Here is a 51,010-nt window from a genome sequence, read left to right on the forward strand (position 1 = left end):
ACTAGATCAAAAGTTACCATGCATCTGGACCGCTTTTTCTCATTGAACAGATACGCTCAATATTGTTCCAAATATTGCGAGCTTTCTTTTTTAATTTTGTATTTGCTTAAATCTGACTGATTCTCAGGTGATAGATATTTAACAATTATTCGCCGAAGGCGAAGTGATCACTGAGCCTGAGGCAATAATCACTGAGCCTGAGGCAAATAATTGTTTTAGTATAATTTTTAGAGGTGATCATTGATAACTTAAAAAATAACGATAGCAAACAAGAAAACAGCAAACACAAGCGTTCCCTTGCATACGGTGTAAACCAGTTTAAATCATCGATTGCAATCAGAATTTATTTAGTTAAAGCAATGAAACGGAACAAAACAAACACAATGAGAAAGATAGATGTCCGGTACCTTTGTATGATTGTGGATGACTTCTAAGCGAATGTGGGAATCCTCTAAAAATGAGTAGCTCCGGTGAGAAGAGAACTAAATAGTGTTTGCTCAATCGATCTGACTGAGTTTCTCATCGATCGCCAAAACCGCCGTGTTTACGATCATTTCTATTAATGCCTTGAGAACCATCTCTTGAAAATATTTTCGGTCCAAAAGCTTTGGTAGTTAATTTGAAAAATTCCCAATGTTCAAAATATCCAGGACTTGGACTGGTTTCTTTCAAATCAAAGAAATTTTCATTCAGCAAAAGCGGCCATGTTTACTTGCCTGGATGTCAAGGGTGGCGTGGCTAAGTAGCCAAGCTCTTCAAAGCTATAATCACCTCGCGCGGGGTGATTATAGCCTCATAAGCCGAGCTTCTCGACCAATCAGAATGCTTCAATTCTTATAATCACCTCTGAAATTATACTAAAGGTGATTATCATTCATACACAAAATGCCTTTTATTCGAGAACTTATATATTTTTTTATTATTTCACAAGTATTAAAGATACAGATCTAAAAGTCAAGGACACGGATTGTGTGTAAAAAGATCTGTGAATATTTTATTGAAGTCACAAGTATGTTTTTTTTTTAAATAAGTATCCTTTAATTTATCAGTCACGAATAATATCGTGTTCATAGCATCAGTACTGCATGCTTTTCCAGAAATAATTTCCTTAAAGGAGTTGACCTTTTATATTGCGAGAGGAGTTACTGGAGGCCACTGACATACAAGACTGCGGATATTCTGAGTCGTGCAAAAAGGCTGCCAAAGACTGGCTATTTGAAAACATTAAATTTTATAGCGTTTCAACGCGCGTATAACGTATAATTGTATTTTTGTTTTTTTTAATTACACATGGCAAATAAAAATCAACATAAAAAGTAAACCCGACAATTTTCAACATGTACAATGCAAATGAAAATAATTATTCGGTATTATTTAAGAAATAGAAAACATGTTCCATGTTTCTATTTAACAATTAGACGGCAAGCTCGAGGTTTCTACCGGCTGATAGTTGGCGAGGGGCGAAGCCCCGAGCCAACTATCAAAAGCCGGTAGAAACCGAGAGCGAGCCGTCTAATTGTGTTAGCATAATCCACTGACCGATCTATTAAACACAAAATATAGCTAGAGTTGATTCATTGAATGTTTTGATTGATAAAATTCAGCGAAGACTAAGCACGCGCTCCGAGAGCCTTCTACGGATCAATAGTAGGCACCTGTGTAGCCAATCAGATTGCGCGATTACCAATAGTAGGTCAGTGTGGTTATGCTAACGAGTTATAGAAACACGAGTGGAAGTTTGGGAGAACGAGAAATGCTGTGGGAACACGAGTCGATAGACGAGTGTTTCCACAGCTTTTTCGAGTTCTCCCAAACTTTCACGAGTGTTTCTATAACTCGATAGAAACACGGAAAACATGTTTTCTATTTCTTTTAGAAAACAGCACAAAGAAAATAACGCACATCAAAGTAATATTTAGCGCTTTATTTAACATCAAAACGTAGATTCTCTTCACCTCGCGGTTTTACGTCATGAACATAATCAACCAATCATAGTAAGGGAGTCGATGAAAAGAAATAAATCAACTGTTCAACATTTGCCTGAAGGTAAAAATTCACCGTTTGGTGCCAAACAAACAAAGAAAACAGGCCCCAAAGTTAACGTAATTATGAGAAATAACTAAGCCGATGGTTTAACTAAAGTCAAGCACTGGAAGGAGTCAAGCATTGTGGTTTTATTTCGCTTCATCGACCTAACCGAATGGTTTGACGAGCAACGCTGCCGATTGAGCGACTCGAACCTTGGAGGTGAAAGTGCATTATTTTTCAAAAGAAGTTTGCCTCGGCATTCTCGACGAATATCTTGTCCTGTTGAGGAGCTGTGAATAGTTCTGAAGTGCTAGCTGCAAAGCCTAGAATGGAGTGAAGTTGCGCCAATTCATATACTTCTTTGAAAGGACAGCCGCTTCGATAATTTCTTTCACAGACTATTTTTGAATGTGTAGCGGGCTCTGTAAACATCTTACTCGCTTGTTTTCAAGTGTGCAAATATCTGTTTAGTCTTAACCTGGTTTCTTGTCAGCTGTGGCATTAAAATTTAGCACAATTCTTAGTTGTTATTTTTGCATTGCTTATTTCAGCGCCGTGAATATTGATTGCCGTGTCTACGACAACTGTCTGTGTCTCCATCGAGTTATAGAAACACAATTTTTAACCAATCAGCGCACGTACTTACTTTGTGCTATTTTCTAATTCAAGTTGTGCCTTGGTCTCCAAATAATGTTCATATGCTTTAAAGTGTCGAAAAGATATATGATATATCTAGAAGAAGAATTCATTTTAACAGCTTGATCATTGTAAGAGGTGTATAGATTACCTACTTCATATGTTTTCAGATTTAATATTTTACTTGGCAAGAAAAATCATCAAAAATCGAAAAAATGAATTGCAATGGCGAGACTGACTTAAAACAAAACCAAAAGGGTGTCTTTGTCCTTAGGTGATTTAAAACAAGTTGTTCTCTTATCACAAGCATTGCTTCAAAATAGGATGAGGTACGAGAACACATTCCCTTGCGCCATGATAGCTTTTCAAAAATCTTCTTTAAGCTTTGCACCGGGTTATTTAAGTTCTATTAAGTTATTTTTCCCATGGGTGAGATGTCTTTGCGAAAATAAAAATCAGTAACGCCGATTTTTCGCAAAATAGGAAAATTTCATATTTTGCCTATTTTAAAAATAGCTCAAAGTCTGTCTTACAGATTTTTGTTTTATTTTTCACAAATGTTTATTAAGAACCAATTTCTAATTTCTTAAATTTTGAAGTGGGGTCATATGTTTAGATTTTGAGAAAACACCATGGAAACTTCTAGTGTACATTTTGGCTGTCTATTACCATTTCTATTGTTCAAATGTCGCATATGATGGTTGACAGTAATAAGAGAAAGATAAAACATTTCTGAACATTTTACAAAAGAGTTAAAAGCTGAGCTCATTTACCCCTTAAAACTGTAAGCCACCTTAAGCATTCCACTTTGAATAAGCGCTCCTTGAATCGAAAGCTTTAAAATCTTATTTTCACCCTTCATGTAATTGAAACACTGTCAGAATAACCAAATAACTACCGCATGTTATAAAAAGTAGAATCAAGAGAATATACTTCATAATTTCAGGGTTGTCAAAATAAGCTGGCAACCAGCGCATTTCACAGGCTATTCCGAATACTGCTCCGGGTACTCGGAATATTATTGAGTCAGTTCTGATGTGTGTTAACAAGTTCTGTGTGTTTTGTAGCCCTCTACTTTGGATGAAACCTGCTTCTTTAAAACCTAATCCTGAATGATACTCTCTTGGTGCAATTTTAAAAAATAGGATTTTCTGCCTACAATAAAATTGTGACAAGGGTAGCGCTGGTTCACGGTATTATGAAAGGCGAAATGTTAAATCAGAAATCAGTTTAAAATAGAACAAGAATTAAGTTAAGAAGTTGCTTAAAGAAAGGCCTTGGTATACAAGCTATGTTGTTTCGTAGATTTGTAATCAAGATCTCGATCAAGACACATGCCGTTCAGTTTCAGAAAAGTTGAGGTAAGAGGTGGAGATCGAGGAATCCGTAAGTGTAGAGGAATAGTTTGGAATTTGTAGAGTTGGATAGTCCAATATGAACGGTAAGTTTGCGATGATGATGTGAATGATTACTCCTAAAGATCAGTAATTAGCTTCCCTTAAGGTCGCGGTGGATACCTACAGCATGAATAAATTCATGAAGCCAAAATTTTGCTTGACCTGCATCTTTTAAAACGCTTATTTCTCGGCTGTTATAGGTGCGATTAAGCTCAAATTTTACAGAGACATAAAGAAATGATAAAAGATTATGTATGTAATCATTTATTGGGTAGATCTTACTTAACGGCGATGTACCTTATTCTCACTAAATTTCGCGAGTACTTAATTTCGCGAAAAATCAAGAGCCATATTTCGCGAGTACTTAATTTCGCGATTTTGAGAGGAAGGTACAATTGGAGTGTATTAAATTTCGCGATTTTTACCTATTCTTCAATATGAAGCTTTGACCTCGAAACTGTAACAACATAATTAATATGAAAGTCATCGTAAAAACAGCAAACAAAACAATATACACATAACAAAACATAACGTATTTAACAGTCTAAATCCCTAATAGGTTCATCCACGACTACAAGAGCGAGATTTTGAGGAACTTGGCGACAGAGAACAGTTCGAACAGTGCCACTGATAGAGTGGGAGATGACTAATGGACAAAATCAAACAAAAAACTCCTAAACATGAAGCTCAGACATGTTAGAATAACTATGATAAAACACATCGAGTTTCATTATTTTTTTATATTATCAGCACGATATTAAATTTCGCGATTTTAAACTTCGCGTGTCTTATATTTCGCGAGTATTAAATTTCGCGTTTTTTTCAAAATCGCGAAAATCGCGAAATTTAGTACTCGCGAAATTAAGTGAGAATAAGGTAATAGCCACGTCAGTGCCAAATTGGGAAGAACATGATTTCGGTGGCAGAGTTTGCGGAACGACTAGGAGACAGCACACTGTGATCTTGTCAAAAACTAATCAGTCAATATCTCTAGAGTGTCATAACAGAAGCGGATTTTTTAATTTAAAATTTGCCAGCAAGTTATGGCGGTTTAAGTGCGGCTTTCTCCAAAAATCGACTAATATCGCCTTTCCCTGGCACAAATTGGAAAAATCGATTTCGCTCATATTTTGCCCATAGATAGGCCCTAGTGAGAAACTAAACGGACTGCAGTTAGTTTTTTTCTAACATAGCTTTCTTTCGTAGAAATATGCAAAAAAAGATTTTGCCCCAAATTGGGCCCAAAAACAACTTCCGGTTTGACTGATTTTATTGAAAGTTTGATCGCCTCGTGCGTTATACTGCAGCTGTTTATTGATATTTCAATAACATTTATAATGTCTTTAGGTATTTCGTGTATGACTGAGCGAAAAATAAAACAAATCGAGATTTATTTTTAGCCTGAAACGGGGATAAATCCAAAGGCAAAATTTGCACATGAGTAGCGAGCGAAATTATGCAGTAAAACTCTGCCATTTTTTTCTATGTGTGATAACCTAAAATATCGTAAAAACAATTTTTATGGGTTAACTAGACATTAATCTAATAGTATATTTAAAAAGATCTCTGGGGGAAAGGTTTTTAGTGGCCCGCTTTGGCCTTTGTTTATCACTAGTTTTGCCGTAAATCAGAAAAAATGTAAATAATTGCGTGACACTGCTTGTCACAATACCCGCTGACAGTTTCACGATTTCCTGTATTTTAAATAATCTAATCATTTTAAAATACACGAAAAAGATAGATGTCACATGCCAAATGTAAATGGAAAGGAAACTTTTACTTGTTTTATACCAATATCGCGAGTGGCTGTGCTGTTAAGTGTTCTTCAGCTGAAATTCAGAACCAGGCAAATGTACGTGCTTTGTCTACTTTTCATTAAAGTAATTCAGAAGAATTCAAAAGGGCTTAGTTAGGATTTTTTTCTTTTCTATTGCACCACTTATGACAGGGTTTGTGACCAGGGCGTTCTGCTACAAGGGAAATGATAATTTTTGTCGCTCCTTTTATACTTGGCAGATTTAATAGCGTAACTAAACAACTTACAATGGTTTCTCACACTTCAATTTGTTACAACTGAATGAGGACCCGCATAGGACATTTTTCGGTTCGCTGTTGGAAGCTAACGTTGCTACAGACGCCATGCGTAATTATATAGCATAATCGCAAAAATGTGTGAATCCTCGCAGCGGAGGTGAATTTCATCTTGATTGATAATTTCGACGTTCGCAGCTTGCATTTTATTTGGTTTTTATTTTATTTTTTAACTGAGAATGATAACGGTTGTACCAGTAAGCCGGATAGCTGAATAATAACGGATTATATTAGTGTACAGTTCTAAAAATCATTTAAAACAATGTTTAAATCTGTTTATTCTTCACTTTGGTTCATTTCACGCAGCGAAATCATTGCGGCACGGCGTGAAGCCGCGATTGTAGGTTTTTCTGGCAACCAACGCGTGAAAACTTTAACTTGAGGCTTGAAACATTTTTTCTATAGTTGTTATATCAATTGTTCGCTATGCCAGTTTTCATTCTGCGTTTACTTCAGATGCAACTTGTTTCGTTTTCTTCAATGCGGGATGCTCGCGTATTAAATTCAGGCTTTGTCTTTAACGTTGATTGATTGCAGACGTGTCGCGTTAATAACCGCAAGCAGAGCGCGCGCTAACGTCAAAATTATCTGAAAACCCAAACTGCACAGTGCAAGGAGCGAAAGAAAAAAGATATCGCAATGTTTTTGTTTGCTATTTATAAGCGCGTATTAAAAGCTGTCCATTTCTCTAAGGTGTCCATCCATTATTCAATGCAGACACTCTTTGAGCTTGTCGTGAGTGTGAGTGTGTACAAGAATAGCGAGTATATTGTGTTGTGAATTTTCACGCCTCGAATAAAGCTCTAACGAGGAATATTATGCATCTTGAGTGAAAAGTCTACATTTTTCTCCAAGTTAGCTGTGCGCCAGAAAATTCCCCAACAAGCAATGGGGCTTTTGATCGTTTATTTGTATGAATGTAACAACATGTTACTGTCGTTACTGTGAGAAGGGTGTGAGAAGTTATTCAGACATTCTACGTGAACGCCTTTAGACGACTCATTCAGACGAAATCTGCTTTTCACAAACACAAAAAAAATACGGCAAGGCGTATTTAAGTGCCCAAACTAGTCAACTATTAAATTAAAATACAGCTCGCCGCGGCTATTCGCATCGTAACAAGAGAAAACAATACTATTCTTTTGTTGGTGAGCCATCCAACGATCGATTTTCTAAATGTCTTCGCACGAAAAACACGGGAAGCAAGCAAAAGGTGCATTCTTAACAAGCACAATATAAAATCATGGCACTATCAAATCTCTTCAAACTCGAACTCCCGCTAAAGAAACCTTTTTCAGTTGGATACATCCCACTAAAATATGCAGGAAGTTTCATAATGCTATGATGTTCTAACTCACAGAATCACGGGCGTGCCACCTAGTGTTTCTGTTGCAGTTCTTGCACTTAGGAGTTTAGTAGAAAATCATGGCATTATCAAATCCCCACATTGGGACAACGTACAACCCCAATTCCCCCTGCCCCTTAAAAAACCTATCTTAGAGTTGGATAGAATCGGGAAAAATATGCAGGAAGTTTCATAATGCCATAACGTTCTAACTCACAGAATCACGGGCGTGCCACCTCGTGTTTCTGTTGCAGTTCTTGCACTTAGGAGTTTAGTAGAAAATCATGGCATTATCAAATCCCACATTAGGACAACCCCAATTCCCCCCTGCCCCGTAAAAAACCTCTTAGCGTGTGATACAATCGGGAAAAATATGCAGGAAGTTTCATAATGCCATAACGTTCTAACTCACAGAATCACGGGCGTGCCACCTAGTGTTTCTGTTGCAGTTCTTGCACTTAGGAGTTTAGTAGAAAATCATGGCATTATCAAATCCCCACATTGGGACAACGTACAACCCCAATTCCCCCTGCCCCTTAAAAAACCCTCTTAGAGTTGGATAGAATCGGGAAAAATATGCAGGAAGTTTCATAATGCCATAACGTTCTAACTCACAGAATCACGGGCGTGCCACCTAGTGTTTCTGTTGCTGTTGGAAAAATACTTGCACTTAGGAGTTGTAGAACAGTATGGCATTATCAAATATCCCCACATTCTGACAAAAATAAAATAATAGTCCCTTATGCGTCTTAATCTAATACATGCCCTTTGAAAGGCTTTCCATTTTCCACTGTTGCTGGGTACGCTACATTAGGAGCAAATAATTTAAAAAAAAATAACAAGTAAAAATTATATATGTTTATGCGTATCCGGTCCGGTGATAAATTAAGCAATTCATTGGACGGTAATATATCTGAGCGGGCAGTGCTTGACAATCGATATTTTCGTGAATGAAATTTAAGTCTTTCATTGCCAACGAAACTGCTTTCCATTACTGATCATATAATTAAATTGCAGCACAAAAACGTGTATTAGAAAGGACCGAATAATAATTAGTCAGAGCAGAACAATTTAATTTCTCGCAACAATCGATATGTTCGATTTTGACCCGCATCACTTGTTTGACTACGTTGAAAACAAAGCACGGAACAGACTTACCTGGACACAGTGTATTTAATCCGGTCCATCGATAAGAAAAGTCAATCTGATCGAAACACAACATTCCGAAGATGCGCATGCAAGCTTATGCAGTTGCTTTTTTATAACAGGCACAACAAACCTTTTCTACTGCCGACAGAACAATACTCTTTCCGTACGCAAGTACCATATGAAAGATTTGGCAGTATCTTAAAGCGTCTTAATGATGGCGCCCGTGCACGCCGCTGTAAATCACCATTTCATCTTCGCTAGAATTCGAATGATCACTGATTTGATCAATGTCCATATTGTATACCTGACTTTTTTCCGCCAAGCGAGTCCGCGCGCCGCAAAACATAATGTATTCTACCGCCAGAAACGGAAATTGATCCACATAACGTAGGTGTTGACAACATCAGCTTGCCAGACCGCAGCTTCAGTAGAAAGAATTATGTATTTTTTTACATTAAAGACGAAGACGAAGTTTTGGCCAAACTTTTAAAATAGCGGACTACATTCTTGAAAGCAAACGAATTCATTATAAATTTCTTTTCACCTTCTTTTAATGAGACTTATAAATACATGTAGCGCTGCTACGCCTGCTTGCTAAAAATATATGACTCCAGGACTTCTATTTAGAGAGTTGTCAAGTGATGACTTGTGAATGATGCGTAACATTCCTTCACCAAAGCTTTCGAAGCATCATATAGCGTCATCTGTCAACAGGCCTATTGTGTGATATTGCGAAATCGGGTCACTTATGTGTGCTCATGGCCGCTCAATCCGTCCGTAACTAAGGCCTGCGGGTCCTCATTTACAACGATATGAAAGTATTATAAAAGGATCTGCTAGCAGTTCAAATCTTTTGGCTAGATAGAGAATTCACAGCGTTTAGCTTTGGCACGGAATAAACTATAAAAGGTAACATGGATTAGCACACAATATTCCGGGAATATTGGAAACAAAGTATGCCTTTCTAGGCATACTTTTATAGATGTCCCTTCTTTCACTCCTTTTGTTCATGCATGATCATTGTAGGGATATTTTTAGATCTAGTAATATTTCTGTTCTAGTATAGATCACTGAAAATTGCCAAGTATTTTCAACTCTACTTTCACCTAAAATCAGTGCCAACTAGATTCAAATGCCCACCTCCCATCCTGCTGTCCACATAAAGCGGTTTCAGTTCCATAAGGAAATCAACATTGTTTTAAATGCAAAACTTTTCTACAAATTCGTAGGTGGGATTATTGTAACGAGCCTGTGGCATATCAGTGGCCGGGAAGGACGGGGGGGGGGGGGGGGGGGGGTGGGGGTGTTTTAAAGGGCTTACAGAGCGGCGTTTTAAAATATTGCGAAAACCTACGTGTATGTAAAGCACGAACTTTGCTGGTTTTCACTTGAAGCAGGTACCAGACTTCATTACCCCTTGAAGCTTATCGATGTAAGGATTCTTTTGGGTCAAGTTAACATGATCATAACATGGGAAGCACCAATATCGCTAGATATTGCCAATAAGTCTTTCATATTAAAAACACATTATATTTGTAGCCACGTTACCTCGCTGTTGATAAAGCGGAGAAAAATAGCTTTTTTAGCAGTACCTACTAGACTCCACATCCCATCCCTCTTATAGGAAGGGAAAGGCCCACCTTCTTCACCGCTTCTTTGGCGTCCCCTTTGTTCCCCTTTTGCATTTGGGTGATATTTCATTGTGAAAGCCCCCCCCCCCCCCTCTAACGCTCTAAGCCTGTTTTAAGCAGGGCTTAGCTTGAAAGTTTGTACTTTTTAAACAAGGCTGGAGCCGGGTGGGGTCAAGGCAACCAGATTGTGGAAGATAAAATATCTGAAAGGAGTGTGGAGCAGGGTGCTAATAGTTTTAACTATTTTAAAGACAGCGAGAAAGCTTCTACTTAATACTTAATACTGTTACAAAATGGTCTTCTTTAAATGATGAGATAACGTATTTGTCAATACTTTAACATTGGACGGAGAAAATGCGGCTTCTTTGTAGGCTTTCACTTGTAGCAGGTACAAGACTTCACCACCTCTTGAAGCTTATCTATGTCAGGCTTCTTGCGGGTTATCGTGACATTTGAAACATCAATGCCTAGAAAGATGCAGATGTCGCGCAAAACGGTAACACGAAAAGTAGCTGCAAGTTTGCCACTGGAGGCAAGCTCGCAGATGTTATAAGTGTCATGCATAATGGGATGCTGAAGAGCTACTAAATTGGACACATCTCTGCGCATCTCACTTAACGCTTCTTCATGGCGTGCACAGATCTCTTCTTCTTCTTCAAAGCCCCGGATTTGCTGCGTTGTCAGGAATTCTCTGAATGTGAACAGACGATTGCCATTGGAATCTTTGGCAGTCCTCATTTCTTTGGACACAGTGGCCGGGTCAAGCTTTCTTCCAGTTGTTTGCCCTATCTCAAATTTCTTAATGAGGTAATCTTTTTGATTGGAATTGAACCTTTTCCCAACAAAGGAACTCTTGAGCGCCCAGCCCATGGACATAGGAGGATTTTGAGCATCACAACTGCTATCTTTTCCGAGGCACGCCACATCGCCTAGTTCCTCGACTTTGGATCCACCCTTTTCAAGCTCATAGGCATATCTTAGCATTGCTCTGTCCAGAAGTGTCTCCTGTTCCAAAGCACGTTTGTGCTTTCCACATTGAAGGTGTTGCTCAAGACTGGAGTATCTTTGATATGTCATGATGCAACCTTCTTCAGGACAAGAAAACAATCCAGAATTGGCGTTTCCCTCGTCGCTGGCACTTCCGTCATCATCGCCGTCAGACGAGGTAACTTCTGCAGGGCATTTAACCTTCCGAGGTTTCAAATCGACAAATGGCAAATGAGTGCTCCTTTCATTATCAGTGCCGATATCGACAATCAAGTGACGTTCGCCATCGCTATCAGTCACCTGGAATTTGCTCCAAGGAATTAATTTTCCCTGGCCAATTCCGTATGCCCTCCACACCCTCAAACAATCGCTTTCACACTGGATGTTGTTAACAAAACTAACACCTTCCCATGTGACGGCTTTCTGCGTTTGCAACTGAGGCGTTTCTGCCAAGGTGACAACTACACCAGGAACTCCACCAAAAGACTCGATGGCAGCCTTCATTTGAGCAGCATTTTCAATGCCATTGCCTTCATTGAGGTAGATTTGCATGTGGGATTTAATGGTCGCCGCTTTTCGGTCACATGCTCCCTTGCCACCTTGTGGATCTGAAAAATCCATTCTCTTTAAGGTAACACCGGCTTTATCTGCTACCACTTTAGCACCAACAATGGTCGAAGCACAGTGATAGCACCCCGCGTTGTCCTGTCTGTAGAATACTGATTCAAGGTTTGGCATACCAATCTTTAACTTTGTGAGAACATCCGCCATTATGCCAAGCACTGAGTGACTGTCCTGGTCGCAAAAATGTGCACGAAGGCCATCGTCTCGATTTGTCGGTTTGGTCGCTGCTGTAGTGCCACTGTGATGTGCCAAGGTATCCCTCGCTTGGCAAACCAGTCGCTTTGACTTTCTCTATACTTTCTGGGAAGAAACTTCATGGCCCAATCTTGGACCAAGAAAACAGAATTTTCCTCTAACATTTCCATTACATCGACTCTGGCCTCATCTTGGTTAACTGCACGAAGAAGGTGAGCTTTCCAGGCACTGATGCTACGCCTTGCTTGTTCAGTGTTAAAGGTCAACTCGTCCATTTCTTCGCTTTCTGTTGCAATTAGCTTAAGGGCGTCTTCTATTTCTCCAATGCTCACCTCCACCAGGCTGCAACGATCACACACCCCATCATGGATATGACTACATTCTGCCTGGTATTCGGAACATTTGGCATCACTGAGCGCAAAACATCTACAATGGTCTGGGACAGTCGACGACTCAGAAACATGTACCTTAAAAAATCAAAGAGGATCGTATGAGAAATTACGCTATAAAAACAAGCACGTGTTAGTCTCAAAGCTGTTGCAATGCCCGGGGGGGGGGGGGTACTCCAAAAAGTTTTATACGGGGATGCTCCGCCCTGAGATCCATTTTGACAGAAAAGGCACCCCTTTCATAAATCTTTTATTGTAAAAGGTACCCCTTTCATATACCTACATGACATCACATAGACTTAAAACAGGAAGTTTTATTGTCACTTCATGCAGCGCTAAAAGAAATTAAATGATACAGCCATAAGTTGCGTCTGTTCGAAATATTTTAATTAAAGGCCCTTTTAAGCACCTAAATGACAGATTTTCTCACCCTTTCATATACCTTAACTTGTGAAATCCCTACCCTTTTATATACCTGAAGCCCGAAAAAGGGCGGAGCCTCCCCGTATAGGCCATTATAGGAAGTACCCCCCCCCCCCGGGTTGCAATGTTTTAAGGGTTATTTGTTGTCCTTACCGTGAAGTCACTTTTCAGGTAACGCTTGGCCAATTTCAGTTGCTCCTTTCTTTGTTTCGCCCAGGACATACCCATTCCAAGCTCACCCAGTCGCTCAGCCACAATTTCAAGTTCCTCAAACGCTTTCGCGCCAGAAGCAGTGATGTAGTCCAGACCTTGTAAGGATTTCCTCACGGAGGCAGAACAAACGTTAAGAATTCGAAGCAAAGAGCTTCGGCTCAAGCAGGTTATGCCTGACTCCTTGCAGTACTCTTGATATTGCTGTGCTATACGTTCTGGAATCATCATCCTGATAACATTGGGTACTGCGATCACTTCACCGGAACTCAAAGTAAGGTTTTTCTGTCCAAATGGTAAATCTTGAATGATGTGCTGACTGGTTATGAAACAAATAAAGTGGTCAACCATTTCCGGGGAAACGTACATTCTCTTCTGGATAGGTTTAGGAACAGGAGAGCCTCTACCATGGATCAGCAGGTGCTGTCTGGCAATCTTGAATCGATACTGTGTGAGGTTTGGAATCCACCTTTGAAGAGACTTAAAGCTGATCTTGTCAACCATGATAGACAATATCTGACGACGCGTATCCCACTGGGTAGCACTGTTGTAGCATTCTGCTAAAGATTCCAGTAAAACAGAATCGACTTTTTCTGTTTCTAAGGATGTTGAGGGAAAATGCTGATTCATTGCCTTTGAAGAGACCAGTTTGTCCCACAATTTATCAGAATCTTCGCCAGCTATAGCTTCCAATGAGGCGGCTACAGCCTCACTCGCCTTCTTTACATAGTAACGTTTGGTTCTTTCGCCGACGTCATCCCAGGTTGTCCTTAAAGAAGATCGAATAGGACTTATGTCTCTTGACGCAAGAAAATCATTCAGTGCAGATCTTGACCTGTCGACAGGAGTTCTGTCTTGGCAGGTGTCATCAAGACTTTCGGTATCTGAAGGCAAATACAGACTTCCAAAAGGGGTATCGGCTTGTGAAAACATGCTTGACCTCGCCTCTGTAAATGGGGTACTCGTGAAATGACTTTGGTCTGTTACTGTACTGATTTCCTAAAAAAGGCAATGGGAGATAATTTAAATAAATCCACTTTACTATTTTACGCCCCTAAGCGCAATGCCGCGTACAACTACATGAAGACCAATATTCATAAACCTATGATCAACCGGAATGGCGGGGGATTGAACCTTCTTTAGTAATCGATCAAAATGAGGCGGCTGAAACATTTTTGTGAAACGAAATTTTCGATGTATGTTTTGCGATATATTGGTCACGTGGTTACACTGGAGCCATCATATCAATCAGTCAGATTATCCATCAGTCAATCAATCAATCAAGCAAGCAAACGATTAGTCAGTAGGTCAAACTTATCTTTTCATTTTTCATTTTTTTCAAGTAAGTGTATATCGCTGTACCCATACCGAAGGCTGACAATAACACTGCACATCAAGTGTTGCTGGGGCATTGTTAGAAAATTTGTCAAAGGATTTCTGTGCTGAGCCCAGCGAGAACACTTTCGGGTTTGAAATTTTCTAGACTTACAAAGTGACAATCTCGAAGCTAAGTGCATGACCACTATAAAACAACATTTACATTTTACAAAATGTTATTGCCACGTAGAGTTAACTCTCGTTTTACTGGACACGCTCGGGGCGTCGTTCAGTGCTCGGTATAGCGAAAATCCCAAGGGGGCTACTCAAAAAAGTACCCTTTTATATACCATATTGACAGGAAAGGCACCCCTTTTGTATACCTTTTACTGAAAAAAGGTACCCCTTTCATATACCAAAAAAACACATGCATGACATATGCCTAAAACAGGAATTCTAGATGTCAGTTTTACATGGCTTTTAATAAATTTTAAAAATAAAGCTATAAGGTGCGTTTGTTCAATATAATTATTTAAATTGAAGACCCTTTTAAAAACCTAAATGACCGATGTCTTTACCCTTTCATGTACCAAAACTTGTGAAATCCCTACCCTTTTATATATACCTGAAGCATGAAAAAGGTACCCCTTTCGGGCGAAGCCTCCTCCTTTATACCATAAGAGGGAGTAACCCCCCTCGGGGGGGGGGGGGGCGGTCGGGCGAGAGTCTGTAATAGCGGGAGTCATTTACAGTCAAACCTCTTTCGGCGGGGATCTGAATTTTGTCCGTAATATCGAGTGTCCGCTATAGTGGGGTGTCCGTAAGGTGAGAGTTGACTGTAGATCATAACAAGAGGGCTGAATTAAAAACAAATCTTTCATGTAAACAGGCTCTTTACATGCTCTGATGCTTAATCGTGAATTGTTTCATTTTTTCTTTGTGTTACACCATTACTCCTTTAATTCTGAAACTTTTAAGGATAAGGAAGCCCTAGGTTTGATTGTGTCCCCCATTCGATCATCCCCGTCACTCGAAATCCCAAGTATCCCTTTCCCCCACCCCCAAGAGGTGCTGTGCATGCCTGTTATATATATTTTCGCATTGTTGTCCGGAATAAATAAATTTTACACTTGCTTAAAACGCCATGGATTTCTTTTAAGTAAAGGCTTATCATTGTCACAGTTTTCTTACCCTGAATGTCAATTCTTTCATTTGACTAACAACTTCTTCTTCCTTGTTATCTATGTCGACAAGTGGAGGCGAGTTCTTTGCTGCTAATTTTGACAACTTCTCTTCTTCGGACGCTGAACTCAAAATTTCCTTGCATGATCTGCACATACCTTATGCAAACAGAAGGAAAACTATCAGACGTATTGTATAAGACAAGAAGCGATAACACGGGTGAGAAGTCGATATATACCTGATCCAACGGGAACCAAATGTCCCGTTCTTTTGAGAATTAACTTCGAGAAGGTCTTGTTTACCCCTCTTTCGGCTTTTGGATATTTTCCTCTCACCATTTTATGTAGAGATATATCTTGAGGGACCCTACATCTTTCGGTTCCTCTTGTCCAGCCGAGACCAAGGGATGAGCGATGTGATGGGCAAACAGTCATCACGTCGACATTTTGTGGAGCGTTAAACATCGCCGCACGAGCAAGTATTAACTCAATTTCACTTTCCACATCATGGAATTGAAAGAGTGACTTGTGTTGTGCTACATTTTTAGTGCACGATAAAAGTGGGACGATCTCCGTTGACTGCTTTCTGTCTCTGCGATCAAAGGAGCACTGACCACCAACTAATGACTTAAAAGAACAACAAGCATTCATCTTGTTCGAAGAGTCGTGTTTACTGAAGTGAGGAATTGTCGGATAAGGACGTGTTTTCAAACTTAATTTAACAATTAATTTAATTTAACAATTTGCTTATCGCAAGTAAAATCTATTTAGGACTGATCCAAATATTGCCTTGAATTCTGACGCTAATCATTTTCGAAGTTTCAGTTCATTGAAATGTACTATTCAGGCAAAAAACGTAGAACTCTGAATATAACTTAAAAAGCTATAAGGCAATTGTATGTTTTCTGTTCGATCTTATACCATAAAGGTTTTTATAGTCCTCAGTAATACCTTCAGTGTTGATACCTGTTAGTAAATAATTCTAACCAACATTTTTTTGCTTTATATTTTTGCTTCGCTTATAGGATAATAATTGGGAAAATATCGGCAATCTGATACAAAAAGAAACAACAACGCATCAACGAACAAAATCAACATCATTGCACTCCGGCGGCAAATACTTATAATTTAATTATTTGCTAGTTCCCTTCAGATCACGTAAAGAAATAAACCAAACAATATTGACTCGTTGTTACGTTTTATAATTGAACTGAGAATGCTTTCTATTTATACGACCGGCTTTTGAAAATGATCGAGGGGTTAACAGCTTCGATAACAGCTTAAAACTACTAACACAGAATTTCGCTAGGTTAAACCTTACCGACGGGCCGTCTAGCATGTTGTGATAAAGAGCGTGTTAAGATCACGCAATTATTTCAAAACGGGTAAAGGGAAAATCTCTTATTGCTTTTACCTTTTCAAAGAGTTCAGCACATGACCGTTTTTATACTTGGGTTGTTTGAAAGTATTTGTTTCAAAAAGATAATTTCCCTCGCGCTTTACTAGCCTTGTCACGTAATTCCTGTCACGCTAAAACGGCAGATTTTCGGCGAAATTAGTAATAAGTACAGGCCAAAGCGGGCCACTTAAAAACTTTTACCCAGAGATTTCTTACGATATCCTATCAGATGGGTGTCTCTTTAACCCATAAAATGTATATTCACGTTATTTTAAGTTATCGCACATAGAAAAAAATGGCAAAGTTTTACTGCATAATTTCGCTCGCGACCCAATTGCAAATTTTGCCTATCATTTTATCCCCATTCTAGGCTCAAAATTAATCTCTAACTGTTTTATTTTTCGCTCAGTTATACAATCAAGACCTAAAGAGAATATAAATACTATTGAAAGATCCATAAACAGCGACAGTAAAATGCGCGAGGCGATCAAATTTTCAAAAAAATCAGTCAAACCGGAAGTGGATTTTGAGCCCAATTGGGGCGAAATCTTTTTTGACATATTTCTACGAAAGGAAAATGTATTAGGTAAAACTAACTACGGTCCGTTTAGTTTCTCACCAGGACCTATCTATGGACAAAATATGAGCGAAAACGTGCATTCCATTTGTACCGATGTCTGGTTGATAATTCTAGGAAGTCGCACTTAAATGCGCAAATTTTAATTTAATGCCTTCTACCTCTTTCTAAAAGCGCTCTTTTAAAATTCCGCCTCTGTTATGACACATTACAATATCCATAGTTTACCTATCTGCAGTGGCAAGTCATGAAGTTCTGTATCCGCGCTGTATTCTCTGCCACAAAATTGTCGGAAAAGTCCAAACTTTGAGATTTCCGAAGGTATCCCGACCAAAACACGATCAGTTTCCAAAGAAGAGATGTAATTATGGTAATTATATTCCACGCTTTTATGGTGAGAACAATGCGTTTTTATGAAGGACACGATTGTTTATGCCGAATATTATTGTGATTACTCTGAGTTGCAGAAACATTCAAATTTGAATAAAAATTAGCTCATAGACTTCCTACAATTTATATAAACGTAAAACGCCAACTGTTGTTTTAAATTGGTTAAAATATCAAAGAAACAGGAATTTATTTTTTTAAAAAAATCACGCGCACGCACCCATATTTTTATCCAGTCATGAATATCTCGTAAAGTTGTCGATGTCAGTCGTTGCACTTCGTGCATACGCTTTAAATAAATGCACAATGATGAGCCTAAGGTGTCCCCCGCGACCTTAATTATAGATGAAAATATGTAAAACAATAGAAAACAATCATACACAATCATTATTTCATTTCTTTTCAGTCTTTTATTTCCAGCTAAACTATACAAGGGCTCTGATAAACGCAAAAATGTTACAAAGTGAAAATCACTCTTAAAAATTATTCAACTCTTGATGGAGCTCTACAAACTTACACTATTTGATAATCTTATTTAGCACATCTGGTATCTCGTGTGCACAATCATTAATAGCATAAATTTCACATTGTGAGGAAAAGACAATTTTTTGTTGTTTTACAATGCTTTTTTTATAATTAACACCATCATCATATAAAATTTTCGAAGGCTGATATCCATAGGAAAACATATGAGGCATGGATACAATAGTAACACGTTTGAGCTTAATATGTTGCTCGAAAAAATTCAACCGGTTAAGGTAATACTTTCCTTCAGTTCTTTCATAAGGAAAAAATGCTTAATTGCAGGAAGAACATTACACTTAATATAGCTGATAATTATTTCACTGGAATGTCGATAGAATGAAATACAGATTCTACATGCCCTTTGTAGTAAACTACGAACTAAATCAATTGAGACTGAGTGCAGTAAAATTTGACTGTTGTATAGGCTGTTCAAAGATTAGCAATAACTTCATAGTAAACTTCTACCTCATCTGCGCAAAAACTAGTACTTCCTGTCCAGATATATCTGTCGCAGTAGGGACTGGTGTACGAATAGCAGTTAAAGTAAGAATTATAGTTACTATTTGCATAGTCTGCAACGTAAATATCGTGCCCCCCACCGAAGGTCGGACCATAGCTATAATAACTGTATGTGGCATATTGATAATATTGGTTGACGTCATTTTTAAAGTATCCGTATCCATAATTGTTTTTCAGCGAGTATATGAAGGAGTTTGTGGAGTACTGGTATCCAGCAGACCCTAAAACAAAACGAAGTAGTCACATAACATTAAACAAGCGAATTTCAAAAGGAAAAAACTTGCATATGCCATCTATTATTTTAATATCCTGTGCGGTGACGCCCATTTTTCCTTCCCGCGTAAGAAAGGGTGCCTGCGCAATCTATTTTTCACCCTTACATAAGCGTTTAAAATATCCACGGTCTGTATATTTGAGAAGACCTTTCAGCGCATTCCCACTAAGCAAAACGAAGGAGATAATTAAGGAGATAAGGGTTATTGTTAAAGCATAATCAAACAGCGCATACAGCGCGTACATTTCGTTTAAGGAAAGACCTATATATTTTAATCCATTCATTCAGTTTATACAGACTGGACGATATTTGTCAGGTAAAATAAAACACTCGATTATCGGATTCGTCTTCTCCGAATAAGGCAAACTATTAAATGTTGTTAAGTGTATATTTTTATACATTGTAGTCACTATCTGTCTTCTCATTGACTAAGAACCTACATTTAATTCTGAGAATCAGCGCAACCTACAGATTAGTGAATAATCTGCTAGCAGATTATTAACTTATCTGATATCCGAGAGCAATGTGGGAAACATTTGACAGCGAAGGAAATTCATAGTTTGTCGATTCGCTTCTTCAACCGAGCAAAAAATTGACTAAATTGAAAAATTGCTGGACAATAAACTCTCGGAAAACACAAAATGACCGACAAAGATATCGAAGGAACTATTGCACGAGTACCTTGAGGGAAAAGCATTCAGAAGCAAGACGACAAGTAGGAATTAGAAGAACAGTTGTGATAGTTTTGTCCTTATTTTTTCCCCCAGAAAAACAATGTATAATAAAACAATTATAAAATTCGGTTTTTGTGATATCCGGAATAATCAAGATATCGGTAAGTGTTATCAGCTGAAGCCTTCGGGCTTCGGCTGATAACACTTACCTTGACCTTGATTATTCCGGATATCACAAAAACCACATCCAATAACTGTTTATTATTTGTTAGAAATAAAACTTACATTGCCATGACAAATCAGCGTAGCCCCCAAAAATGTAGCCATGAGCCTTAACGATAGTCACGGTGGGTCCAAGGTTATCACAGTGGCTGTGAAAAGTCGATGAACTCCAACCATAGGTGGAAGCTCTGTAACACAGACTCCAGTAACTTTTCTGCTCGTTTTGCAAATGGGAATGAAGCCAGGAATTTAACTGCGACATTTTGCTGGTATCTCCAGATAAAATTGTGGAGTCGTCAAGGCCTCCTGAAGGAAAGGAAAAGTGACGAAAATCATTACGGCTGGAAGTGAGCAAAAATGGGTGTCGAAAAGTACGGGTTGACTGTGGCGAGAAGAGTGTATATTTAACAAAGGAAAGAACTTAGTGCTCGATTTTCAACCTGACTGTATCCTCTGTCTCTGCTTGAGCTCCAAGTGACGAAGGAATGGGTGAGTAAGCATCCTGTATTTGAATGATCTAAGTGACCTAATAGGATTTCTTACAATCAGAAACACAATTGCTACGTGTAACTCAATTCATGAATGGATGAATGAATGATTGACTTTATTTAAGTGTCTTAAGAATCTAGCCGAGGGTAAAAACCCTCTACTAATAGGGAAACTTTGAATAAATCAACAAAATTATAAAATATATAAACACTAGAACATTGGCTACAAATTGGCTACGATAGATTTAAAAGGACTTACTGTGAGGATAGCACGCTTTTCCGTTGCCGTAGAAATGGGCTGAATGGTCACAATGGCAAGTGAATGATGCAATTGTGTTGGTGCACTGTGCATTTGGATGACAGTCATGGGTGTTGAGGGCACACTCATCTATATCTGTAATATAAATAAATAAATAAAAAAATAGTTTACTTCGTTTGGTTCAGGATCAGTGAAAATAGTAAACAACTGAGTTCGAATTGTTTACAAATCAGCTTAGATTCTGCCAGTGCAAAATTGAGACAGGTGAAATTTGAGAAACACTATACCTCGACAGGTGTGGCCATCACCAGTGTAGCCGCTGTCACAGGTGCATATGTACGATCCATCGGTGTTTGAACACGTGGCACTGCTGTCACAAGTGTGACCTGAAGAGCATTCGTCAATATCTGCAATGAGAGTAAGAAGATGAAACACGTTGGAACGTTCTAGTGCATAGTAGTCCATTATACAAACGCACTGATCAAACCATTTTAATATAAAAGGCTTAAGCAAATTTAAACTACTGGATTGTTTCACTGGTGGCAGTGGCTGGAATTGCCCAAATGCTTTTGTAGCTCGCAGTCATCGAGTGGAAAAGGAGTTGGAAAAGTAGCCCATAAATACATCGCAGTAAATTTTTAGCCGTCCTTTGAAAAAAGAAAAGGTAAACTGATCGTAATGTAAGCTACATCTTTATCTATGCCACTTTGTGAAGGTACAAGAGAAGCTTAATAGTAATTCTAAATCAACTTCAAAACACAGAAAGACTTGAATACCTGTACACTGTCGTCCATCGCCGCTATAACCAGTGGCACAATGGCACGTATAAGCCCCGTGTGTGTTTGTGCAGACGCCATTTTGGTGACAATTGTGACTGTTTCCTCCACATTCATCAAGGTCTTTATATTGCACAATTTAAGATGAAAAGAAATATAATGTAATTGGACAAGTAAATCGATAAACAAAATCTAACAGAAAATAATGCTCAACGACCAAACCAAGGAAAAGAAAAGCCAAATATTTTGTAACTCCCACCCGATCCTTCTTGCGACAAACACAAATCTATTGAGTGACATGGCAGTATTTTATTCATTTATAACTTCACTGGAGAGCTATAATATTTAAGGCACCAGCTGAAATGGTTTCGGCCATTGTCTTTTCTTGGTGCACTTGGAAATACTCAGAAACAGAAGGAAAAATGCAATGAGCCATCAAACTAGTAAAAAATGAAGCCATGCAATAGTTTCCGTTACAACATAGCAACGTGCAAATGGCGCCTATGTACCTTCTGCACAAGTGTAGTTATGGCAGCTCCCACAGCTCACGTCATTCCACCTAAAACTGTGTTCAACTCCTAAGGTATGGACGCAATCTTCATTGTTGAAGTCATTGGGTTGATTCTGAGCCCAGTAGGTGAAACCACTCGACTGGTTACCTTCCCAAACAAAAGTACCCTCACTGTCTTTGTCATTAAGCCCAATCCAGCCTTTGGCTCCATTTAGGCGATGCTGAACATAAACATTTTCTTCTTGATTGGCCACGGTGATGAGGTTGGCATTGTAATTTTGACAGGTTTTCTGAGCTCCAGTCCAGTTCTTGCATGAATGACTTGTATAGTAGCAAATACCAGAAAAGTACGACCAGCCAGGCTTGCATACGTCTAAGGAAAACAAAAGTGCAGTCGCGAATCAGTGACGATGATGATGATTAAAAACTACTGTAATTGCATTGTATGTACTTAAACTTACCCGCCAATACAACGTAAGACACTGTAATTGGGTCGTGCTGGTCAGCGAACAACTCCTTTAGGCAAATACGAAATTCAGATGTCTTGATATGCTTTAAAATAAATTAAGGGCAATTGAAATAAGTGCTAGGCAGATAAAACCTCAGCTAAGTTTTATAACTCGTAAAAAAACCTCAAAACTTCAAAGAAAAAAGGTAACAATATTTCTTCTTTACTTCACTAAGACATTTTAGATTCTTAAAATCTTGCAGCACAAAAGCAGAGGCGACAACTGTGGACAACCATATTAGATGGGTGATCACCACATGAACAGACAATGACGCAACGAACAGTTAGTTTGAAAGAATTTGCGTGAGCTGATCTTAATAATTAGAACCAATCTTGAATGTATTTCTTGTATAACGTAACTGCAACATAACCATCTTGGACATCACGACGTTTACTATATTAATTAATTAATTAATTTTGTTGCACCTTTGTGTATTTAAGAGTGTGCCCGTGAGAGAACAGGGCAGAACCATGCAACATGTGATACAGCTCATATCACCGATTTCGCCCAAACTTAGCATAAATGTTGGGTATGGTGAGCTATTTGCTATGGCAAAACATCAACTCAAAATATTTTATTCCCTTCAAGTTATGGCAGCTTTTGCAAAAATGGCCATTTTTCACTAATTTATGAATATTTAATTAGCTGACTTTGATTGACCAGTTCCACAAGAAAAAAAGACTTCTGAAAATAAAATTCACTGCACTATATTCTGTGGTTATTAGGCTTTAAGTACAATAATTCACTTCAACCGTCTGATTTGATTTCTTCTCCTCAAACGGTCTTTTGGAAGGTACACATTTCGTACTGTTGGAAATAGCCTTTAACTAGTGCCCAATATCTCCCATGAGCAACAACTTATATACATTATTCTTACATGGGTAATGAAGTCCATCATTAAACTTCACAAAAATGCAACAAAATGTCTGGGGACTTCAATATTTTATTAGTATTGAGGAACTAAACACACGTGACTTAACGATTTCTTGCTATTTCATCAAAATTCACCGAAACACAGAAGCCATTTATTTGCCTCAATTTGGCATAAAATCGGTACGAAATAGCTAATCAAGCATGAATCTATAGATAACAATCAAAATATTGGCGAAGAAAAGGCAGTTAGGACATTTTTCGGAGCGTTTTCAGAGCTATATAATTCGGCAATGTTGTGATATAGCAAATGTAAAAACAGCAGCGAAAGATTTTCTTCACAAGCTCGCTCAATTCAACATTTAGGCACATCAAAGTAAAGAAACAAGAAAGTAATACTACATACATGCCACTTATCGACACACAGATGCTTTCTTTTGAAGAATTTGTTCTTTCTCGCTGCACTTCGATCCTTCGATCGATCTCAATTGACATGTACTGTTGCTTTGAGGCGCGCTGAACTTAGTCAATCCATCGTGATTCATCCTTCGTGAAAGGTGTAAACAGGTTGTCAATAAAGTCATTCAAAGAGCTGTTCAAAGTTCACGGAAGGACACTTGTCTCAGCCAGTTTGCATGAAATAAATTTAACTGGAAAATAAACAGCCGCCATGTTGAATTTCTACCTTTGAGCCTGTCGTTTCAGTCAGCGGTACGGCCGTTCACTGGGCATCACGCGTCCATCACGCGTGACCACACGCGCGATCATTTGCTTTTCCTCCGCGAGTGTTCGTTGGATGCGTTTGTGATGAAAATGAGAATATTTTCAAATTGTCGTAGGGAAAACAATTTCCTCCGCTACAGCTTGACGTGTTTACCGCAATGTGATGCTGAACGAACTCTAGGGTGCTTACCATTTGTTGGAGAGAACCGGTTGGAATGACCACTGAAAAATGGAACGGCTTCTTTCCAAAATTAGCAAACTAACCGAAATAGATGTCGCTTACCATTTGTAGCTCAGTTTCCTGTTATTTCTTTCCGTTGGTGGGAGACCTGAAGGATGGGAGACTAGAACTGGGAAACCTTACAAATGGTAAGAAAATTTCTGACGTTCCGTCAATCTCCGAAGAGATTTTCCAGAAAAAATACTGTTCCATTTGACTTTCACCGAAACAGAGTTCTTGATTTTTCTGTTCAACGGTCGGCATGCACGGCAACCAAATAAAAATAATTGTTTATGTTCCAAAATGACGCTAAATGGCGGTATAAAACTGCTCCGACGTCTCGGCAATACTGCCTTTTTGGGGGTGGCACCCTGAAGAAGGCAGTATTGCCGAAACGTCGGAGCAGTTTTATACCGCCATTTAGCGTCATTTTGGAACATAAACAATTATTTTTTAGCATAAAAGACGCTACACAGTTAAATAAATCAAAATGTCAACGTCTCCCAGTTACTTTCCAGACATTTGTATTTTTTTATTGCTTGTTCAAATTCCCCTCCCCTGGCGGAAATAGTGATTAATACCGCGCATAACGATTACATTTTTTGACCAAATTCCCCTACCCCCGGGGCATAAATGGGAAAAAATGAATAACTCAGCAAAATTGGAGAATAACGTTTACCACGGGATAAATCACTAGCGAGGTAGGTTTTGTAATCGTTTCTTGCGCAAGTGCTTTAGTTGGGGGAGCGTCTGTGCTGAACTGAACAAAGTATTCACGTACGAAATGCCTTTGGGGACGCAGTCTATATGGCGCTAGCCTGTTCCAAACTAACCGAACGCCTGGAACAGGTTAATATGGCGCAGCAAATATATACATATATCTATAAAGGTGTGAATGTAGAGAGAGAAAACAACAAAGAATAAAACGGGTTTCCCTCGCGTTGACCTCGAAGAAGACAGAAGACTACCTGTGCTGGTTGAAACATTATATTTTAGCTAATAAGTTTTGCCGTCTTGCGTAGTCCTAGTCTTGCAATAAATTTGTTTAGTTTTAATGCGGGGTTTAAGCTCTCTACAAAAGTCTGCATTCGCGTCTTTGTAACTCACATAGCCACTTAAATTGAGTCGGTGATGAAGAAAATTATCATTTGAAGCCGCAATTCGTCACTTGCAATGTGGGCATTCAGGAGGAAAAATTTGTCCCCATAAAAGCCCTTTTCTAAAACAAATTAATAAAACTGCAGTAATGACGTTTATCGGTAAATGGACAGATGGAGAACTTTGTGGGATCCCGAAAAAGAGAGTGGGTACAAATTCAGTCTCCTAGCTGCCAAAGTGTAATATAATATAGACGATTTGAACAGAAGGAATAGATGTACACAGGCCAGGCTGACAACCTGACCGCCATTTCTTCGAATGTCCATATTCACCCCCTCCCCCACCTCCCAAAAAAGACATTAACAACAAAAAAAAAAAACAATAAACATACTAGTTTTAACCTGATATAAGATGGAAAAACTTGCTCTGATTAGTTAATGGTTTCCGACATTTCAGAGCTCAATTTCAGAGCATCAAAACCGATTGCATCGCATACATTACACTGCATCCAGTGTATTTCTCTTCAACTATTTATCAAAAAAATTCAATGGAGAAGTTGAAAAAAATTCTCACTTTTACAAGAAACGCACACTACTTATAAGGCTAAGATCAAGCCCCGGTTGTTCAGAGGGTAGATAACACCATCCGCTACTTATTCCGACGAAAACAAACATTTGCGGAGGAAAAGCAAATGAACACGCGTATGTATAGCTGTGTATAGCTGTGTTGGGCTATGTATAGGCGTGTATAGCTGTGTAGGGCTAGGCTATGTATCCCCTCTATGAACATCCCTATATAGGATTTAGTAAAACAACTATATGATGACTACACTACGTACTTGCCCAAGTGTACGGCTTTACCGCTGACTGAAACGGCAGGCTCAAAAGTACAAATACAACATGGCGGCTGTTTATTTTCCAGTTAAATTATTTCATTCAAACTGGCTGAGACAAGTGTCCTTCCGTGAACTTTAAACAGCTCTTTGAATGACTTTATTGACAACCTGTTTACACCTTTCACGAAGAATGACCCACGATGTATTGGCTAAGTTCATCGCGCCTCAAAGCAACAGTACATGTCAATTGAGATCGATCGAAGGATCGAAGTGCAGCGAGGAAGAACAAATTCTTCAAAAGAAAGCATCTGTGTGTCGATAAGTGGCATGTATGTAGTATTACTTTCTTGTTTCTTAACTTTGATGTGCCTAAATGTTGAATTGAGCGAGCTTTTGAAGAAAATCTTTCGCTGCTATTTTTACATTTACTATCACAACATTGCCGAATTATATGGCTCTGAAAACGCTCCGAAAAATGCCCTAACTGCCAATCTTCGCCAATATTTTGATTGTTATCTATAGATTTATGCTTGATTAGCTATTTCGTACCGATTTTGTGCCGAATTGAGGCAAATAAATGGCTTCTGTGTTTCGGTGAATTTTGATGAAATAGCAAGAAATCGTTAAGTCACGTGTGTTTAGTTCTTCAATACTAATAAAATATTGAAGTCCCCAGACATTTTGTTGCATTTTTGTGAAGTTTAATGATGGACTTCATTACCCATGTAAGAATAATGTATATAAGTTGTTGCTCATGGGAGATATTGGGCACTAGTTAAAGGCTATTTCCAACAGTACGAAATGTGTACCTTCCAAAAGACCGTTTGAGGAGAAGAAATCAAATCAGACGGTTGAAGTGAATTATTGTACTTAAAGCCTAATAACCACAGAATATAATGCAGTGAAATTTATTTTCAGAAGTCTTTTTTTCTTGTGGAACTGGTCAATCAAAGTCAGCTAATTAAATATGCATAAATTAGTGAAAAATGGCCATTTTTGCAAAAGGTGCCATAACTTGAAGGGAATAAAATATTTTGAGCTGATGTTTTGTCACACTAAATAGCTCACCATACCCAACATTTATGCTAAGTTTGGGCGAAATCGGTGATATGAGCTGTATCACCTGTTGCCTGGTCCTCTTATGGATACACTCTTAAGTAACTTAATAACGAGTCTGATACCCTTGAAATAAACAATTTTATCTTGAATAAATCGCGGCTTTTAAAACTCTTCTTTTAACACCAACTCGATTTATCTAGTGCCATTAAATGTGAATACGCCATTGTTCCTCGCATTGCAATCAGGCGATAAAAATGCTTGCATGAAAACGCAAAGCCCTACCTCTATCCATGCAGTAACAGACATGTATGTTGACTTTAGGTTGTTTCCCTCCGAGTTATGACTGGCTGATATTATTACCGTTGGCTCTTTGTCATGAGCTGTTGCAAACTGTACGTCCTGCAAAAACATAACGTCGATGAGTGAAATTCTAACACATTCTTTGTAAACAACCAATAGGCCAGGACTCTTGATTGAATTCTGTTAATTCCGACCCGACTTGAATCTTTTCTACTTTAAACCGGCCATATTCAGTATAGAGTCTCATATTTAATTGATAAATCCTAGACATTGGGAAATTAACCAGAGCTACCGTAAAAACTGGGGAGTGATTTAACATGAGATTAAAGCGAACTCTTATTTCTGATTTAAGAGTTGTTATTAAAGCAATCATAAGATATGGTAATTGCAATGTACATGAAAACTAACCTGACAAAATGCACCATTGTTATTTATAGAAACTGAATTGTCATTTGGAAAGTCGACATTTTTGCTCTCCGCAAAAAGGGGACGATGAATTGCTTCGAAAGCCATCCAGCTCTGAAGGGAAGAAAAACAAACTGTTTCAATTTCTTACCAAAAAAAACTGTTTTGCTCCAGATGGAAAGAGTGAAATTGAAGGTTAAATTTAAAAAATAAATCATTTTAAAATACTCTTATTAAAAAACAAAACAAAAATAAAACAACTACAAAGAAAAATCCAAAAACAAAAAAAAATAATAATAATTGAAAAAAGTCAAGACTGGCTTTTAAAAGCTCTACGGGGTTGTTGGCAGAAATAGCCAAACAGAATTTTTTATTTCTTTTAAAAATGACAGATGATAATGGGGAATATTTCGCATGCTAATAATTGGCCTAAAGTAGCTGTCGTATTGCATGTCTACGCGAACCAGCGTCTCTGCAAATAAAGCAGGGCGTTCTGTGCAAAATTTGGGAGTGGGAACTTGAAGTTCGAAAATCTTAGTCTTTAAACTCAGTCGTTTAACGGGTAGGGAAAAGTACGCCTACCACAAAAATGTCCTCGTGAAGACCATCATAGTTCTGCAACTCACGGAGACATATGTAGAAGTTAGAACTGGTTGCGTTCTCTATCCACAGGCTAGCAGCGTCGTGCTTGAAAGCTGAGCTCACGTGATCTGCTGTTGCCAGAACAGTGGGCGTTAAGGAAAATTTACCCTATTTAAAAAATAGTCACTCCATAAGTAAGCAGTTAAAGACTAATTAGGTGTAAAACTATAATGTGAAAAAGAAAGTAGAACTTGGTCAAGCAAACAAGCTGAATAACAGCCCTTTTTCTTAAACAATTTAAACCACAGCCAATCATGATTTCGGTTGAGCTAGCAAAATTTGCAAGGTCTTGTTCGAAGTTTGATTAGAACTCTCGAGCGTAGTAAGACCCAATACATGTCAACACTTTGGTTTTAACCAGTAAAGACGCTAGTTTACCGCGTTATTCAGCACGACCTACGTTAAGAGTAAATAAGAGGTCTAGAGGAAATGTTAGCCTGATTTGTAGCAGGTTACGTAGTCGAGTATTGTGTCATAAGATAATCGCTGATAACAAAAGAAGACGGTCAACTAACTCGAAAACTTGACCCTCGGACGTAAAAAGGGGGGGGGGGGGGGGTGGATGACACCCCCCCATAAGGTTTTTTCCAAATTTTGAAAAGCGATTTACTCTGCAATGCTGAAACTTTCAGTAGCTGTTCATTCATCCTCTGCGAAAATTTTGATCTGTCAACCATGTGTCCATGGTATTTGACGTTGCCATTTCAACGTCACAAATACAAACAGATCTTGCCAAAAATCGTCATTTTTACCATTTTTTTCAATTTTTTCAGTTTTTTAAAACAGAAGTGCAAGATGTGTTTATTTTTACGTCCTGTAAGCATTCTGGCTTGATTTTGCATCAATTTCCGTTATTTTCTGACTTTCGAAGAAAATGTTGAAATCCAAGATGGCGGATCCAAGATGGCGGCTCTAATGACGTCACGTGACGTCGACGTCATATGACGTCACATTCAATTAAAATTACGTCATCTTGTAGAGTAAGCTAAGGGCTTTCTTCTCAGCTCAAAATAATTTCGCTACGCCTTAATATAATGAAAACTTCGGGGAGGGGTTCCATCCACCCCCCCCCCCTCCCCTTGTACGATGGTGGGAGTGTGTGTGAGTTTGCTTGTACGTCCGAGGGTTAAGGAAAGGAGACTTTTAACAGAAGAATAAACCTGGTTCAAGGTATACCATCGAAAATATCATACTTACAAAAAAACGATACCAAAAAAAAATTGCTATGATTAATTAAAGAGCTCTCACATAGGGTAGCGTGATTTCTTCGCATTTTGATCCAGTCCACCATTGCGGAATGCGGGTCTTTCCCGCCACTCCCCCGTCCGGTGCCCCCTGGTAAGCCATCCAATCGACAGTGGCAAACTCTTTTGAATTGCGGTCATTTCTTCCTGCTGCTGTTACGCAAACCTTGAAATAAATGATAAAACCATATGTTTTAAGGAGGCTCAAAACAGTTTTCAGTACTTTCCAGGTCTTATATATTTTGATGGGTCATTGCTACAAACATTTATTAGTTACCACTACAGAAATGGTATTAGGCAAATTCCCAGTCACTGGCAAACAAATGGTGATTATTTTCTTGACGTTATTGACTAGTAACGCAACTTGTAGCAACGGTATAACCAGTTAAAAACACCCTAAATTTCAGCCTTAAGATGCTTATGACTCAAAAACAAGTCTGGTGACTCCCATGTTTTGTTATTGAATAATGATCAGCATGTTAATATACAATTTTTTGCAAAGGTTAAAAATTTCTGGAGCGGTTCCAGAGCCACCTTAAATTTTCTAAAACAAAGGTGAATGATGCCAATTAAAGTTGAGTAACAGAGTTATTCAAATAATATTGAAATTATTATCTGTCTATAAGAAGTCAAACCACGGCAAAATACATTTTTATTTTATTTCATTTCAAATCATTTTATGTTTTGTTGTGTCGTTTTATTATCATCATTATCGAAATTGATTTATAATTAACTCAGCAATTCTGGAGCAGTTTTTACTGAGCAAGAAAAGGTGGCAAGATGTCTGTTTTGAATCAAGTCGCCAACTTTGGATGCCTTTTACATTCCAGTTTTTCTCTTTTAAAAAGTGAACACAGAAGCGGTGTCCAGGATTTGTTGTTTAAGATAATTATTGCTTTCTAGTTTTATATATAATGTACTATTTAAACACATTTACCTTGAAATTCTGATGGTTGACATTTTCGACCCAAGAGACAGTAGCCTCGTGCACAAAATTCGTCCTGGTCGAGTTCCAGTGATTGGTCGTAATCTGCACGTGCACTTCTTTGTGTGGATAGAACGAGAAAGGCGGGAAAATCACCATTTCGCAGGCCGTCTCAGCCCAAGACACGTCCCTTTTTAACGCAACTCGTCCTCTCTTAACGGGAAAACCTAGGACGCCAACAAAGTATCATTAGCCAGAGATAATGCATAACTAATAAACTCGGTTTCACTTATTGCCCTTTTAAAATACCGTAAAATTCCGGTTATAAGCCCCCCCGCTTATAAGCCCCCCCGGATATAGGCCCATCATCCTGGAAACAAAAAAATACATCCGGTTATAAGCCCCCCCGGATATAAGCCCCCCTCTACCGGATGACAGTACTGAACAGGGCTAAATGTTGCTTTTTTGTGCGTTTTTAACTTAAAAACGTATTTCGATCAACACTCCCGAGGCTCGTTTCGAAACGTTTTTTTCCTTCCGCTTATAAGCCCTCCCGAATATAAGCCCCTCCGCTTATAAGCCCACCCAAAAACCCTTACGAAGTTGTATAAGCCCAGGGCTTATAACCGGAATTCTACGGTATCTCTATATTAAAACAGTGGCAATTTAAAATTCAACGCACTTCCAAACAGATAGGCTGGTAGGTTTGTGCCCTGTTGCTGTGTTGTTGGTGCTGCTGGCAGGGCAGCAACCTAACTTAGATCCGACAACTTTTTAATTGGAAGAAACCCCTTGCATTTTTTTAAAAAAATTAAAACCCTGGAATCGAGTTTGGGCCAACCTCTTTTCACGTTATCAATCATACAAAGGTATCAATCAATCCATCAATCAATCAATCAATGAATCAATAAATCAATCAATCAATCAATCGATAGATTGACGCGGGATGTGGTTTCCCTCACTATCCGAGCCAGAGGGTCATGTAAAAAGGCTCACTCAATAACTGAAATTTACTTCTCACCAGTACAACTTCCTGGATGATACAGAGTGTGGTTGCTCTTCAACTTGCACATTTCAAGTTCAAAGACACACTTGTTTTTGAAGGTGGTTGAGTTGGATGAGCACACTTGCTCCTCGTACGAAGGACAGTTTTCTTCGCAGACACAACGGGCGTCAAATGCGTCGAATGCCTTGCAGACGGCAAAGTACTCACACGTAACGTTAATGCACGGGTCAAGTTCTAAAAGGAATAAAATAAATGTTTAAAATAATAATTCACTTTTATCTATCAAATAAAGAAGCATAGGCGGGGTGCTTTATACTCTGATGAAACATTACGCTCTTTAGCTAAGCCAGTGAGCGAAGAAGAGATGAGAGGTGAAAGTTTTAGAAATAGGAAATAATTTATGTGGATATGGTTGACAGGCAAGTCCCTCTCAAGCTGCAGTGAAAATCTTGCTAGGGCTCTGTCCTTTTCATTGAGAAAAGAATTATCTTAACGATGAGTGGGATTTATTACCTAATCAAAGAGCTGAAAAGAAGAAAAACAGGCTTAAAACGTAAGGCACTATTCGGTAATTAAAATAACATTATAAACTGCCGTTAGCTTAACTCGGTGCACTAATTACCTCCTACGACAGCATACTCCACTGTTATTGGGTCGTGATTTCTGCTAATTCCCTGAGTGTCCTTAACACAAACTTTAAAAGACGACTGAGTTATCTCCTGCAAGATTAATAAAAGATCCCTCATTACATTTTAGGACATTTATCACTTTGAAATGAAATTAATCTCAATATCAAAAACTCGTAAATGAATGTACGAGTATTTTAAAGTCGATCTAGTTTCTGGGTAGTCAAAAACCTCTACGTGAACAGTTTTGTAAGGCTCTGCAACAAGACTTTTAGCTAGAGACTGGCTAAGATACATTAACAGGTCTGTAGTATGAGGTAGTAATGTCAAAATGGGTGCATGAAATTCCCCAAAGGCCCCAAGGAATAAAAAGACATCACATTTCGCTACCTGATTACTGTGTTTACTCGAAAAAGCGCCGCGGCGCTTATTAAATTTTCCCAACCTTAAGTGCGGCGCTTATTCGGGGGCAGCGATTATTTGAGGGCGGCGCTTATTTCAAATTTGGACTCCACAAAGAGTCTTTTATTTTACAGTTATCGAAAGTAGCATCTTCTGATTGTTAGTATTCGTCTCTTCTGAAGAGAGTAGTGGCGCTAGCTGTCCTAGCAAAGTACGCGGCCTTCACAACATTTACGTATTGTAAGAATGTTTGATAGAAAACAAATGGGCGAGCAGTAAAACCATCACTGTAAACTGCAAAACATCGCTTTGCATTAGAGTTGCTTTGTAGTGCAGTTTTTAGCAAAACAGATTTCCTCGAATTAGCGCCGCATCGGGACTGCGGCGCTCATTCGATCATTCGGGGGCGGCGCTTTTTAACTTTTTTGTCCGAAATGCGGCGCTTATTCGAGGGCGGCGCTTATTCGAGTAAATACGGTAAGCGAGGTTAACTCTTCAGCACGATAAAATAACAGTAAAAGTGAGTCCGCTATGCGAACATGTGTGGACTTTCATTTGAAAAAAGGTTGACATTATGAATTAATCAATGAGTTACTGTAGCAGTCAAAAACTTCAAGTTTCGAATCGAGTTATTCGAGATACAAGGCGAAAAAACAAAGAACTTATCAATCAATTTATTTTTTACAAGACTGTTGGAAGAACAAAGTGTACTATTTCTTGTCTTTAATATGTACTACGCTTCAAGAAACGCACGTTACCATTGCCGCTTGGGATGTCACGCAATGTGAAGGAGCGTGGTGTGACCCTTTTGTCACGTCGTTCACGACAAATGCCTTTTTTTCATGCAAATAAAAACCTAGAATCCCACAAGAACAGCAGTTATTAGACCAAAAGTCTTTCCTTACCGCTAGCAAGATAGGATACTATTTTCATTAAAAAAAGAAATGTTGCGTGGAACACGTGAACTGTCTCGCATCGCTTGTTTACACAACCCTTACTTTTTGTGTAAAGCTTGTGTAAACAACTCATCGAAAAACTTATTTTCTTTCAATGAGTTATTTTTTAACCTTTTTGGAATAAGAACGTTTCAATAAGCTTTCACAAATAATTTCTTAGTAGCTTGCGTAGAAAGGCAGAGAAATATATTTTTCTGTTCACGAAATATTCACTTGGAGTCGGTGTTTTGAGAGGCGGCGAAGGATGTTATTTGAACCGACAATTAAACTATTTTGTCGCACGGTTTGGATATATGCATATTCTACGGTTCGATGTTATTTTTATTCTTTTCATGAGAATATGTTAGTTCAGTTCTGAATTCGACATCGGTCTTTTGTTAAAAATACTACTTGAGAGAAATGGAGCAGGTGAATTATATCCCGGAGTCCAAGACAAGTAAAACAACATGATCAGCGAACTTGTTTTGATACAACTCGTTGTGCATTCATTGTGTGAATGCTGAAAGAAAGAAATAACCAGACATTTGATTCGTTTTAATATGCGAATCAAAAATGCTCAAGCCGCACAGAAAAACAAACACTGCGGAAAGTGAGTCAAAAGTGTGAAAAAAGAAACGTCACCTACGACCGCAGTTGTTCAGCTCATTAGATATGCAGATTTCAACCGTCGCGATTGTTATTTCACTTTTCATCTACGCCACCGCTGCCTTTGAAGTTGTTCCTTGATCCTTGTTGTATATTTTCCAGCCACCACACGTTCTTCGAAAAATGTGTCAAAAAAGGCTTCTAGATTCAAGAATAAAGTGCGACTTGCTCGATACTGATCGAATTTCTGGGTTTACTGCCTTGGCTGCCCATCTCACCGAAACTTCGGATTCTCCGATCACAGTCGAAAACTTCAGAAAGCACTAACCCGAGTTATCACGGAAAGTGACCCCCCCCCAATCGAAAAAAAAAAAAAAACTGCATCACAACAATGTGTAGACTTAAAAGTCCACACAAAAAACTATTTTCAAAACAGTAACATCAGCAAAAAGAACAACAACAACGGTTTTTGTGGTCATTTACCTCCATCCAGACATTCAAAGCGTTGCTATAGCGATCGTCTGAGTTATCCCACAGTGCATTGGTCGAGTTGTCGTGGCTAGCAGATATCAGGATAATGGGCGCCTTGTAGAATGGATTTTCAAAGTTCAAATCCTATATTGGGTAAAAATAGCGACTTGTTAGACTTGTTTGTGTAGTTGTCAAGAAATATGACTACCCATACCCGTTTTTAACTTCCCGAATCTTGTGCAGTTCTGATCTAAACTCCTGAAAACACTTCTCATGCAGAATCAGTCTTAACAATTTTGAAGATGAATTTTCGAACATTAAAAAATTCCGGTTGTAAAAGCATTTTCTTGCGAACTCGTACGTGTGGTATGTGTATGCATCGGTTAAAGCTATCCTACCTGGCAAAAGGCATAGTTATTTTCTCGCAATGGAGCTCCATATCCAGCGAAATTTATCTTTCCTCGTTCAGTAAAGTTCCAATAGGAGGGAAGATCGTCATATGCAAACCAATGCTGATGAGGTCAGAAAAGCAAACACACAAAAAATGATAGAAAAATATGAGATTATACAGTTTATAGAAGACAAAAAGATGAGAGAAGGCATTGAAAAAAGCAAAAAAAAAATAACAATAGAAAACAACAAACAAACAAATTGAAACAGATCAGGCTAAATGGTGGATGAATTGCGCGCGTTACTCTTCAACCTATAATCTGAGACGAATGAGACGAGTCAGTCGCTGCTAGTGATTGCAGTTCCGAATTTTTGTTTGTTTTTTCATTAATGGTGAAGATCGGTATTATTGATTTATTTCCAGAATTAAATGATTTAGAGTAATTTTTGATGGTTGATCCTTCGGATCAATCAATTTTGCAAGGAAAAATAAGAAATGTGACACTGAACCACTTGGTACTAGTCTAAGTGTCTTAATGTGTCTTCAGTTATTCGATAATGTCATGGCTTAAAATATAGAAACTTACCACTTTTAGGTCGGAATGAATTCCATCATACGTCATTAACTCTCTCATGCACACGTGAATCTCGTTCTTTCCCACGTTTTCAAGCCAAAGGTTCATGGAATCAAATGGTCGGTCCGAATGCTCATGCTGAAGGGTGATAAACACTTGTGGCTTTAACTTGAATCCCTGAAAATAAACAAAATTACAAGCTTAGATACATTCAATGATTTCTGTTCTAGGGAGGAAATAATCATAAAAAAATACATAATAAAAACAGTTTTTTCGCTCTGGGGTCAACAATCACTGACCGAATAAAAATTTTTTTCTTGGTATTAATTAAACTTGTGACGTTCAAATCATAACAATGATTTGAATAATCATTGCCGCATAAACTTAAACTCCTTGTGGTTCGAAATGCTAGCCCAACTGGAGACAGATACGACAATAACCTCAAAATTGTCAAGATTAAAATTATCGTTTCGGGTCTTATATTTAATATTGGTGAGGAAGACATTGGCTAGTAACCTCTTGTCTCAGTGAATGACCACCAAAACAGGAAAGTGTGTTCTATGAAAGAGTTGCGTTACCAATTTTATGAAAACAATATTGCGCAAGCATGAAGCCATTTCGGTAACGCCAAAAAAATAAATAAAAAATGAAAATCACAGTAAAATATAACTTACATTGCTCAGATTGCTGATCGATACTCGCTTGCACTGGGTCCTGGTAGTCCACTCATCGAAATCCACGATGCCAGATTTGATGCCTTGATGGGATCCTTGGAATGCAAGCCAATTGATGACAGATGTACCCCCTGAACCACTTCCTGCCTCACGCACACACACGTCAAATCCTGTTGTGGAAACTGACTTCACCCACAGTGCTGCTGGGTCGTGGATTTTGACGTAGGTGTTGCCATGGCTAAGGGTGACAAACACTCTGACGTCACTCGAGCCCTGGAACTGTGTCTTGAAAGAGACGGACTGACAACCGTGGTTATTTTGGGACGTGTCAGTAATGTTCACCTTTCCAGCTTGAAAGACAATTGCTGAAAGATGAAATGTCAGTGGATTAACAAGAGGGTTAAATGCAACCTTTCCAAACCGGCCCTAAGCCGTATAAGCTTTTTGAGCGATGCCTTCTTTTTCGAGCGATTTCCTTTAAACTGGCTGTCGCCTTAGTAAACGATTGTCCTCTGACATCTATCTGACGCATAAACAAAGAGAGTAACGTCGACTTTTAGCTTTATTTCGAGACACTCCGAACCTAAGAAAAACGTTGAAATAATTATTTTAGTTACGACAAGAAATGCTTCATAAAGGTAAATGAGTTAAGTTGCAACACATTATCTCCACAGTCTATAGATTGACTAGGTTGGTTTTGCAATTTACATTGTTTTAGGAGACACTCCGTACCTAATTTATACGACTAGATCATAAGAATTAAACCCAACGCTAATTTTTCAACTTTCTAATCGATTCTAGGTACAGTACTTGACATATGACAGGAACCTTTTTAGAAGCTAACGACGTACTTAATTGAAAACGTTGCAGAAAGATGCTGCTATATTTTTTTAAAGATTGCAAAAAATATCAACAATTTGTAGTTTTCGCATGTGCCAGATTTTTTTAACTGACTGTTTTACGTAAATTTACGTAAATGGTTAGCTCGATTGATGTTCTTTCCCAAGCTTCGAAAGAAAAACGTTGAAATAATTATTTTAGTTACGACAAGATAGGCTTCATAAAGGAAATGAGCTAATTGGAAACACAGTATCTCCACAGTCTATAGATTGACTAGGTTGGTTTTGTTTTAGGAAACTGACAAATACTTAGAAATAGCTAAGACACCTTTTTAATTGCTAGAAAAACCGACAGAATTCAAACTTATGGCCATTTGCTACACTCCCACGTATTAAAAAAAATATATTGAAACTTACCGCTAGAGAAATCCAGTTGCAGCGAAAGCAGCTGCAAAGCAAAGAGAAGGAATATCTGCTTTGCTCCCATTCTATTCTTCCTTGGAGACTGCAACTCCGTTGGAACTTCTATCCGCCAAGACAGTCCAATTTGGAATAGTGGTAAAACCGCTTGCATCTTTCTTTTATACGGTGGCGTCGGAATGAGGAAGATATCAAGCGATACTACGTTTGCTTAAAGGAGGTTAAGGGGCAATTAATCCATGTGATATTTAAATCGTTTCAGCGCCTCGCACACGCAACACTAGTTTAAAATAAACAATACATATTTACTTTGCTCCTGTTCAAACCGGCTAATATACTGTACTGCAGCTTCCCAGACTGCCTTCACAAAGACCGTTCTTTTAAATAGCTGTCCTTTCTACAAGCCGATAGAATTGGGATTTAAGAAGTAATTTTTATGATGAATTTTTCGATACGACAGTCTGCTGATAAGTTGTATGGCAGGCAGTAACAAAAATAAACAGGCAGTGTAGATCATTTAATCCTTGGATCGATGCCTTGGAATTAGGAAAACAAATAAACTCATGGATTTTATTACGTTAAAATCAAGCAAAACAAAATGTAAGTAACATGGAGTGCTTGAAACGACTGGTGGAGAGATATGCTCGATCCAAAGTATGGCGTAGATTTTTAAGTTAAAGAATTCACACTAACATGTTTCGTGAAACCTTTTGGGACGTTTGTTTGAAAATTAATCCAATGAAATACTTAGTTGATATTCTTCAGAGATTAGCTCTCTCCTTACTTGGATTGGTGTGCTCCTACGAGGTTAAAGGGTGAACAAACCTTAAGTAGTTTAAGATGATAAAATAATATGCCTATTATCTTACCTTTTTAAACAATTGACCGAATTAAAACCTTATGAGCGTGTTTTTCGCGACACGTTTTGGAGTAAATTTGTTAGCATACGTGTGTCTAGCTTTAAATCTTACAATAAACATCTGAGAATCCTTGCTATAGCCTCCTACTATTAATGGCGCTTAAGTCCAGTTTCAAATATATTGCAACAAATTTCAGCTGAACAGCTCTAACCAGTTAGGATGTCGTAATGAGGAAGTGTTAAAGCAATTCCATTGCTTGCTCAAAAGAGGTTAAAGGTAACTTGTTAATCCCCAAGATAATTTAAACATTTCAACTCTGTTTTTAACTAAATACCGTTTTCATCGATTGACAGTAACTACTGGTAAATATTTCCCAGCCGCAAATAGAAATTCAATTCTCCTTTTTGCAAGACGTCTGAATTCAGTTGAACGTAGTTATGTTTTTTTTTTTACTATTTGAATTCGATGTTTGCTAAACGTATTTTTGCAAGTGCACTGTGGCGGGATCTGTTTATCTCTCTATCACATAAGTGATGATATCTTGAATGAGGAAGAAAAAGAGCAATAGGTTTCAACTAATTACGTTCGGTTTGTTCAAACAAGCGGGATAAAGAACAATGAATCCATGTCATACTTGACTGATGAGTTTCAGAGTGTCATGCTTCCTATCTCTTGAAACTAGCTAATTATAACACTTTTGCTTAAATGAGGTCGCTGAATCTCTATTATGCATACCTTAAATCCTCTTTCTATGTCATGAAAATGATTGATTCCTTGGAATCGAGCATCCAAAACATATCGAGTTTTGCTAATTAAGTGCTCGTACGAGGTTAAAGGGTAACGATGTAAAAATACAAATCTCAGTTATTTAATTTTTCAAGAATTCCATTTAAAATGATAGAAGGGGTACATTTTAACAACGTATTTCTTTTGAACGAACAGATGGTACAACATGTCACCCTCGAAGCAGGAAAGCCATTTATTGGCAGTCTATCCAGTAACGCTCTTCCTGTTTTTTTTTTTGTCCCTCAAATTAAAGGTAGTTTTTTTATCTGAAAAACGAAGGGAGGTCAAACCGGGATCATAAAAGTGGAGTATTTTCTAAAGCGGTCTAAAGCTAGCATTAGACCCTTAGAGTAGCTCTCTCCTTACTTGGATTGGTGTGCTCCTACGAGGTTAAAGGGTGAACAAACCTTAAGTAGTTTGAGATGATAAAATAATAAGCCTATTATCTTACCTTTTTAAACAATTGACCGAATTTAAACCTTATGAGCGTGTTTTTCTCGACAAGTTTTGGAGTAAATTTGTCAGCATACGTGTGTCTAGTTTTAAATCTTACAATAAACATCTGAGAATCCTTGCTATAGCCTCCTACTATTGATGGCGCTAAAGCCCAGCTTCAAATATATTGCAACAAATTTCAGCTGAACAGCTCTAACCAGTTAAGATGTCGTAATGAGAGCAATTCTATTGTTTGCTCAAAAGAGGTTAAAGGTAACTTGTTAATCTCCAAGATAATTTAAACATTTCAACTCTGTTTTTAACTAAATACCGTTTTCGTCGATTGACAGTAATTACTGGTAAATATTTCCCAGCCGCAAATAGAAATTCAATTCTCCTTTTTGCAAGACGTCTGAATTCAGTTGAACGTAGTTATGTTTTTTTTACTATTTAAATGCAATGTTTGCTAAACGTATTTTTGCATGTGCACCGTGGCGGGATCTGTTAATCTCTCTATCACATATTATATAATAACCTGAATTCTACGCGCATTTTGATTGGTTCTTACTTATGATCTATCAGAGTACAGACATGGATGACGTCACGCGGTGGTGTGACTCGCGCGCGTGATCAGAGTTAATAGTCCAAATCTTGTCCAAATCAGAGTTGTCGGCAAAGTTTTTCAAACTTGCGGGGCCACAACAAAGCAAAAAAGTTCAGCTTAATTACAAATCTTCAGTGAAAACAAACGAATTTCGGTTGAACGCTTCGGTTAATGTTTACAGATTTGAACAACTTTCCAAATCGGAATAAAGGTTTGTTTTTTCATTGACTTTCAATTGACCATTTTTCTGTTTATTCAATCGGATTAACAATGCTTCGTGTTAACGAAAACTTAATAGTGAAATCAAAACAACTTAGCTCATCGGTACGGCAGCATTGCTCACACAGAAGTGTGCTGAAGTCTTGTGTTATTATATAAAACAAATATATTTCATTTTGCCGTGCGTCTGTTCAGTAATAGATCACAGAAGACGTCAAAATGTGGTATGAACATCAATGACCCACTCGGCTAGCGCCTCGTGGGCCACTTCTCTGTTCATACCACATTTTGACGTCATCTGTGATCTATTACTGAACAGACGCACGGCAAAATGAAATCTATTTGTTAAAGTGATGATATCTTGAATGAGGAAGAAAAAGAGCAATAGGTTTCAACTAATTACGTTCGCTTTGTTCAAACAAGCGGGATAAAGGGTAATGAATCCATGTCATAAATTAAAGGTAGTTTTATTATCTGAAAAACGAAGGGAGATCGAACCGGGATCGTAACAGTGGAGTATTTTCTGAAGCGGTACAAAGCTAGCACGTTGCATGTATGGCAATCTCTAACAAATAGCAGGGCTCAAAATTTCCATCGCCTCTCTTATTTGCGACGTATTTCTCGGAGTTTTGCTGTATTTATTAAATGCATAATTTATGTTTTCGTGGTTTGCTTTTCCTGCTTCTTACAAAACGTATGATGTCTCTTGATTCCAACTAAATCAATTGCGCCTCTAAAGCCCAAAAGATGACTTAAAAAACAAATGTTTGCTCCGTTCCCCTGGCTCATCATGGTTGATTTAATCGTCTCTAAATAGCCCTCTCCTTGAAGAAGATACCTTTGGTAAACAAACGTTTGCTCTAGCGGGGTCAGGAAGGTGATATCATGAACAAACACAGTGGGTGGACAGTTGGCAAATAAGAATTAATTGTCGCTAAATTGGTAAATTGAGTTATAAATGCCGTTCAGTTGAGTTTCAGTATTTTCTCTGTTGAGATAGCCGATGTTAGTGGCACATAGAGCAGTCGGGGAATATAAGTTTCAGTTTTGGCAAATCTTCGTTGAAGCACTCGAAGAATTTCCGAATTATTTCATCCAATCAAAAACTAGCGCGAGCGCTCACGAGTACTGTATTCCGAAAGCCGTCGCGCGTGTAAATACGTCATAGGCTTAGCAACTTCTGGGACGAAAACTTCGGGCTCAGTCACTTCTCGGAGAAGTGATGTCGCCATACTGACTGACCCTTGTTCCCCCTAGCCTTGTTCCACGTTACCATTTTACTTCCTTTGCTGATCTGTACTGTGTAAACAAACTAAGACGAAGCCAACGCTCCATGTCACGCCACTGATTTGTGTGCACATGCGGAAACCCACATGAGATATCTGGGTGCATTTGAAAAGTGCAGCACCCCCCGTAACGTTGATATGATCAGTTATTGAGAAACTAACTATTGTACAATTAACCGGCCCAAAAAACGTGCGCGGTAACAAAAGTAATCTCCGTATTTAATTACTAGAAATGCTCTGACCTCCCCTGAGAGAAACTGCAAATTCTTAATCAAGATTTTTTTTATAATTCACCTTCGATGACAGAATGATTATGTTTGTATACTATTCTTTTATTTGTTTTTTTTTTTATACCTTCATTTTGTGTTTGCGTACTCTGCCATCACTTGGAAACGAGCAACCGAGGATGTACACCACTTGATAGTCCAGGTAGTCAGGATTTGCTGAAACCATGCGCTTATGATCATATGCACGAGTAAAGTTCTGCCCGTTTTGGAAAGCACGAGAATTAATAAACCGCGCAATTAAAGGCTTTGTTCGTTTGTACCGCTGTAACGCTTACTTAACCTGAGCAAAGCCTTTCATTTTCAAGGTATAATTACCGGACCATGTAATAACACTGAATATAATACATGGTACGGTAATTATACCTTGAAAATGAAAGGCTTAAAGGGACACGTGACACGGCGTATAGTTTACTCTGTTTTACTAAATGGATTACGTTTTGCCAAATACTCGCTACAAGACTTAATGTCAGCGAAGAAATTACTTCTGTTGATCAAAATGACAAAACCACAGCTTCATATGCAAACAACTGTCTCCCGGGTGTTAATTGAAAGTTACAAGCAAACGAGATTAACTTTGAAAACTGTTCAGCCTACCAGTTTTTTTCAGAAACCCATATCGCAATCTGTTATAATCTTCTTCGATTTTGCCCATCCGTAGCTTCTGTTGTGTTTTCTGTGTTATTGAAATACTCCTTCGTTTTTTATGTTTTTTTTATATATATATATTTCACTCAATTTGGTGACCATACTCTTATGTCTAAATTTGGGTAAAATCCGTGGCACAGTTCATTTAACTAGTTGAAGATTTTCTTTATATGCTTACGAGCCACCTGCTTGCCTTACAGTGTCATTATCAGGAAAGGAGAAATGCGATTTTGGCTACCTTCGCAATGAAAGATTTCGAAATTCAGTAATACAATTCAATATAATTTCACGCTAAAAAATACATGCTCCATCAGCACTTTTCGTAAATACGTTTCAGTGTTGACTTTCATTTATGAGTTTTTTACATTCATTTTCTTTTACCGAAAAAAAAACCTGCTCTGTATACCGTTATAAGTATTGTATGGTAATCAAATGATGACGAGTGAAATTAGGAAATAATTTCACGCGCGTTTTGTCAAAATGCTAATAATTTGCCGAGCCTTTGAGTATACCAGTTGATTATAATAGTAATACTGATTTCAGTTTTGAAGAACTCGGAGTAAAACATTTTAAATAACACACGATCGACGACATTCATAATAAAATTTTTCTTTGACTCCGTAAAATCGACTATCATTAACAGGCACCGCACTAGTGTGGAATTTAAATCACCAGAAATTCAGCCTGATTAGGCTGCAAATGGTGTTTGTTTTCATTTATACGCGTATGATGGACAATTCTTTTTAACTAACGTTCATTTTTAATCAAATAATCACTTAGTTACATCACCTTATCATTCAGTTAAGTAGCTTTTTCCTCTTGTTGTTCTTTATTTCGGGGTAAAATACTGCTTTTGTGTTGTTTTTTTTCTTTACGTTTTCACATTTAACTAGCAAACTAGGCCCAGAACTGATGCATGCACCTGTCTCAATATTATTAAAACCTAACCTGAACCTGACAATCATTGTTAATTCACAAAAAAAACAGGTTATTCAGTCAAAAGCTCCAGCGATTGGTCTACTTCTTGTACGTGATGTCATCGAAATTGTAAAATAACAAGTATTGATCTTGTCAAGTTCTTTTCACAAGAGGCCGATGTCAAGACCATTAACTTTATGCAAATTTTCATCTCGATACAGGGCATAATTTTGTTTCGGAGATAAATTATTCGGATTGCCAGTATTGGTCCGTGTCTTTGCGTTTATCAAATGTCACAAAATCGAAATTCCAGACGTGATAAAAGTTTAAAAGCGATTGTGTCGGTTTTAAGGTTGAATTAAGCGATAATCACTAAGGAAATAATCGATCCTTTTTTTGCCGGACAACTGAAGAATCAAATTTATAACGTTTCCTGGGAGATTTTTTTTGAACAACTACATTTAAAAGTGCCTGAAAATAGTTTTCTTCCATTTGACATACACGTCAAAATGAAAACTAGTGCTTGCAGTTACGGACTATTCTAGGCGTTTAATAAGTTGATAAACTTCGCCAAAAATGGCGAGTCTCCAGGAACGAAGGCGAACTGTCCCTTTCCACTTTTTTTCAGTCGCCTTTATGTGCAATGCAAGCCGAATTCCTGCAACATGCTAGGCATAGTGAAGAATACTTTCTTTCATTGGCTGAATTTAGAATTTTATCTTAGTTTACAAGTAAGATGACTTCCTCTTTTATTTTCGTTCATCTCCCGTCAAATGCACATATAAATTCACTGGCACTCTTTTCACACATTAGGTTTAGTTCATTTCCCCTAAATTATCGCCAACCAAAGGCTCTCCTTCCAAAATGAACTTTAAGGACAAACTTAAGTTTCCTCTACTCGTTAAAATACTGCCTACGTTTAATTATTCAAGAAGTAAGAGAATATAGCTTAGAGGAGATTATCGAGAACATTACGAAATTAAATGAAAACTGTTATCTTTACAGTAATATTTATTAATACTATTTTGTTGAAAATGTTTTTGTTGAAAATGTTGTATTGAATAAGGCCCCTTGAAGGTATACAGGAACTCGAATGTTCAACTCTTGCGGCAAACATAAGTCAGCGTTTTTGTTCCTTTCTGGCAGGTGTTTTGGTAGCGTTAGATTCGCCGGCTAGCCGGGGTGATTTGTAAACATATAGCCTTTCTTTTCCCAATGCCATTAACACCAGTCTACAAAATTAGCATAAGTAAATGACAGGGCTTGAACGATAAAGCGAATAATATTACCTTATATAGAAAGTTAATTTTGGTTTCCTTAAGAGCAGGTTGTTTTTAGCAAGAACAAGGAAACCGAAAATTATTCTTAGCGCGGTTCCTTCCCTAAACTATGGTTATCCCGATGGCGGAAGTCAACTTGGATAATGAAGAAGACAACTCGTGTTCTCCTAATTTATCACACGCCTGGCGTATAATATTTGTCTTTCTTAATGCTGTCTCCAGTATGATTGCTCTCGGCGGAAACTCGATAATTTTGTTATCCATTTACAAAGTGCGTTCCCTGAGGTTAAGAGCTTCTAACATCTTTATCGCATCTCTGGCAACTTCAGATGCACTGGTTGGTCTGTTGGTGTACCCAACTTACATCGTACTGACTGTAAGGAACTTGTGGTTCGGGTCAAACGTCGTGTACAAAATGGAGAACTTTCTTTGGATTCAAAGTTTAGTAACATCAACATTTACTCTCTGCGCAATTAGCATCGACAGACTTATTGCTGTTATGCTCGCTATCCGGTATAGACAGATTGTGACCAAGAGACGCAGTTGGCAAGTCGTCTTCGCTATTTGGATCGCGTCTTTGGCATTCGCTAGTTCGACGCTGTTCGTGAACAGTCTTAATAATGCCTCTATATTATGGATCGTGTGTCTTGTTTTGACATTCGTTCTGCCCTTTACTATCATTATTTACTGTTACGTTCATATATTTCGGTCGGTTAATGAACAAAAAGCGAAGATCTGCTCCTTAAATCCCTCTGAAGCAGCCGAAATTCTTCGGAATAGGAAGGCAGCATGGACAGCCGGGATAGTCATTGGTATATTTTTTATTACTTTTTTTCCAAACGTTGTCTTCTCTTGTATTGACTTGGCGACCAAGAATTATTGTGACAAAGCTCGGGTGTACCGCCATTGGTTATGGGGAATATTTTTGGCTTTCAGTAGCGCGGCCTGGAATCCTTTCGTCTATGCAGCTAGGATTAGAGAATTCAGACATGCATTTAAAAGACTTTTACTTTGTAACTAACACCGTGTTCCGCTATAGAAATTACTGGCTTGTTTAAAGAAAAAATAAATAAATAAATAAATAAATATAGGACTATGTCTTTAAATAAAATTCCTTTATTTTTGACTTATTTGAATGATGAAACTAATTCTCTTCATCAAGAAACTGTCAAATTAAACAAACAATATGGAAAGGTGCAATAGAAAGGTGTACAGTTTCACGACTTTTTTTCTCATTCTACATGCTACGCCTAAGAGTAGTGTTAACTAACAAAATCGCAATTCAGGATTTTTTTTTTCATTTATCAAATTGAATTATCCGCATAAGAAACCAGTCGGTATTTTTAATGAGAAATAATTGTTGAAAATTGCATATCATTATTATTAATTTCGAGCGACAAATTTGTGGTAATGAACAATAGTTTTAATGACACCTTACAGCTGTCTTTATAAGCCGCTCTATTCTCCACGAGTACAGGAAGAAGAAGCTGATGATGGCGACAGCTGTCTTAACTCACTTTTAATTTTAGCTCTGAAAATTGTGGGCACTATGATAATTTGCACATATTCGTTATTCGCGCCTCGTGTCTACTCGACAACACCGTACTTTGAATTGCCACGAGCTCAGGGAAAATTATCTTACATGCTCAGTATTCTAAGTAGGATCCTATCTTAAAAACCGCAATTTATGACATAAGAAGACTGTGACACGAGAAAGTTTTGGTTGAACCACAGAAAGTCACAAATCCAAGGTGTAATTAAAAACAAGTTTAATTGCTTGAATAAAAATATGCAGCACAGACGCTTTTTTAAGAATACCTTTGTGTTTTTGGGCCGAGATTCATTTCGTCTATTTTCTAGACGATTCTAGCCTGAAAATATTATAATACGATGTTCTTCGTCTTCCTGTTTTTGTTATTTTTGGCTGCGTCACTTTGTTAGTCGATGGCAATATTGGCTCTGTCAAATTTGAAGGTAAAGATGATTCGTGCTGTAGATGTATATCAGTTCACACCAAGCGACAGAAAAAAAAATATGGAAAATAAAAATTGTGTAAATGTCAAAAAAAAATTACCGCAAGTAGCTGCAGTACATCAGTCGAAGTCGCTACAACTGAACTCGATTTATAATTAAAACAACAACTGAGTACTTAATCAGTCACTTTTGATCAGCTATCCAAACTCGAGTAGATAAAAATAATTATAGCAAAATCGTTATGCTGCTGATCCAAGTGATGGATTTTTGACTGGGATCTCACATTTTCCTAACAATATTTTACAGAGCTAATATTAATTATTTTTATACAAACTTGCACTTCGGCCAAATAAGCTCGAGAAGAAGCACAGACCGCAGTGATAAGCAAATAAAACAAAGCATGTTGTTAAAAGCATGTTGTTATTCGTTGTTTCATTTCAACGGTCACTTTTGAAGACTAGGAGTAGTTCTCACTAATATTGCCCCCGTTTTTGGCTAATCCTGCTTTGAATTTGATTTTGCAAATGGCGTCTTTTTGGCGGTTGCAGTGGATGTTTTCATTAACCGTCCGTCTTTGGGCTTGAATATGTGAAATTATCTTGGATGTTCCTGAAAAGGGTTTTCACCTTAAGACTAGTAATCTTACTCTAGGGTGATTTTATAGCCGTGAGACAACATCTTACAATTCAGTAATGCTTATTAGTGAAAAGAACACCGGCAAAAGGAAACGATGAGATATAAAGTGTCTAGTGATATCTGCAGTGTATTTGAGTAGTAAAAATTTCTCTGTGGATATAGTCAAGCCTCGTATTCGTTTCTACGCGAAAAATGATGATCTGTTTGTAACAACTATCGAACAACTGGAGCTGACTAACTGTTTAAAATGAATTTTCTTGGCTTGGAAGTGATAAGCGCAGGCTTCGTTTCGACAACTGACTTGTCAACTGATGCAGCCACAGGCAGCCCAAGCTAACGATAAGAGACACAGTACTCTAAGACTCAATATTTAAGGATTGGTATGGGAATGAAACAATTTTCTTTTACGATATAGAAATTTATGAATAAAATTGACTAACACTGTTGCTGTGTCGTGTTCTTTCTTGTTTGCCAGCTCCTCGAGCCAATTTGAAGCGGTTTGGACGAGTTATTGCTTTGCGGAATTTTGAACACGTGTACTTTATTAAATATTCCCAAGGCTGGAAACTATTTTCGACAGCATCTCACTCGAAGCGAAATATCTTCCGTGAAATTGGTCAAATCGTTACAGAATTTCCAGCACCGTAATCTCCGGTAATTTCTCTTTCCTATCGTTGTCCATTTGGTTCGAGTGCTCTGGTGAAGCGTAGAAAATTCTTTCAAAGTGCGATTTTTGCTTTTCTTGTTATGCGCGGCCCATCAAACCACACACAAAATGGCGTCAGGGCGACAAAATCGACCTCAGCGGTGGAGGACATGGCGATATTGTCACTAACTCTTAAATACGCTGTGGGACCCGGAGAGGTCGATTTTCTACAGGAACTAGAAAATCATCGGCACGTGATTTCTTAAACGCCGGTTTTTATTTCCGGTAGAAAATGGACCTCTCCGGGTCTCACAGCGTATTTTAGAGTAAGTAACAATAACTCCATGCCCCTCCACCGTTGAGGGCGATTTTGTCGTGCAGCTATCTTTCTGAGTTACCGACAGATGTTACTTAAATGATACCTTCGTCAATGAACCATTTTCTTTACAAAGAATTTTTCTTAACATCCAACCTCGTGTTGGGCAAGCATTCTAATCTTTATCACTCGTACCCAGAGTCCTTTCTCTTCATTCCCTGGAAACGAGGTTGACCAACATCACGTGATGATGTGACGTCGTTTTGACACACCCTAGCTACTTACATAATAACGACGTCATACCTCGGCAACTTAAAGCCTGTTATTTTCCATTGACGTACATGTAGTCATAGCAGCAATTCACTGAACACAACTAAATCGATCTACTAGTTCCAGTTGAAGAGGATGTAATCACTGTAGTTCACATTCTTTTTATTAATGCGAAGTACCAAGAAAAAATGGAGAGTGGCAAATCCAACAAGCATCATTCTCACAGCAACGGTGCAAGCAGCTCGGAGGGACTAGTAAACGAGCCTGAAAAACCAAAATCACGAAAAAAGCGATTCTCGGATCATACCAGGTTAGTCAAAAAAAGAAGAACGAAGAAAATAAGAATCTTTCAGTCTTAGCTACTACCGCGAAGTATCTTGTATTTTCATATTTTTTTTTGTGTTTTCTTTTCCGAGAAAGAAACTGAGAGGACCACAACACAAATTTTCAAATTGAATAAGATGGCAGCGAAAAAAATTGATGATTGATCTTGTTTTCATGCGGCTCGAAATGAACTTGTCCTAGGTCATCGTTCAAATTACTTTAACTTATGTTTTACAGCAGATAAAGTTGAAGGGTGAAAAAATATCTGTGATTTTCGGGAAGTAATTTTTGATTTTTGCTGGCGCAAATATGTTATTGGGAACAAAGAAATATCGCATTTTGTGAATCATAGAGAAAGCAGACGAAGCGATGAAGGAAAAGCACAACCTGAACGCTGAGTATCTAAAGTGTCTTCAATACTTTTTGCTTAAAGCAATTCTGTCGGAGTAAAAAAAAAGGAGAGTTAACTTTCGGAGTCATTTTGCTTTATGAATTTGGTGCGACTGGCTATGAATTGAATTTGCCAGCTCGAGGTTTGTTCTAAAATTTCAAAGAGGCGTAGCTGAATTAACCTCGCTCGAAAATGGGCGCGCAGACTAGAAAAATATTGTTTTTTTGTTTAATCTTTGTAGTTCTATCACAAATTAAATAACATCAAGTATTTATCTTTTTCCACGCCAAAAATAGTGATTTAAGCGATCATTATTAATGCCCAAACGTGCTCTGAATATGATAACAGTCCTTGCGTGAGGGTTGTCCGCTATATTACTGATTAAATATAATTCAGCCCGCCGTTGTTTCAAGCATTCAGTCGAGCTTTCTAATTGGCTAGTTAGAATTAGCTCAAATTCTTCAGTTTAGCCCCTCTTAAGAAAAAATTCAGAAGGCTGCAAACCATGATTCGGGAAAATCTAAACCCGTCATGATTTCTTTCGAAATTCATTGCATAAACATTTTCTACGCTTTCTAGCCTTTTGCACATGATGCTTCAGTTTTTTCTAAAATAATGTTCAAGATTTTTATGTAGTCAGTACTGAACAGGATTGCAACATGATAATGGACTCACTTTCAACATAAAACCTCTCCGCAGTCTTCTGTCTGTAGTCCTCGATCACATTTACCAACCAGCAGAACTAAGGGCACGTTTTTTTTACCCACAGTTCTAGAATAAGAATAGTTGGTACAGAATACTAGGAATAATTTGGATTGCCTGTATTAAAAAACGCCCATGTAGTCGAGATGATATCCGCGGTCCTGGCACGGGTAAACATTGCGTTACAAACATGGCGGCCGACGAAGAGGCTGCATTGCATCCATTATCGCAGCAATCTGGCAATTGTTCTTCTTAATAAAGGGGAGGAAGAAAGTATGGAGACTGTAATGGATTTGCCGAATGTTCTGAGTGCTATTCACAAAAGAGAGGAGACAGATCCGTAGAATCACGGGCTATGCTGTCCGCCATCTTGGGCTTTCAATCGCAACGTTCTGTCCATTCCAAAAAAGGAATGCGGAATAAAAAAACGCGCGCATCTCTTT

At 38.1% G+C, this 51,010-nt stretch overlaps 2 protein-coding genes and 1 pseudogene across 2 annotated transcripts; 1 reads left to right on the top strand and 2 right to left on the bottom strand.

Moving 5' to 3' along the window:
• Positions 1–10,652: 10,652 nt before the first annotated feature.
• On the bottom strand, positions 10,653–12,411 carry LOC144655017 (uncharacterized; annotated as a pseudogene).
• Positions 12,412–18,371: 5,960 nt separating this feature from the next.
• On the bottom strand, positions 18,372–38,352 carry LOC144655641 (uncharacterized). Its single transcript, XM_078515929.1, has 19 exons — positions 37,986–38,352; positions 36,730–37,094; positions 36,068–36,232; positions 35,489–35,602; positions 35,103–35,234; positions 32,673–32,769; positions 32,066–32,284; positions 31,057–31,271; positions 30,124–30,285; positions 28,816–28,983; positions 28,237–28,347; positions 27,811–27,927; positions 22,676–22,766; positions 22,213–22,587; positions 21,704–21,826; positions 21,215–21,334; positions 20,928–21,062; positions 20,244–20,486; positions 18,372–19,231 (listed from the first exon to the last, which is right to left on the bottom strand). Exons 1-19 carry the CDS (start codon positions 38,140–38,142, stop codon positions 18,921–18,923), a joined length of 3,420 nt encoding a protein of 1,139 aa, XP_078372055.1. The 5' UTR covers positions 38,143–38,352; the 3' UTR covers positions 18,372–18,920.
• A 7,002-nt stretch (positions 38,353–45,354) lies between these two features.
• On the top strand, positions 45,355–46,374 carry LOC144654797 (trace amine-associated receptor 5-like). Its single transcript, XM_078515020.1, has one exon. The coding sequence runs from the start codon at positions 45,418–45,420 to the stop codon at positions 46,327–46,329; it is 912 nt and encodes a 303-aa protein (XP_078371146.1). The 5' UTR covers positions 45,355–45,417; the 3' UTR covers positions 46,330–46,374.
• Positions 46,375–51,010: the final 4,636 nt, after the last annotated feature.

Source organism: Oculina patagonica, chromosome 5 (genome assembly GCF_052425735.1).
Source record: "Oculina patagonica isolate OP01 chromosome 5, crgOcupat, whole genome shotgun sequence".
NCBI classification, from domain to species: Eukaryota; Metazoa; Cnidaria; class Anthozoa; order Scleractinia; family Oculinidae; genus Oculina; species Oculina patagonica.

Excerpts from the sequence above, each read along its gene's own strand:
- LOC144654797 (XM_078515020.1), top strand. The coding sequence starts at position 45,418 with ATGGTTATCCCGATGGCGGAAGTCAACTTGGATAATGAAGAAGACAAC.
- LOC144655641 (XM_078515929.1), bottom strand. The coding sequence starts at position 38,142 with ATGCAAGCGGTTTTACCACTATTCCAAATTGGACTGTCTTGGCGGATA. Across the intron at positions 32,770-35,102 it reads CTTTGAATGTCTGGATGGAG|GAGATAACTCAGTCGTCTTT; the intron begins GTAAATGACCAC and ends TTAATCTTGCAG. Across the intron at positions 31,272-32,065 it reads TCATCCAGGAAGTTGTACTG|GTTTTCCCGTTAAGAGAGGA; the intron begins GTGAGAAGTAAA and ends TTGGCGTCCTAG.